The sequence below is a fragment of the Thunnus maccoyii genome, chromosome 15 (assembly GCF_910596095.1).
Source record: "Thunnus maccoyii chromosome 15, fThuMac1.1, whole genome shotgun sequence".
Lineage (NCBI taxonomy): Eukaryota > Metazoa > Chordata > Actinopteri > Scombriformes > Scombridae > Thunnus > Thunnus maccoyii.
The window spans coordinates 27,071,996-27,143,002 of NC_056547.1; the positions used below are offsets into that span (position 1 = coordinate 27,071,996).

General features: G+C 39.7%; 3 protein-coding genes, 2 long non-coding RNA genes and 4 other non-coding genes across 19 annotated transcripts; 4 read left to right on the top strand and 5 right to left on the bottom strand.

Moving 5' to 3' along the window:
* Window positions 1–2,959: 2,959 nt before the first annotated feature.
* LOC121913316 lies at window positions 2,960–6,572 on the bottom strand. Of its 2 annotated transcripts, XR_006100297.1 has the most exons (4): window positions 4,942–6,572; window positions 4,735–4,862; window positions 4,085–4,219; window positions 2,960–3,494 (listed from the first exon to the last, which is right to left on the bottom strand). It is a non-coding gene; the product is annotated as an uncharacterized LOC121913316 (long non-coding RNA). The 2 variants fall into 2 exon arrangements; XR_006100296.1 differs by having other exon boundaries at window positions 2,960–4,219.
* On the top strand, window positions 6,570–7,449 carry LOC121913317. Its single transcript, XR_006100298.1, has 3 exons — window positions 6,570–6,602; window positions 6,760–6,909; window positions 7,101–7,449. It is a non-coding gene; the product is annotated as an uncharacterized LOC121913317 (long non-coding RNA).
* An 8,169-nt stretch (window positions 7,450–15,618) lies between these two features.
* gmeb1 (glucocorticoid modulatory element binding protein 1) lies at window positions 15,619–27,230 on the bottom strand. 6 transcript variants are annotated; one of them, XM_042436222.1, is made up of 10 exons: window positions 27,129–27,230; window positions 25,629–25,818; window positions 25,384–25,436; window positions 25,154–25,269; window positions 24,501–24,604; window positions 22,396–22,544; window positions 21,017–21,142; window positions 20,764–20,901; window positions 20,325–20,447; window positions 15,619–18,198 (listed from the first exon to the last, which is right to left on the bottom strand). In XM_042436222.1, the coding sequence occupies exons 2-10, from the start codon at window positions 25,754–25,756 to the stop codon at window positions 17,354–17,356; spliced, it is 1,782 nt and encodes a 593-aa protein (XP_042292156.1). In that variant the 5' UTR covers window positions 25,757–25,818; window positions 27,129–27,230; the 3' UTR covers window positions 15,619–17,353. The 6 variants fall into 6 exon arrangements, with proteins under 6 accessions (XP_042292156.1, XP_042292150.1, XP_042292155.1 ...); XM_042436216.1 differs by having other exon boundaries at window positions 20,325–20,462; XM_042436221.1 differs by lacking the exon at window positions 27,129–27,230 and adding an exon at window positions 27,025–27,086 and having other exon boundaries at window positions 20,325–20,462.
* A 585-nt stretch (window positions 27,231–27,815) lies between these two features.
* LOC121913866 lies at window positions 27,816–27,949 on the bottom strand. The gene has a single exon (XR_006100396.1). It is a non-coding gene; the product is annotated as a U11 spliceosomal RNA (small nuclear RNA).
* Window positions 27,950–29,320: 1,371 nt separating this feature from the next.
* On the bottom strand, window positions 29,321–35,560 carry rab42a (RAB42, member RAS oncogene family a). The gene is made up of 2 exons (XM_042435452.1): window positions 34,656–35,560; window positions 29,321–32,743 (listed from the first exon to the last, which is right to left on the bottom strand). The coding sequence occupies exons 1-2, from the start codon at window positions 34,868–34,870 to the stop codon at window positions 32,302–32,304; spliced, it is 657 nt and encodes a 218-aa protein (XP_042291386.1). The 5' UTR covers window positions 34,871–35,560; the 3' UTR covers window positions 29,321–32,301.
* Window positions 35,561–36,611: 1,051 nt separating this feature from the next.
* Window positions 36,612–36,748, top strand: LOC121913870. The gene has a single exon (XR_006100400.1). It is a non-coding gene; the product is annotated as a small nucleolar RNA SNORA16B/SNORA16A family (small nucleolar RNA).
* A 406-nt stretch (window positions 36,749–37,154) lies between these two features.
* Window positions 37,155–37,284, top strand: LOC121913861. The gene has a single exon (XR_006100391.1). It is a non-coding gene; the product is annotated as a small nucleolar RNA SNORA44 (small nucleolar RNA).
* A 183-nt stretch (window positions 37,285–37,467) lies between these two features.
* On the top strand, window positions 37,468–37,541 carry LOC121913868. The gene has a single exon (XR_006100398.1). It is a non-coding gene; the product is annotated as a small nucleolar RNA SNORD99 (small nucleolar RNA).
* A 295-nt stretch (window positions 37,542–37,836) lies between these two features.
* On the bottom strand, window positions 37,837–48,140 carry ctps1a (CTP synthase 1a). 5 transcript variants are annotated; one of them, XM_042435446.1, is made up of 19 exons: window positions 47,806–48,139; window positions 46,220–46,401; window positions 45,956–46,126; window positions 45,762–45,862; window positions 45,530–45,646; window positions 44,466–44,549; window positions 43,566–43,646; window positions 43,333–43,484; window positions 43,106–43,238; window positions 41,567–41,655; window positions 41,383–41,477; window positions 41,203–41,265; window positions 40,045–40,088; window positions 39,863–39,959; window positions 39,718–39,773; window positions 38,772–38,868; window positions 38,497–38,641; window positions 38,295–38,384; window positions 37,837–38,190 (listed from the first exon to the last, which is right to left on the bottom strand). In XM_042435446.1, the coding sequence occupies exons 2-18, from the start codon at window positions 46,386–46,388 to the stop codon at window positions 38,303–38,305; spliced, it is 1,776 nt and encodes a 591-aa protein (XP_042291380.1). In that variant the 5' UTR covers window positions 46,389–46,401; window positions 47,806–48,139; the 3' UTR covers window positions 37,837–38,190; window positions 38,295–38,302. The 5 variants fall into 5 exon arrangements, with proteins under 5 accessions (XP_042291380.1, XP_042291381.1, XP_042291383.1 ...); XM_042435447.1 differs by lacking the exon at window positions 47,806–48,139 and adding an exon at window positions 47,383–47,470; XM_042435449.1 differs by lacking the exon at window positions 47,806–48,139 and adding an exon at window positions 47,041–47,153.
* Window positions 48,141–71,007: the final 22,867 nt, after the last annotated feature.

Here is a 71,007-nt window from a genome sequence, read left to right on the forward strand (position 1 = left end):
CACTGGAGTAATCCTGTTCCGGTGAAGCTGGTTATTTAACAAAGACAACAACTCCCATGATCCCTTGCTACTTCACACCGTCATCACACTCCGTCTTTTGTTATTGTTTTGATTGAGAGACCCCTAGCGGCTGAAATTATATATTGTGCGTTTAAAGCTGCACAAATTATTATTTTTTTGAACAGTGGGTGAAATTACGTTCAAGCAACTTTATTTGCTGTTTTTACAGTCAAAAACCAAGAACCAAGTAGTTATAATAATAATAATAATAATAATAATAATAATAATAATAATAATAATAATAATAATAATGACAATTTTATTTGTATAGCACTTGTCAAACCAGGAGCACAAAGTGCTTTTTATGGACAGCACAAAAGAAGTAATCACAAATATAAAAAGAAAACGCAAGAACAGCAAATTACAAGCACATAATTAACCTTTAAGTGGTGTCCAGGTCAAGTTGACCCATTCCAAATTTTTACATAAAGAAAAATTAAACAAGGATACAGTTTTTCAACCTGAAACTTCGTGGCCTTGGCTTATGTTCTGTGAAGAACATGTAAAAGACAAAAAAAAATCACTGAGTACAAATGCTACAATCCCCCATACATTTATTTCCTTCATACAGTGTTCAGGTCAATTTGACCTGCATACACACAGAGACACACAGACACGCAGAAACATGCACACACACACACTATCTCAGTCACTCACTCACAGACACACACACAGATAGAGAGAGAGATGTACACGCTGCTACATTGTTACAATTCAAGCAGCGAGAAACCGTCTTCTCCTGCTTTCCCGCTCTCTTTACCCTCTGCAGAGCGGGAATCTGCACAGTGTTATTCCAAAACACTAAACTTTCTGGCACTAGGCCCCTCACATCTGCACATCAGGGGAGGGACAAAACAGGTAAATAACTCTACATCAACGTGTATAGGTCACTTCAACCACAATCCCCCACCAGCAATATGAGCAACAGATTCTCTGCTCAGAGGACCTCGGAGCTAATATTCAGAGAGAGTGAGCGACATAGTGAAGAAGAGGATGTTTCAGAATATGAGGATCATGTAGAAATAAGTTTTGAGTATGAAAGTGAGTTTGAAGATGATGCACCAGAAATCCCACAGCACACATCTGAAGCTAATATGAAGCTTTGTCAAATCAAGTAGATATCTTTCAACGTTACAGTCTTTTTAGTGCCAAAGTTCCTCTTTTTGTCACTATACTTCCACCGCAGCTCAACAGAGAAACACTGAGGAAACACAAAGAGAGATTTTGATGCTAATGCCTCATATGAGCTTCAGATACATTTTTAAATGTATTTTTGCATAGAAGGACTGTGGATTTTGTCCCCCATCACTTACATTGAAAGCGCATCTGAAGGGGATCTTTTAATATCCAGTATGAACAGGAGGAATGATTACAGCGAGGAAAACCTCTTTCATTGTTCATATGGACACCTGACAGCTGTTTTAAGACAGACTTGAAAAACTATGAACCTATCCTTTAAGTTTTACCACCGAGTAGCCAAAAAATGTATTGATGCTGCTTCAACCACAGTGTGTAGTATAGAGATCATAAGATGAACAAGTTTCAAATAACTAGCTCACGTTCACTAACGATGAGGAGAAAGAACTACACGGGTTAATGTAAAAAACTGTTGATTCAAATAAGCAAACAAGAAACTAATGGTAAAGCCAGGTAGCAACAGTAAAAGGACCAAAAGAATAAATAAAACAAGCAAACAAGACAATGAAGGCAACAGAGTGAAGTAAGACATAAAAGCTATAAAGCAGAAGGCAAAAAGGAATAGGCAAAAGTAAAACAATAAAACAAAACACAGCAGGTGGAAGCCTAAAGAAATAGGCTGCTTCTCCACCAACACTGTACATAAAAAATCACCCTATTCTAACTTTATAACCTTAACCAGCCTAAAAAATGTTTGTCTAAAATTGTTTTGGCTCTCCACCCCTGCAGCTCAAAAACAATGACTGCTGTTACCCTACTCTGCAGGGGGAAGACAAAAAAAAAGAAGTCACATGAAAGTGCCATAATGCAGACTGAATAAACCTGTGCAGGAAGATAGGAGATAGGAGGAGATATTTTTCCTACAGCAAAAGAAGCAGTCATCACAAACTAAATTTGGGTCAGATAGTCTAATATCAGTCAGCCAGAGGCAGAGAGGTGCTCCCTCACTGTACCTGCTGCCGTTGCCAACCACCTGTAATGTGCCCAAAATATTCCTGCTGTCATTTTAGACTCTTAGTTTTAAATAGATTTTTTGTGCCACAGGTAGAAAGGTTATTTTTATTTAAATTGTCTGCACTGTAGGACCACCACAGGACATTGTTTACCGAGTTTCTTCATCATTACTAGCTATTTATCACTTGCTAGAAACGGGCAGGAAATGTAGCAGAATTGGTGTTGGCGGCTTATGAATTAGTTGTATAATAGGTTTTGTTTGCAGGGAATTTCTCAATATAAGCACAGGTCAACTTATTAAATTTTCAGGGCGCATGGACAAAAGCAGCTTGCAGCGGGCCACTTCAATATTCAGCAACACTCGAATGCTGAGAGTCACAGGGAAAAACATTCACAAAGACAGCCTCAAAGCAAAAGCTGTGGATGTCAGAAGAAAAGTGCAAAGACGGTCCAAAACAAAGACAGGCTGAAGTTTTACAGGGAGGCAAAGCGACAGCAAGGGCAGCATCAGCACTTGTCACAGTGGAATACTGATAGGGGACATGTTGCCATGGCTGTGAGCCTCAGCTGCCCCGATCTCAGCTCCAGCTACAGCCGCCATCCACCTCCCCCACCCTGCAGCAACCGGGGAGGGGTGGGGGGCACAGAGGCTGGATTGGAGGGCTGAGGCGAAGGGCTGCGTCATGCATCTCAATGCAAACCAGGCGCGTCGGCCTGTCAGCCCAAAGAGTCGTCTCTCTTCCCCGGCTGACACCTGCGCACCCCAGCCAGTTCAACACTCGTCAGCATTTATTTTCATAAGCACAGGAGCAGCAAGCTGTCATAGTCTGGGCAAGAGAACCGCTCAGATTTCCCCTTTTGTGTGTCCAACTCATACACACACACACACAGGACGTTCCTCTGAAAGTTTACCACCTTTATTGTCTTGGCAAAGCTACATTGCTACAGAACACACACACGTACACACACAGCCGTAAGCTTTGGAAACTTTAACATAAAAGGCTTCAAATGTCAGACGTTCACCTCAATCATCCACAGACTGAGGATTAACAGCTTTAAAAGTCTTTATCCCCAAGGAGATGGCTGACTTTTAGTCCTCTATCAGCCCCGACTCAGTTCAGCAGGAGGAGTTAAGGCCGAACTCTTTCACCTGCCACGCCACACCGGGTAGTTTCTTCATTTTTCCCTGTTTTTTTCCCCCTGAACCTCGATGGGTGTGATTGCGGTATGAGATGGTACTTTGAGCTGGGGCTGTTCTCATCAGCAGCGAGCAACTAGAGGTGCTGATAAAAACACACGCTGAGAATGAACTCTGCAGTGCCAGGTGATGGCTGGGAGGCTACAGCAGGCACATATTAAATAGAAGCGGGCCACAGCGCAGTGGAGATGAATACAGATCATTCCCATACAGGCACACGTAGCCCAGACAGACTCTAGCAAGCAGACAGCTCCCAGGTTCCAGGCTGTGACACTGGGCTTTGTCAGTCCGCTGACCTGTGAAAGGAACCAGCCTCCATCTCCCTCACCTCATTATAGTGGCCAGCCAGGTTGATCGAATAGCATGACTAAAAATATCAGTCCCCTGTGGTTGTGTGTGTGTGTGTTGGGGTGTTTGCTTTTCATTTGCGCTAATCACTTGAAGCCACAGGTTTCACTATCAGCTTATTCTACATTTTTTCATCAAATTAGGCTTACAGTATCAACAGTGATCATGTAAGCCAGTGTAGAGGACCAGTGTTGGGAAAACTACTTGAAAAATGTAATCACACAGCAAAAGTAATTAGTTACATTACTCGTTACTTTACTTTCGTCACTCACCAGCAGCACTTTAAACAACTTCAAAGTACCCACACCCACAATGTTACACACTTACCAGTGGGTAACGTTAGCAAGCCGGCTAAGAAGGCACAACATGCAAATACTGGAAGGTAACTTTGGAGTTACCTGGAGTCACATCTCATCTGCACATCTCCAGTCCTCACACCACGCTAGCATGTATCAGACCAGTCTGTCCACGGATGTACAGAGATCAAAGAAATATCAACCCTCCATCAAACTACTAGTAAGACAGAAAACAAGTTGTAATGGAGTGTTATTTTGATAAGTAACTGTAATCTAATCTGTCCAGCATTGCTTATGACCCATAAAAGCATGCAGAAATAAGTGGAAACCCTGCCACAAGTGAAGATTTTGTACTTTTAGTCTTCACAAAAAAACAGAGCTATTATCATTTCATATTTTATCTTGACACACACACATTTTTTATGTTCTGTTCATTGGTTGACAAAAGAGTAACTGCTGAAAGTTCAAATGCTCTATTCAAGCTTTCAACACATGTGGTATGGCTGCACGATCCCTGATAATATACTGAACCAAACAAATGCCAAATCCTATTCACTAGCTAGCAAACCCCCTAAAACTTACCACAACTACCACTTAACATAAAGTCAGGGTCCCATAACACCTCATATTCTCATTAATTTGCTAGATTAAGAGGATAAGTTAATAAAACATGGGACACACCTGTGGTTTAGAGGTTGAGGGGCCATCATTAACCACAATGTCCATGGTTCAAGTCTGGCCAGGGTGTGTTGCAGTTCTCTTCCTCATTTCCTGTCAATGTCTCTAGTGTCTGTATTTAAGGAATAAAACTGCCCAAAAAAATGTCTCATTAATGTACAACTCAATGACCATTGCACTCTCATCGTATGAAAAACTGAAAGAGCTTACGTCTGTTGAAATTAGACAGGGTGGATGGTACCATCTGCCACAGGTTGTAGGCTTAGATGTAGCCAGTAGCTGCGGCAGTTAAGTTATGCCCCACTGTTAACTGTCATGGGTGTGGGTATGAGGTAGCGGGGCAAACAGGAAGAGGATGCAAACGCAGACACCAGGGACGGACAGGTTGAAAGAAAAGGGCTTTAATAAATGAATGTTCAAAACCAGGCTTACAGGTCAGCAACAGAAAGGCCATCCAAACAAGACTAAGAGAGCAAGGCAGGCAGGTTACAAACAGGCAGAAGGTCTATATACAACAAAGCAATGTTGATGAACTAGCAAGGAATGGAGGGCAGAGGTCCATTATATAAGCTAGTGGGGCTGATGAGACAATGAGCAGCAGGTGAGGATAATTGGGGAGTTGCAACAGGTGAGCAGGTGGGTGTGGGGAACAATGCAAGAAAGTCTGGGGGCATCTGGTGGACAGGTGGAGAACGGCAAAACCAAGGGAAGACAGTACGGGGCTGAAGGCAGGGACAGAGGCACAATGGAAACAAATAAACCGAGGCTGGAATCATGACAGCCACCCATTCAAAATACACCACTACTGTTTACGAGCAGCTGAAGCAGTAACTTCTCACTGTCTGAAAGACCAGAGCTGGCAGGGTGAAATTTACTTGTTCACTTTGGTGGAAAGCAAGTGGGAAAAGAAGTAATATTGCATACATAAACTACATAAGATAGTGAGGCTAGCACAATTTTCTCAAATACTTAAATACATTACCAAATATCCCTGTCCTTGCACCCTCCTGCTCTCCTGCTTACTTCAGTTACAAACAAGTATGTACAGGCAAATGTTCCTTGACCCCTTCCTCATTAAAATGAAAGGTTAGTTTTTCTGCGCTATTATGCTACATTCTCTTGTAAAAAGTCAAAATTTGGTTATGCATCATTACTAACCTCTGTGCATTTGAGCTAACAACATGGGGATACGTTAGTTTGGATCCTCACAAGCACCAGAAACTGTGGTCTGTTGGCAGTGTAAGCACATCACATCCTACCTCCTGACTAGGACCTTTTTTTTACTTTATTTTTCATAGTCTGAGAAGCCTGAGTTCTGACTTTGAACACAGCAGTAGGTAGATGGGTGGTGGTAAATAGGTTCAGTAAGTCAAACTTCCCCTAGCAGGAACTTCTACTCGCTGTTCAAGTGACGTTCTGTATTTTATGTGTTTTGATCTGTCACGTTCTGTGTGAAAAGAGAGTTTCCCATTGACAAACATACCAGCACCAAAGTTGAGTGGATGGGATGGGATTTTTGTGATCTACCCATCGTGATCAAATGTCAGACATTCACATCAGGACGTCAGACAGTAAATCATATCTTTTTCACTTGAAACAACACATAATTTCACACCTCTTGCCTCTGTCAGATGGTTGATGCTGACGCTCACTTCAATTGGGCTTTGACGGATGTACCTGTCCTGCTTTTTCATGTGACATGCTAGAAAGTCTGTGGGAATTTATAAAAGCTTAGATGAAGAGAGAAACATCCCACCTGTATGACCATTCCTCATGTAAAAATGTAATCCATCCATTCATTTTCTTTATTGCTTATCCTCTAGAGGGTTGCGGGGGAGCTGGAGCCAGTCTCAGCTGACATTGGGCAAGAGGTGAGGTACACCCTGGACAGGTCACCAGTCAATCACAGCATATATAGCATATAACATATATAGAGATAGACAACCATTCACACTCACATTCACACCTACGGGCAATTTAGAGTCACCAATTAACCTGACCTGCATGTTTTTGGTCTGTGGGAGGAAGCCGGAGTACCAGGAGAGAACCCACGCTGGCATGGGGAGAACATGCAAACTCCACACAGAAGGGCCCCCGAGCTGGCCGGTGGGTTCAAACCCAGAACCCTCTTGCTCTGAGGCGACCATGCTAACCACTGCACCACTGTGCCATAAAAAGGTAATGTATGAGCATATTTTATAACATTTTTACATTTGAAGAAGGAGAAAAAAATTTGGAGGAAAACGGAAGTGGTGCTTATAATCTACAAAGAAAATGGGTTAGGGTAAGTTGTTGCTTTTTGGTGCTTTCTCGAATGTAGTTTTAGAGAGCGGTATGTGTCCCATCTTTTATTAATCATTTCATTTCAGAGGCTTTATGACTTAATTCAGTTCATGAACATACAGAGACAAGAAGAAAAGGAGAGGTGTCTGAAGATGAATAACCGAAAAAATTGGGGTTCCTGGTGGGTTTTGAGATCGGAGACTGAGCTGTCACAGAATTTTGATGTGGTTTTAATGTGCTAATGTTTGAGTTAATAAAGGCTTAATCAAAAACAACTATTGAATGAATTTCCATAAAATTTTGCACATGCAGTCAGTTGAATCCTATGACATTGGTGATCCCCTTCCCTTTCATCTAGTGTCACCAGCAGGTCAAAGTTTTCACTTATCCAATGATAGCTCAACATTTACTGGATGAATTGGGACAGAAGTTTTTTAAAGTCCCCCTCCAATCAAAAATATGTTTTGTTTCTTGTTCCTTCAGTCGGATGTTTTAGCTTCACTGTGCAGGATGATGTATGTGCAGAGTTTAACACTAGAAGGCTGTTTTCACATTCATCTGCTGAAACTGGAAAGTGTTCATTGAAAATCCAATTTTAAGAAGCGGTCCTAGGAGCATGATTTGTGACATCCCAAATAGTTTGGAAGCCAATTCGTGTCCAATATTCAACTTACAAAAGTCTGATGTGGAAACTTGAAGCCTCCAGTGCACCAACACTGAAAATGGACTTCACAGTGAATTAGGAGACATGTTGTGTCCAGCAGTTTAACTTCTGAAATGAATTATATTTGCATATTCACAGATTCTGGAATTTTTGATGAGGGAGAAAGAGTGAATGTAATTTTAAGAATTTTAGATAATTAAACTTTTTTGTGGATGAACCATATAGGACACACATTATTATTGAAAGTAGAGTAATATATATATATATATATCTTTAAACATGTCTGGAGGGGACCTTTAAGAATTTCACAGAAGAAGTTAGTGATGGTTGCACACCCATAGGGTTGATTGCCAAGAAATTTGACACAGTCCCCTTCAGAATGAATTGTAATAACTTTGGTGATCCCTTAGCTCTTCATCTAGCATCATCATCAGCTCAAAACATTTATTTGTCCAATATTTGGTTTACTTGAGAAACTAATGACATTCTCACCAGCTGTACTTTGTGTTTAGTGCTGATTAGCAAACATGCTAACATGCTAAACTAAAATGAAACAATTGGATGGTAAATATTTCACCTGCTTAACATCAGCATGTTAGCTTTGTCATGGTAAGCATGTTAGCATGCTGACCTTCGCATTTAGCTCAAAGTACCACCTTTCCCATAAGTACAGTCACTAGTGCCCCTGACTCTTACACTACCTGATGTTTTTTACTTTAGCATTGTCTTTTGTGTTTAAGTGAACTCTGTATCTCTCTTCTATTCTTTTTTCGGTATTGTATTCTGAGCTATTTGCTGTTTCAGTGTCCCACTTTTCCTGACAAGAATCAATAGTTTGTCTTCATGCTTTGGATAATATATAAAATTGATTTTTACTGAGGTTTAGAACTACACTGCTGTCTGTTTATCACTCAGTTTGTTCATGCACTGACATTTTTATTTAAGAGACAGCCAACACCTACTGTATGCTGTTAGTAATTTAAGAGCATGCTATGCTTCTGTGCTCGAGCAGTTTCATTGTGACTAAGCTGCACTTATGAAATACAAAAACCATATGTGCACAAAAATACACACACACATACAGACATGTGTCCTCTTACAGGCCTTCATGCATACAGGAATAGAATATCGCAGCCTTCACAGCCCCTCCGATTGGCCACAACACCACAACTTCAACAGCACCTCTGTGTTTCGCAACTTAGACACTCCTCTTGTCCTCTGCTGTCTATCTGGTGTTTCTGTCTTATCTTTCTGACACCACCGCGCACACACACACACACACACACACATTTGTCTTATTTAATTTTAAATGTGAAGTCCCACTCCGCAGTTGATAATATTTTATCTCCTGTGTTTTAATGAGAGAATAAGAGACAGACAAGCCTTGGCTCTTTTCAAAATCCTCATCTTTCCTGCTCATCAATTTGTTTCTCCACTTAGGCCTCCTACAATAGCAGTCATCAATTTATGAAAATGTTGAGCTCCTGGGACTCTTCTCTTCTCCTCTCTCTGCTGCTCTCGCCCCCTCAGTCCTTGAAATTTATATCCAGAGTAACTGTCCATCACCACAACAGCACATCAACACTGCCTCTTCATGTCCTCAGGCTCTTTAATGTCTTCTTATGCAGTGTGTGCTTCATTTACTCCGGTGTGCTTCCTGCAGAGCTTTATTTTAATTCATTTTAACCTGCCTGGTGTATTTTTGGAGCTGGATGCTTTTCCCCAAGCGCTCATATTGAAGCTAACAAATAACTGCATGCGTTAATTCCAAAATAAAAGACGTTTCTAGTTCTATGTCCTTCAAATCTTCAAGATAAAGATAAATATTCAAGATCCACTTTGCAGACATGAGAATTTGCTCTCATTTAAACACTCTTAATGCTTCATACAGATAATCAGGTGGCGCAATTTAAAAGTAAAATGAGATTCACAACATTGTTAAATCGAAAGGCTGCACACCTCTTACTCAAGAAGGACCCCAATGTTCTCATGGTAAGTTTTCATCTCAGTATGTACTTTTTATGGAAATTTATACACTTCAGTTCCTCACGGGTGTATGAGGGCACAGGGTCATTGCATGAGAGGGAAAGTGTGTGAGAGGAAGCTATTTGAGGACAGAGGGGAGGTATATAGTATCTCGAGGAGTGAAGAGAGAAATAACATGAAAATCAACAATGGTATGGCAGAGGAAAATGATTTATGGTGATGTGAAGCTGCAGCAGGTCTCTCCAACAGATGAACTGGCTGTCTTGCAGTGAGATAAGAGGAGGCAGATAGGATGTTTCCCTGACAGACAAGGTGACAATCCGGCCCCAGTGTGTGTAAACAAGAACGCTGCTATCTCTCCCTGCCCGACGATGGGGTTAACACCTCTGTCCATCAGCCCGGCTCCCATCATTGCTCACAGGGCCCTCCCCTCCCCGTCAGCTTGTCAAGGTCCGGGAGAAGGGAAGTCACACCTTCTGCTGCTGGTGTGCGCCAACATGGCTGGCAGAGGGAGGAGATGAGGTGGCACATGGTGGCACAGGCTGCCAGAGTTTTATTAGTTCCCCTAACAGCCCCAGTTGCCCAAAAAAATCAGACAAGGTCGACAATCCTCTTTGTCTGCGCTGTAAACACAGCAGTCCTCAGAGCCAGAAATCCCTTCAAGCAAGACTGAGTGGAGTGTTTGGGATGATACAGTAGCTTGGATTAACAGCCCACCAACAGCTCAGCTTCTTGCGTCAGTAGTTTTAAGTAGTGTGAGACTGATACTGTAGAACATATTTCAAAATTCTTATTTTCATTAGGGTTTTCTGTCATGTCTTTTTGATTGTCATCATCAGACTGTTACCAAATTTAGTTTGCATATTTATGTCCCCGCAGGATGAATCCTCCTGGTTGCAACACTTTTGTTATGTAACACCATCAGGTCAATCAAATTTCCCCCTGTGGTTCTTGACAACTTACTATATATTTAAAGGGGACATACCATGCTTTTTGAGATTTTTTTGTAATTTTATACTGTTATGATGTAGGGTCACCATGTTAAACATGGTCAAAGGTCCAAAACCTGAGATGCACCTATGTAGAAATGCTCCCTGAAAGTCATCCAAGGAGAATTGAATTAAGGGCAACTGGACTTGGTTGTAGATACTTGAAGATGTTTGGCCTCTTATCCAAGGGGCTTCTTCAGTTCTATTTGACTGGCAGGGAACCCAGGTATTTCCCAGATATTTAAACCTCTGTGGGGTCATTCTCAAGGTCATTGAGAGCACTAACAAACCAAGTGGTATTGTTGGTGTTGTCAAATAAGGCCAAATATGAATTGTTGTTAAATTTCCTGGGAAGGGATGGAAGGACAGCATTGTAGGTGGGGGGATAAGTGGTGTCGTAGACCTCCTCCTCTGTTGAGGGATGGTTTCTCTACTTTGACATGGATAGCCTCAACTTGGTAAAATATACTGTAAGACGTTTCACCTCTCATCCAAGGGGCTTCTTCAGTCCTAAGTGACTGGTGGGGACTCTAAGGTATTTAAAGGATCAGATTGCAACCAACTGAATAGCCCTCCCTTTACTCTCCCCTTCCAAGCGTGTTTTGCGTTGTCCACTCTCATATTTCGCATATGATTTCAACTTGAACATGTTGAGAAGTTGACATTTCAAGTAAAGAATGAGAAAAAAAGTGAAATCCTACTACTATAGTTTATTTTACCTCATCTCCCTGAAGTTTGAAGTCTGCTGAGATGCAGCTTCCAGAAACTGAACAATCATAATAGAGTGATCTAATCAGGAGGGGGGCCTTAAAGAGACAGGAGCTAAAACAGCCTGTTTCAGACAGAGGCTGAACTGAGGGGCTGCATAAAGGGCCAGTATAAGATAAATAAGGAGTCTTTTGAACTGTAAATCATGAAAAGATATTCCAATACAGCCCCAGAATATAAATATGACCTGGAAATGTGCATGATACATCCCTTCAAAACATATGGCTGGATCTCCATGAAATGTTCATTGGTCCCAGAGGACAAATTGTAATGTTTTGGATTTTGAATCTTTCTTCTAACTGGAAATTCATATCAGAAGCAAGACATCAGTGCATAAATGCTACTTCAAACAGTATTCACATAATCACTGAAAAACAGCTCCTTCTCCATGATTGAGTAAGCGGTGTGTACAACAGTCCTGTGCCAATGTATGGTCTGTGTTGAGTGAAGTGGTTGGACAAAGTGTCTTCACCTGGCTCAGTAACATCAGAAATTTACTGGACAAAAATTGTTTTCAGTAAGGCTCCTCATTCAGAGGAGTATACACTAAGGACATGGAAAATATGCCTTCAGTGAAAGCTCAACACAAAACTGGGCACATTAATCATTATAAATGCTGTTAATAAGATTACAACATATAGACAGCGGGAGATTTGTGTGATGTGAACAGCTGCTTGTGGAGATTATGCTTCACTAAGTCCACCAGAGGAAAAAAAAGTATTATTTTTTGTTATTTTCTCAGAGTCTGTGTGGATTGTTACATTTGATCAAGTGTATCTGTTCTGTGAGACAGATGTCAAAAACACTTTTTAAAAACCCTTTCCATATGGATTGCCCTTAACACCACCATCAGGCCAAAATTTCCACAAGAATCTCAGAGTAGCTAAATTTATTTGGAAGACAAAATGAAGGCCATCAGTAAATTTATTACCCAATCTGTCAGTTGTAAACATCCATCATAGTTTACAGTGTTTTCCTGTGCAATCTGGGATCATTAGCCTATTGACATTTGTTATTTTTTACATCTAAATAAATTGGTTTTGATAATCTTGCTAAACTGTGGGTTTGTTTAGAACCTGTCTGGTCATCTGACTACCTGTTTTTCTTGCCCTGCTTCATCAGGCAAGACTGAACTGATAGAAGTGATGTTCAGAACTACAAAAATATGACCCTAATTGTAATTAACAAGAATCTTTTAACATTTTAGACCTACTATTGGTACAGCTCAAAATGAAAAATCTACTCTTTTCACTTTTTAAATGTGTAAGGAACAATTCATCCTCTTGAGGCCACTAGAGGGACTTCAGGCTTGTGATTTTTACTTGACAGTCCCAAAGGTTTTTACTCTTCAGATTCCAGTGACACCTGCCTCACCCTGCCCTACAGCTGCACCTGACAACCCCAAGAGGCACTGAGGAAATGCTGTCTACATGTTTTAAAATCAGAGATTTTGTTACCCAGAAATCATGTAATGTTACATCACTACTGGGACCAAAAGTAGGGGTGAAGGTGGTTGAGAAAATCATTTGGCAGCAGCTACAGCCTTCACTGCTTCTCTATAATTGGCACTTTAGACTAATGAGAGAGGTTTAAATCCTGCTTAGTAAAGCTCTGAAGAGCTGCTCATTCACTTAATCATTAAGTGAAATTTATGACTTTATAAAATGTCATAAAATAGTGAAAAATGTCCATCGCAAATCTCCAGTGCCCAAGGTGACGTCTTCAAATTGCTTGTTTTGTTGGACCAATAAAACCCCAAAACATTAAATTTACAATAACATAAAACAGGGCAGCTACTCCTGACATTTGAGAGGATGGATCCAGAAAATATTTGATTTTGCTTGATAAAAGACTTAAAGCTGTTCTAATCAATATTTTATATTAACAATAGGACAAATTACTTTGTGAAATGTGAAAGGTGTCCCTCGAAGTGACAAAACCACAAAGAATTATCATCAAACTCAATGCAGAGCTAGCCTCTATTAGCTGTTGTAAGCATAGCCTATTGTCAGTTGTTTAAGTGGCTGGCTAGTGAACATAGTGGAGTATTTAGCAGCTGAAGAGCTAAATGATATATATTTCCTTCAAGAGTTGGTAAGACCAAAAAAGAGCTACAAGGAGAGGGAATACTGTACCTGTATTTGTCAGGTGATCAGAAACATGACTCCCAATAAATGCTAATGTTACTCCATGTCTGATGGATGAGTAAATAGGCAACTTTTTGCTAACAGCAGTTTGTTTTGCCTGTCCCAAGAGGTCAAAAAATCAATTCTTGCAAATTTAAAGCTGCACTAATCAATATTTTTTCATTAACAGATCAAATTGTTACACATAATGCGACAGTGTTGCTTGTAGTGGCGAACCCAGAGAGAGTTATTACCCAACTCTGCAGTTCTCCTTTTAGCCTCTTTAGCTCATTGTTTTGGTTTTCCAGTCTGCAAACTCTTCTTTGGTCATCCACCTTGTTTCAGCAGAAAAGCTCTAATAAACTGAAATATATACTACCTGCCCAGCACAAAAAGTGAACATAGTGGGGCATTTAGCAGCTAAAGAGCCAGATATTTTTCTCAGGAACTGGAGACCAAACCGAGTTACAGGTAAAATAAATATTGGACTGCCACTCATTGGGTAGAAAGAAACACGAGCCCATATAAATGCTAAAGTTGCTCTGAGTCTGCTGGAAGTGTAAATGAGCAACTGTTTGCTAATGTGCAAGCCACGACAACTTTATTAGGCAATACATAATGTTAGTTGTTGTATTTTCAGCTCATTCCACTGCTTCCCAGTGGCCAAAAAATTAATTAATGCAGCTTCAACTGAGAAATCAATTATCAAAATTGTGCAATTAATTGTCTGGCTGTTTCAGCAGTGGTTTAAATGCTGTTTCAATGGCTTACATCTATATAGGCACACAGTTCTGGAGTTACAGATGAGCACTATTTATTTTTGGGATTTTCCATGAGCAATGTATAAAAGCTAAATAAATCATCAATCAAAAACATAGGTAGTAGATATTAAACACAGGTCTCATGTTGCTTGGCTTCACAGTTCCACTATCTTTCAGTATGTATAGACTAAATGTACAGGCCTAAATGAATGATCCTGAAGTTTATTAAAGTTGGAACATGAAACCCTTCTCTTACTCAACATACGGTTCATCACTGTGTCCAACACTTAATTTTTTAAAAGTACAGAACTCCCCATGCACAGCCAGTATTTTCAGACAGGTGCTGGTCGGTCGCAGGAACATATAAGGTGAATGTCAGAATTCTTCTGAATTATCTACTACTGAATTATTCTGATTTTCACTTAATTGTTTAAATTGTGTGTATTTGCTTCATCTGCTGGTATATTATGACACTTAGTTTATGAGCCTGTTTACCTCCTCCGATGCTATAGATAGAGCTCAAAGCTGTCCTGCCTGTAAGATATACACTGACTACAAGATGTCAAGTCATGTATCTATTCTCAGCTAAACCTGCTGTAGCCAGGGTGATACTGACAAAATGTCAGCCATGCTGGCCTCTCTTTTAACAGCCTTTCAACCCCTCACGGGTCTGAGATATTTCCGGCATGTAACCGATGCTTCTGCCGCTCCAGTTTTCTTTGTCCTGTGCACAACATGTGAGGAAACCCAATCTATAATCTATGGAACGCCTCTGTAATTTACTCAGACAACATATTCCCTTTTCCAACACCACACAATGACCCCTGCGATTCAGTTTCTTTCTCCTAGCCCACACCTGGCCCCCAGCAGCTTCACATTCAGCTACAGATGTCTTGCTTTTGTACCTCACACACACCCACAGCTCATCTAGGTCTCCATTTCGGAACCTCTGGTTTGTGTATGTGTCTTTTTTTGTGCTTGTATATCCCAAATCCTCATGCCTTTCTCCTCATACAGCCTGTCTGGGAGTGTTAGGGGCTACAAGAAGAGGGGAATGTAATAGCCAGTGAGCCCTGGTGCCCTGTCAGCAGGGCTCAGCCTCAGAGAAGCCTGCCCATCACGGACAGCACCCACGACGGTGCAGATTACACCATTTACTGCAATAAGCCTGACAGATGGAGAAGTCAGAGATTACAGCAGCAGACTATTTCCACCATCTCTTAATGCAGCTGTAACCCTCATCTCAAGTTTCAGCCCGTAGCGGAATGAGCACACAGCGCTCCCTGGTGGTGAGACACTGAAACAACCACTTACACTTGTTTTTTAACGTTTTAATCTGATATTAAAACACATTACAAAGTCAGTATGCAAATACCCTCATTTGTTAAATTAAATTATTGAAAATGCACAAATCTTGAACAGGTTTTTTCTGATGTGAGCGACAGCCCAAAGCATAAATTAATCCATGTTTGCACCTTAAATGGAGAGGCCCATCTCTTCAGTTTGGAAACTAATAAATATGACACTACTTTACAACTGTAAAATACAGGCATACCAAGTTTGACATTAAGTGTATATATATGTTTTTTTATATAATGACTTAAACAATCAGCCCAGTAGCTCATACTACCTATGATACTGAGAGAAAGCAATAGATGATCAGAATAAAGTAAATAAATGGAGTTTGTGAATGAAATCAGAAAGTATGAAACCACTGAGGGAGTAAGTGCATAAGCAATGCAATTCCAGTGAGAAGGGTTCAGTCTGTTTTCATTTAACTATGCACAGAAAAACACTGCACGCCCAACAGTGTGGCCAAATTCTGAAGAAGTGTTGAGAGAGCAGGCATGGTTGCAAACATCTTTCTGTAGTCCTGAAAGGACGTCACACAGTGCAAAAACAATACAGCTTGGATGCGACACTACGACACAACATACAGTGCAATTAATCTCAGCCTCAAGTGACACCAACACTGTAACTGGTAATGAGTCAGTATAAGAAGATGTGAACTGACGAATCATCAGCACCATTAACGCCCTGCATGTAGACTTTACGGTTACAGTGCATTCTCTTGTCCTTGGGTTGTTCATGGAGGCTTCAAGGATCATTCTGGTTTGTTACAACTCAGGTATTTTTGTAGTCTTGGCCTTCGTTTCTATCTGCTATGATTAAATCACACTCACCAAAGTAATTGCTGAGATCTGGGAACACGGCAACATCGCTGCAATGAAAGTCAGATGATCAGACAGGTTGTTTAGCCAGATTATCTAAACCAGGGTTATCAATCTCACATTAAAATACAAGAAAATGGTAGGCTCTAAGTACGTCCAACTTTTGGATATATTATATAATTATTAATATAAATATAATTATAAATTATATAATCAAAGTTATATAATCATTACTCAGCTTTTTTGCCGAATCATATTCTTTCAGACACTCCATAGTCTGTTACTGGTCCAGGGTCTGTGTTTTGTAAACACTCTAAACCATGTAATTTGGTGGCAAAACTGAAAGTGAGTGCACCTGAAATTTTGGTAATAATCCCTAATTACACAAGAAAACTGTGTGAACACACTTCACCTTCTTTTACTCTTTCAAATAAGATTGGATAACCTGGAAACTTGTTTACAACCCGTTAGATCATCTGACTGCTCTGACTTCTTTTTAGTGATGTCTCCATCTTCCCAGATCTCAGCAATTAACTTGGTGAGTGCAGTGTTAATATTTACAATAGAAATGATGGCCAGAACTATAAAAATAAGAGCCAAGTTGTGATAAACCTGAATGATCCTTTAATTACAAAACAAACAGAAGCATACAGTCTAATCTTTGTTGTGATGCGTCTTTGTTTCAATAAAAATCAACAAGAGGTTGAGAGGAGCATGTACAGACACACCAAAAAGGAAAAATGTCTACCCTAGTGCTTGGTCTTAAGCCAAGGCAATTCATGGATTTGGAAATTCTGTGTATTTACAATTTCACAAGTCTGTGATAGTTCAGTCCATATCTGCCTGCTCTGGTGGGTAGAATAGGAGGTGTGTCTCATTTGACCTTGTTTTCTTCCTGAGTATTTTCTTCTATCACCACTATCTGTACACCTGACAACTGTCCGTTGGCGTCAAGCTGCAGCCCCTGAACCCCTTCAGTCTGCACTTCCTGCATTTGGCACTGTGTCTCCTCCCCCTCTGTGGACATCGCCACCTCCATCCCGCTCTGGACCACCATGGTGGCCCCGTCTCTCCCCGACTCCCCGGACAGCTGCAGCTCCATCACTCCCACCGCCTGCTCCACTGGAGCTGGGTTTATCTCAATGACCGTGTGCTCCTGGCCGGCCTCCACCTCGCCCTGCATCACCTCCTGTTGCACCAGCATGGTGCCGTCCACCACCTGGCCTTCTATGGGCACCACCTCTGCACCGCCAGCCTGCTGGCTCAGATGCACCAACTCTACAGGGCTCACCAGCTGGCTTGAGTCCTGCATGGCAGTGGTGCCCAGCAGCGTCAGGCCCGAGGACGGGTGCAAGGTGATGGTGTCGGCTTTTCCGTCTCCGGTCACCATGTAGCGGGTGAAGAGCTGCGAGCCGGCGGGGAGCAGGGTGACGGTGTTAGAGGACTGGGCCAGGGAGGCGATGGGCAGGCCAGCCATAGTGAACGGCTGACCCACAGAGGACAGTGAGATGGGGGACAGAACGGTGAACTGCTGAGGCTGCAAGGTGGTCTGCTGGTTGATGGGGGAGGTCAGGAGGGTGGTGGTAGAGGCGGGCCTCTGCAGACGAGGCCGCTTGGTCTGGCGCTTGGTGGGAGTCTTGTTTTTGGCAGGCTGCGGGCAGGACAGAAGAGCTCGCACCTGCTGCTGCTTCCTCTGTTCTTCCAACTGCACCTCCAAGTCTACACACACCACACAATACAGCACAGTGCTGAGAATGATGGCTGAGTAAATCAAACACTGATTTATAAGCATTACACGTATATTTTCAAGATTACATTTTGCACACCCTGATATTGATATTTGATATCAATATTCATCAGAGATGATGGGAACGCTTAACCCAGCAAATGTCAAGTCTGATCTCAAAGCATAAACAATATAAACTCAATAAAAATAGAATCTGTTCTTTTTCATATTTGTATTTGTATTCAAACACTCACACAAACACCTGACTACACAGTAGCCGGACACTGTCCCTAAAATTTAGGGCAGTTTTCTACTTTGTATTATTCAGTTTGCCACAATAAAGCTCCAAAAAGTTGTGCATCTTCACTGTTATTTTTCATAACAGTCATTTCAGGTCACCGCAGCACACAATGACACATAATCACCTTTAATATGACTGATTAGCAGGAATTAAAATATTGAAACAAGTTTCTGTCTAATCCATTTTTTTCTGACCCAAATCCATGTCAGTAATCCACAAGCAGGTGGTACAGCACTAAGATATTTACATTTGTTCATATTCCACAGCAGAATGTATTCATAAATACTGTACAATACAAATACTTGCAAGCAAACATAATTCATATTGTTTCACAGTATCCTTAAAATGATCCGTCCCAGCGATTTCAGTGTAAGTGATGGAGGACAAAATGTACACTCCTTCTTCTGTGAAGTTCAGCTGAAGCTAATATGAGTCGTCAGAGAGCACATGCAGTTGTTATCTTCCAAAATTGCAGTCTTTTTAGTATTAAATTCCTGCTTTGTGCTTCCATAGACTGCTGAGCCACGGCGGGATAACAGTAATACAAAGAGGGAATATGATACTAAAAAGACAGTAACTTTGGAGGATACCTACTTAATTTGTCTGACCCAGACCGCTTAAGCCCCATACTAGCTCTTGCTGAGCTTAAGAATTAACTTTTGCACGAAACGAGGACTGTAGATTATGTCCACCAACACTTAGACTGAAATCACTTTAAGAAAGGATTTCTTTGCAGCCAGGAGGCTGGAGGAATATTTATAGAGACCAATAACCATTTCAATGTATGTAGGGGTATGTAAGTTTTAAAACAAACTTGAAAAATGTGAACCTAACCTTCAGGATACAAGACACGCAAAATGTGTATTTGTACTTAAATTTGATGAAATTCCTCTATCATCTTTATTATCTGGTTCACACGCTGTGTTTGGCAGTGTTTTAATCACACAGAGAAAAAAGGGGAACACTGCTCTCACCTGGGTATTTCCTTTGAATTGTGTTTGACAGACATTAGTCTCATTAGTGCAACACTGAACCCAATGGAAACCAAAGCCATATGGATTTGTTGTTGTGTGTTGCTTTAAGGTTGTCATCATTATTTATCAAAACTCCCCTACCATCCTCCATTTGGACTTACATGAGAAAGCTCAAAATAAACCATGCTATTTTAGGCGTTATTTTATGTTTAGTTTAACTGTTTGTCACAGTAAATGAGGTGTATACCTGCAGGTAGATACTGTAAAAGCATGGAGATTATGACGCAAAGAGAGCTTTGCTTATAGTGGCAAAAAGGCAAACAGGACATAAAAGACTGGCCTTATCCCAAATTCCTCCCTTGCTTACTGCTAGAGCTGCAACAATAAGTCAATTAGTCGATCAAGAGAAAAATAATTGGCAACTATTTTGATAATCAACTCATTTTTTTCAAGCAAAAATGCAGAAAATGTGCTGGTTTCAGCTTCTCAAATATGATGAATTAATGCTTTTTTTGTCATACATGATAGTAAACTGACATATTTAGATTCTGGACTGTGGGTTGGACAAAACAAAACAAGACATCTGAAGATATCACGTTTGACTGTGGAAAATTAAAGTCATTTTTTACTATTTTCTAACATTTAATTTGCTAAATGATTCATCAATTAATCGAGAAAATAATTGGTAGATTAATTAAAATATTTCTGCATTTACATTTCGCTTTTGTGAACGTAATTGCTGGTGAGTCATGAAACAGCGTCCTGTGTTCACTCTTTCCCAAGAACAACATACTTAAAGAAACATGTGTGTGTGTGTGGAACCCTGTTTTTATCTGCTACTCACTGGAGAGGGTGCTGAGGATCTGCTCCTGGCTGGGATCAGTCTGCTGCCTCCTCTTCTCCAGAGTCTTCTTGACTGAGTCGAGCAGGCCGAACACTTGGGCGAGGTTACTGAGCACCGCCACCTCTACCAGACAGGAATCTGGGATCAGTGCGGCAATCAATCAAAGGGTCACTTGGTCAGTCAGAAAGGAGGAACAAATTCAGCTGTTGTAAACAATGAATCATTAGTTATTCAGTCATTATCGTTACAGAAGCCAACAGTAGCCATTCCCATCTGGTGTTGGTTTTCCATCCATCAGTTTCAAACAGCAGCTGAATTTGTTCTTCCTTTCCATTTGTTTCTCGATCATGCACCTTCGAACTAGCTCTAAGTCTTGCATATGTTCTGTTCTGATTATCAGAATTCCCAGCAGCCAGTGCACAGTAGTGTTGTAACGTACCTGTGTCCTGTAAGGTAGCCGACTCCCTGCGCTGCTGCACGTTGTTCAGCAGCTCCAGCAGCTCCGAGCTGATGTTGGTCACCACTTCACCCAGCAAACCCACGTCAGCGATGCCCTTCCAGAAATTCAGCGTATCCTCTGTGGACATGCAGACATCACACGCAAGTCTCAGTCACAGGTGTACTGTTTATGTTTATGTATGTATCATTTATAAGGGATGTAATGATCTCCGTTGGGGTGTGTGCTCAGTGACCTGAGATCTCGTTAGATTCCCTCTTGTCTGCGGACTCCAGTGAGCTTGAGCTCCAGTCCAACTTCCCGCTCAGAACATCTGCTCTGTCCTCGCCGACTGTCCCGCCATTACCCAGAACCACCTGAGCTGCAGTTTACACAAGAGCACACACATTATGTTTACAACACGGACAAAAGAACTCAACAACTCCGTTGTCCAGTGGCTCAAGGATCTAAATCTGAGGGTCAGACTCTCAAGTCTTGGATGTTGGACAGTTTTTAAAACTACTTACCACACAATAAGCTAACTTAGACTTCAACTAACAATTATTTTCTGTCAATTATTTTCTTGATGTTTGGTCTATAAAATGTGAAAATATGAAAATGGTGAAAACTGTTGATCATCATTTGCTAAAGCCAAGGATGCAACCACTAATGTCTTGTTTTGTCTCGACCAACAGTCCAATACCCAAAGGTGACTTCCATAGCAAAGTGAAATGAATGGAAACCAATGGCTTCCTGTAAGGTAGCAAGTTTGGACCTCCTGCATTTCTGTCTGCACTGCTGGTTATGCACGCTTATACCACTTCCACTGAGAATTCTCATTTATGATTTCAGATTGGCAGCTGTTTTTTTAACCAGAGAGTATAAAAGGATAGATATGATGCGTTTGTTTGGCGCTGTGATTTAATGCACCAGTATTAAACTCCAGATAAATACAGCAACGGTGAAGCATAGCTAGAGCTTAGAATTAGGGTTATTTGTGTAACCAATAAAATAAAATAGATAAATAGCTTCTCAGTGAGAACCACATAAATGTACAGTATTTTCTGACATGTTTGATATTTGCATGAATCCTGACACAATTAGCTTTTCATCGGGCTATTCTTTGCCCCAACATCACCCATTACAATCATGGAAACTACAACTTTTGGCTTACATCAATGCGCTTTTATAGGGTTTAAAATACTGTGAAGCAGAACTGGGGCTTACAAGAAGCTATGCTTAAAAAAAGACAGTAAAGATGCATCACAATGTAAGTTTAATAAGAAGTCATGATACTCCAGAATCAGCTAATGCTAGCATCAACAAGTCAAGCAACAAATAAGCTTTACCCTGCATGATGGAGAATCCTTTTTATATTTCTTATTATTAAGAGAACCACAAAATACAGCATCAATTATCCAAAAATGGCTTCCATCAGTATTAAAATACTGCATACTTTGTTTTCTTTTCTTATCAAATAATTTGGCAAAAACCAGAAACAGGTTTCAGTGACAACGGGAATCAATAAGCCAAGTTGCAATTGAAAATAAGAACTGCTAACAATCTAAACAATACCCAGCCCTCGTGACTGCCTTTGTCAGCTAACATATCTGCCTAAACCTGACGTGTTCTCACCATGAGAGGATGTGGGTGTGGTAAGTCCGCTGCCATCTGGAGGGAACCGTGTATTGTTGATTAAGAGGTCAAACTTGGTGCTGCGACACGTGTTAGTACACAGTGTGCTGTGCTGGTAGAAGTCAAGCTGGCCTGAATCCATCATTTTTCTGAAGAGGAGAAATTAGAAAGGACATTGAAGAGTTCATAAACTGAAGAAGAAGGAAGAGTTTAGTTTGATTTGAAGCAAAACATGTTGTCATCATCAGTGCTGCCTCAGTTGTTTGAATCATTTATAACTGACAATCAATTTTTTATTCTTACTTCCTGAGCTGCCTCTGAGCATTTTAATGTACATGCATTTTATAGTCTAGAAAGCAAACTGCTTTTCTAACTCTACACTAATGCCTCTTGTCTTGCACTTGTAACTGTGAGGGCAATTGCATGAAGTAGAACAACTGATTCGTATGCAGGCCTTGCCCACACAAACAGCCTGTGGAGAAGAAATAAGCTCTTAGTAGAAAAAAATAGTAAGAGGCACATACAATCATCCCACAATGCACGCAGTGAAGTTAGATAGAATATTTAAAGCAACAGAGCCCCATTTAAACCAACAGAAACCTATGTCTGATATCAGGTAAATGAATCATAACTAATGAGTGAGATAAGAAATCTTTCCTATAGTGACAGTTGAGCAGTGAGTGAGCACTCACCTCAAATGTGTTGCTTAAATATTTAAAGGACTGGTTGACAATTTTTCAAGTTCAAGTACAGTCAGGAGCCCAAATGAATATTGAAACGGGTTTTTCTTGCTGTAATCATTAGAAGATCCCTTCATAATGCACTTACAATGTAAGGGATGGGGGCCAAAATCCACATTCTTCCTTCGGTGCAAATCAAGTAGATATCTTTCAATAGTCTTTTTAGTGCCAAAATTCCTCTTTTTGTTATTATACTTCCACTGCAGCTTCAGATACACGTTTAAATGCATTTTTACTCAAAAGGAGGACTGTGGATTTTGTCTCCCATCACTTACATTGAAAGCACATCTGAAGGGGATCTTTTAATAGCCAGCATGAACAGGAGGAATGGTTACAGAGAGGAAAAGCTCTTTCACTGTTCATATGGACACTTGGCTGTTGTTTTAAGACAGACTTGAAAAATTGTAACCCTTTCCTTTAAAGCTGCATTCATAGATATTTTATGGCCACTTGTGGCAGCAGAAGATGCTGGAAAGCTTATGTGGTTAAAATTGGCAAGCAATTACTAATTTACACATCCAGCTAACACAAAGCAACATTAGCATTTGTTCTTTAGGTGCTAAATGCTCCACTTTCTTCACCAGCTAGCGGCTAGCTTTGTCTGTTGTTTGGTGCTGGGAAGGTAGAGTACAATCGGTCTATTAAAGCTTTTTTCCTGAAAACATCTGCATGTTGCTGCTGGAAACAAGGTTGATGAGAGCAGTTTGTGGTGCAATAAACCAAAGAAATAAGCTAAAAGAGGCTAAATAACTCAGTAGAACTGAGGGGAACAGAAAAGTTTGGTGCACATTCATCACTACAAGCGACACCTTTCACATTGCACATGGTCATTTGATCATCTGTCACTATAAAAAATGTATTAGTGTAGTTTTGAACTGATTTAGTGAAACCAGATTAGCACAGCTGGGATACACCACTGATTTTTGATGTCTTTAATTATCCACCTCCATTTCTAAAACAGTCTGCTCAAGTATTTGTTTTATCCCTGATATGGACACTTTTTTTCCACTAAATATTCAATTTGTATCAGACACTGAACAGTATCATCAGTCAAACAGACTTTAGAGGTTTAATGAAAAGCCTAGAGTTGTTAATATAATCTAATTTACAGCTCAACAGTAATGGAATAATGCCAAGTTCATTCATGTGAAGCTACAAAGAATATTTCATCTTGTCATTGTTTTACATATTTATTCAAGGGGTCTGAGTCAGAAATTTCTCTTTTCATTAGTAGTAATACATATGCATGAGCTAGAGCACAGACTGTGATGATTACTAATTACAATGTTGTGTAGTGCAGCCAATCATCAATCAGAATGTGGACATTTGAATTTGGACACTAATCCAAATGTAGTTCCCCCTCACCTTAGCATGACTCCACTCATCCTGATGGCTCTCTTCCAGTCTTTCAGAGTGGCTTTTCCAGAAATGTGCACAAACTGCTTTGGACTGATCAGCTGGTCTTCATACTAGTGAAGAGAGTATTGGTTAAATAACCCTGCTGAGTTTACTGTGTACTGTAGATGTGATCAAAGAAGGTTAACACCAGAGAACACTAAAAGCAAAATGAGAATCATATATCAGGGTTGGACTGATGTTGGTTTGCTTATATTGGCCTTTTATTTAAAATAAGATCCCTGCTCTTCAAATGTAGTTTAACTAATCCAGGCTAACATGTGATCAGGCTAAAATAATACTGTAATTTCTCATGCAATAATTTTGATTCTTCGAAAGACATTTGTGGATTGATTTGTTAATCAGATTAATTTATTTTATTTTATTTTGAAATAAAGACAACAGGAGTAGAGAGTTGAAACTGGGATCAGCATGTATAATTGGACATACTTTTGGAGATACATTTTGTTCTGTATTTGGTTTTTAACAACTGTAAAATGTGACACATCTTCACTCAAAATATACATGTGGATAAGCCTTTGAAAACCAATATCAGCAGAACCTTGGTGCAGTTGCCATTTTACTACTATATGGATATTAAAAAAAACATGAGAAATACCAACCTTCACACATTTTACATTGATTCCCGGGCACACAAATTTCTTCACTAGCAACACAGCTTTACTGTCACCACATGTTATGGGAATGCCGATTTCAACGTCGTCGCCCTCGGTATGTTCTTAAAGAATGAAAAGATACAAACACGCCTTAAACATGAGTATACTGGGGGGAATTTGCACAATCTATGCATCTCTCAAGATGTAAAAACATCCTTCTGACTCTCTTACTATACCTGGATGTGCTTCAACAGCCATGACAGCTGCATCTGTTTCAGCAGATTCATCTCTGAAAAGAAAAGTTTGTATTTTTCAATCATAATGTCTTCTAGGTAGTTTAGAGGATGGTGTAACACCACTTGAACCAAAAAAAATCTATTTTGCAGTACTCTTTGACCCATTGTAATTAAAATATAATATAATAAACTGTACTGTCAGTCTGCGTCTTAGCCAAAACCTCAGTCACCAGTAGGTTACATACCCGGCGGTGATGGGCTGGAGCTGGAGGATGACCTGGGTCTTATTGGGGTCATCAGAGTCACCTTCACCATCAGCCTTCACCATCACCACCTCCCCCATGGACACTGTGACCTCGTCAGTGGTCGCCATCACGCTCAGAGTAGACTAGAATGGAGGCCCACTTTTATATAGCTATCCGGGAGTTTGTTCATCTGAAATGGATGGATATATAATATTAAAACATGCAATGAAAGATGGATTAAAGTCAAATTTACCCTAACAATTCAACTGAGGCAAAATTAAGTGAGCCTGAAAACTGAGAAATACATTACACAAAGAAACACAACCCAAATCTGGTTTTAATAGCCTTCGTACCTTTAGATGGCTAGTTAGGTAGCTAATGTTACCTAATTAAACTGACAGTTTCAACCAAAGTGTAAAAATATACGTTAAATGCAAGCATGTTGGTTGAATAAAAAAAAAAGAAAAAAGTAATACAATTAGCGTTAAGAGTTGTTAGCCAAATTCTAACGTGGACAGAGCCATAAAACAAATTTCATTTAGAAATGTGTCATTTTATCGTTAACGTTGTCTTGGCAGCTGAGAAACACTTTACACCAACACTTAACTTACAATATGCTATTTCCACACTGGGTTAATTGTTTCAGTAAAATTTCATTTTTCAAGAAAATGGTTCGCATTGCTCTTTTTCCATACCCAAGAACCAACTAATGCGAGCATTATTATTTAGGTTAATATGCAAAAATATTACTTTTAACGGTTCCGCAGTGTGCATATAGGGTTACATTTATCACGAGATCATAATGATCGGGAATTGTTTCTATGCCAGTGCAGCCTCACTTTTTAAACTGTCACATTTCAGAGCAGAGTGTAACATTAGCATATTGGGGAATATAAACTGCGCTTTTGCGTGCTTTATGGGGGATGCTAACTGACATGGTTTGAGTAGACCATTCACAGTTACACTGGAGCTAAATCCATCCGTACAGTTGCAGCTAAATTACTCTATTTGACAAAGTTAGGTGGGTATCAGGACCGCGGCGGGCAGCTGACTGCTTTTCGCCGTTGAGATCCTCACAGCTACTCAGGCTAGGCTCGACGGTAGCCATTATGGCTAACGCAAAAGGGCGTAACTTGACGTGTGGGAATCTGGACAATATTGTGAACTATACTGTCCGAGAGACGGGTAAAGCTGTGCATTTACAGTGTGACGATTACGTGCCGCTTGTCTATGAACCGTACGTCCCTTCGTAACTCTGCATTTTAACTCTCCGCTCCCCCTCAAAATGACGTCTCCCTGTGCGGCGGCACGTACAGCAAACAACGGCACGGCGGCGGCGGCGCTGCCCCTCCATTCTGTACGAGCCTGGCCGGGCTGAACCCCCTCCGAAACATACCCGCATCCCACCGGCTCAAACTGCCGTTCATGTCGTAAGAGGCGCTCGCATTTTACGACCAAATATATTGAAAATCACATAGTGAGAAATTAGCTCGTCCTTACCGTTTTATGAAGAGAAACGCATCCCTAGATTGTGAAGAGCTGTAGCGCATGCGCAGTTGGCTGATATATAGCTTGACTTCCTGCTGAATAGCGCTCGCCTTGTTTTCAAACTGTGACAAAAATTCAACTGGAATACACTTAAACGACGGTGAATTAAGTAACTTTCTTACCAATATGATGGCGAAGACTTACTTCACGTTTGGTTACACTTTCTGTATAATATACTTTATTTATTTATTAAGCTACATGTCGTAGTTTGTGCATGTCAGAGCTTGTATCTTCATTTGTGTTTTCGTCGTCGAAATGATGTTAAATTTGAATACATTATAACGCAGTTTGAATACTGACACATAAGGCTATAGCTTTGACATTTATCCTAAAACTCAGGCTCCTGAGCAAGTGTACATGTGAATGACTTGTTTTCAACTTTTAAAGCAGGCGGTCTTTACCTACTTCACTCCTAGAATAAGTTACCTACCAGTTAAACATTTTGAAAATCAATGAAAGTTCGTCATGGAAATAAATATCCGAAGCTATAACGTGCGTTTATTTTATGTCTTTACTGAAGCTTTGCCCAAATGTAGTGGAAATTTTGATTTCTGAACCATCAACGTTTTTCTCATGCTCGTATTTCAGATTTTTTTGTTTGTTATTCCTATGGTAATTTTCTTTCAAACATCTTCAAGACGGGGCGCCAGGACAAGTGGTCACTAACAGCCCCTGGGTTAAAAATTGTGCTTCCGAAATCTCTTGATGTCGATTCCGCAGGAGGAGTAGATTTCTCCACCCCTCCTGTGCTAAGTACAGCAGAAGCCCTTTTTAACAATATATTTGAACACCTCACTTCCTGACCAACAGTAACATGTCCCTCACTCAGAGGTGCTTGAATATTAAAATTACCTCTGATCAGTGGTGTTTTATGATACAGTGTATAATATCAATACAGCACAACAACTAGTATTTCACATAATGACTCATTAGTCAATAACCGTCTAAATTTGAGCGTATTTGGATGTGCGGATTTTCTGTCTAAGAGCATGATGGGTAAAAAAAAGGCGGAGTCACCTCATCAGGTTGGCTCTCATTGGTTGCTACTACTGCTGCGTTCAGGTAATGTAGGCAGAATGATGAGGTCTTAGAAAAACAATTTACTGTTGGTTGACAGGTTTCGTTCAAAATGAACATGAAGTTACCATGACAAACGTTTTCGTCTATCATTCATTCATTACATCTGGCTGCTCTCTCTCAATCCGCCTCACATAGTTAATCCATATCAAAGATCATGAAAAAGAAAAACAGACACAGGGCCATAGCCAAGAGCTTAAAAATTACTTTTAAAGAAGAAATAGAAAAGATGTAAATTTATGAGAAGAAATACCAAATTCCTTCATCACATTTGAATTAAATTGTACATTTGTAGTCGAATTTAAAGACATGTAGTCTAAATTATTATTTATTCTAAATGTCAGAATTAGCCTTCAAAGTCAACAATATGTAATATGAGTTTAAACCCTGAATTCGCAGACAATACTGACGACATGCATGACCACAATGTCCTAAATGGTGGCTATATGACCCAGAACATATGCTGTGGAAACACAAAGCAGCAAGGAATTCATGTTAAAAACTTTTATTTTTTAAACTGTTAATCACATGTTATATTAAAATATTATAAACATATTACTGTTAAGTGATAACAGTGTAATTTATTGTGAAATATTAAAGTTAATGTGAAATCTTGGAGTCTACTGTGTTGATATAGGCTACTGTCATTACAATTGCACCTGATTGTCTCACTATCTATATGCTACATCTAACATTTATATCTATATTTACATCTATGTACTACATCTAACATCTATACACTACATCTAACATCTATACACCACATCTGACATCTATACACCACATCTGACATCTCTATACTACATCTAACATCTATATCTACATCCAACCTGGCTAATGTAACATGTTTTGATTTATATATATATGGCACACCTGGTATGGTCCCTGTAATAACAGGACTATTTCCAAATCTTTAACTTATTCACCTTAAATAAATCAAAACAACCAATCTAGGTCATAATGATCCTCCTTCAATCTGTCAGAAGAGGGCGCCAAACCCTCGTTAAAAAAATACAGCCAATCCAAACACTTTTCAATGGACATCTATTTATTTTTTTAACCAATCAATAAAATCACATCAAATAAAAGGCGAATCCCTTATACACAATATATAAAATAAATAACATTTATTTCATAAAGCTGTGGAATGTGACCATGGGGCTTAGAAGCTGTACAGTTTTGTGCTAAGCACCGTCTTGCAGGCCTTACAGCTGCTGATGTATAGAAGCCCTATCAGCAGGTTGGTTTGATCATTATAGAGCTGTATACACCAGTGGACAACATGAAACATACCATTAAAGGCATAGTCCAACATTTTGGGGGAGGTTTGCTTCTTCATTTTTTTTCTGAGAGAGTGGTGTCAATCTTCTCATCCTACTATCAGAAAGAAAGTTCATTAACAAATTCACCAAAATGTTGAACTACTCCTTTAAGATTAGAACAAGCGAGAGGCTGGAATTGGACTGAAGGTTGGTTATGGTCACCATCATTATAATCATCATTACTCAGGATGGTCACTGTTTATGCATCTACACAGTCTTAAAGATTATATATGCTGTTGTAAATGTTGTATTTTAATTTTTTTTATCATAGTTGGATATAGAGGCGTCTACTAATGGTTGATGAAAAATAAGCTTATTTCTTCCCATTGAATCTGTCTTTCAAAATGCGATTTCTTCTTCTCGTCTTTCCAGCGTTGTCCTTTCAACTAAAGCAGTGCTCTCCAATGCTGTGAGGCTGCCGTCTTCACACCGAGCAGTGCAACGGTCCCTTCTAATGTGCAGTGCTCAGGAATGGAAATCATGCTCACTGGAGAACAGTTTTCTAACAACACAATATTAACATACAAATTCAAACAATATAGAATATAACCCTGTTCAGATGAGAGACAAAAGTGAGAAAGGAAGTTGCAGTAACACAGTCAGACTGGCTGTCGAACAGTAATTTGGGATGTTTCTCAATTCCGAGCAACAAGGTTAAGCTAGATTTCAAGGCCTAGCAACTCTATGATGAAGCCCTCATCTGCACAAAGAACATGAAATGCTAATATCTGATTGTCAAACAAACAAAAACATATAGTGTATAAAGTAAACTGTATTTAAACCTGGCTGTATGAGGAAGAATACAATTTTTTCTGAATCTGTAGCGAAAAATCAAAAATAAAGGGATGGTGCATGTGTTTTAATATACATTCCTTCCCAAATACAAAGCTGCATTTGCCTTTGTCAACTCAAAGAACAATGACAGTTCAGTCTCATAGGAACTGAAATGAAAAACGTAAAAATGCATAATCTCCAGGTTGCTGTTTGCAGTGTGTGAACAGATGTTCTGGTGAGATGCTGGTGAAAGGTGAGTGAGCAGTGGGAGGACAGGTGAGTTCCCAGGCTAAATGTAAACAACAGATTATGAATGTCTGCAATCAAAAGCCTCTGAAGACTTGAAAGCACACATCATCATCTGTGTTAAAGGTACTTACTGCTTGGAAGTCATGTGTGCAGACATGCATGCATCATAAACGCAGCTCACTGCTCAGAACCATAAGCTGACCGTCACAGGCTCCGTTGCAGCTGCTTATATTGGTGTCACAAGTCGCTAAATCCAAAATACTCTTACTCATGTAAAAACTAAAGTTATGTTCATGGTATGCCAACATTACTTAACAGAGAATTTCAGCAACCTCAAGTTGAGTTAGCTCTGTACCGATCTTCTCATCTCACTCTTGGAAAGAAAGAAATAGTATTTATTTTCCAAAATGTTTGATTATTCTTTCAAGGCCTTGAATTTTGTTGTCTATATAATTGCTATAGAAGGAAATATGTAAACTGGGAATATGGGTGTGCAATTGTTTCATATCTAGTTCCTTGAACTGACTGTAATAACCATGTTAAAAATAATGCTACTTAATGTTTGCAGTGTATGCTGCCATGTTGATGTGACATCAGGAACCAGTGTCTAAGAAATCTCAGAGGTGACAAATGTTCTTCTTGGAAGTCAGAGTTGGCATCCATCATCAGCTCAGGCCTGAATGGAATATTATTTTTATGGTTTGAGATATGAACAAAAAGAAATAGCTGTTTGATTAAGCTACAAACAGCTTTTTTTGTTCAAATCAAACTCAAACTCCTCTTTGCTGTTAATCAAACACATCTTCACTAACACTGATGATGTCATTAAAGGTCTGATAACCAAGAGGTGAATTTCTGACACACTTAATGTCTTGATCCTGTCGATGCTATAAAACAAATACCTAAATGGGACCACCTACCCTAATTACAATGGCCTATCTTTATGTATACACCTTAACTAGAAATAATCTATATCTTTTTACAAAAAACATTAATCATCTCTTCACAGAATGATCAGAAAGTCAGTTTGGCGAGAGTGCACATACAGCTTACAGTAGCAGGAGGAGCACATTGATTTCATATGGTGACACTTATTGTAGAGTGCACTGTGTCTGTTCACACTATCAATTAAGTAGCTTTCAGTGACCTTTTAGCTTTCATCTATAGATTTCACTATTATTTACAATATTACAGTCACAAAAAAATTTCAGGCAAAGCATCACACAAACTTTGACAGGTAGAGACCCACAACAGTGCCATATGAAATGGAAGTGATGCCAGACCACAGCAAGTTATAGTCCATGTACCTTCAATATATTCGGTAGTCCATTAACTCCACAGCTGTGAAAAGGAGTATTGGCTACACTCTATGCATCAAAGCCTGATCACCTCTGCATGCTTTCTGTGTTTCCTGACCCTAACAAGGCCCAAAACAGCTCGGCTCATGCTACACCACATGGATTTAGAGATACAATTTGCTTATAAGATACACATGGGGATGTACACTGGCCCCCTTGTTAGAAAAGAATCCCAGTTGTCAGTAGAAGCCACACAGAGAGAGGGCACGAAGCACGGGGTGAGGAAGTGATGGGTGGTGATATCATGGGTGCTGAGCCTGAGTGACTTGGTTTCGACGGACGGCTGTGAGACGAGGTGAGCTGTTGGTGGGACAGGACAGTGTTTCGGACAGAGAGCGTTCTCAGTCAGCAGTGGCAGCTCTTTTCAGCGGTCGCAGCAGCTAGTTCCTCTTCGTCCTCAGCCGGGTAGAGGACCTTGGCGGTGAGGCCGCTCTTCACCCCGTCCCAGCCGTCGCGGGTAACGATCTCCCCCATCTTCATCAGCTCGTAGATGTCTCTGGTCAGCAGCTCGAAGGCCCGGTCCACGTTGCTGTTGCACTTGGCTGACGTCTCCACATAGCGGATGCCCAGCTCGGCCGCGAGCTGTTCCGCCTCGTCCCGGCTCACCTTACGATCCTTGTTGAGATCGCTCTTGTGGCCGATGAGGATGTAGACCATGTGATGAGGCAGGATGTGCTCACTCACCTCCTTGTGCCATTCCCTCACATGGTCAAAGGTCTTGCGATTGGTGAGATCAAAGACTAGCAGCCCCCCCACAGAGTTACGGTAGTATGATGTTGTGATGGACCTGGTGGGTAGACAGATTGATGACATGTTAGTAATTCAAGGCAAAACGATCTTGACTTAGCATTTCTGAACATCTTGGAAAATTTAATGAACACATGACTTGCTATCAAAGGCTTTCCACTATCCTGAAACCACTGTAATTAAGCTTTAGACCTGCTTTTCTCTAGTCTCAAGTCAGTTGAGACAAAGCAAGTTTCAAGTCCTTATCCAACCTCAAGTGATACAAGAAAAGCCCAAGTCAAGTCTCACATCAGTTAAGACAAGTCCAAGTCAAGTCTCAAGTCTTGTCGAGATAAGTCTCTAGTCTGTTCTGAAGTCAGTCGAGACAAGTGTTAGTCAAGTATCAAATCAGTAGCGGCAAGTCCAAATACAGTCTAAGGTTTTGTCAAAGGAAATCAATTTTCACATCATTCAGGACAGGTCACAAGACAAGTCAAGTCACAAGGCTTCATAAGCAGCTTGCTGGTCCAGCAGCAAGTCTGACCACTAAGCTAGCGACTAAAAAGTCCCTTTAATGCATAGGTATAATAATTAAATATTCCGTGTGTGGCCATGCAAGTCTCATCTGCCTTGTGTCTTACCTATTTATTTTGTTCTGGGAGGTCAAAACCTGAGACTTGAATGTTTCTGAGTTGAAGTCTCAAGTCATGTCTTTAAAGAGCAAAGTCTCAAAGTAAAATAATGTGCAAGTTGAGTCACATGACCTCATTTTTGTGACTCAAATCTGTCTCAACACAGCTCTGATAAGATCCATATTCTCCTTCACCATACTCATAAGCAACCAGAACTTACTCAAAATGACACACACTGCCAGGATGATTGCACTGTTTTCAATAGATTTAATGTTTGGCTGTCCACATAGGAAAGTAGACCAACGCTTTGTGAATTGTGTATGTTTTCTGTGTCCCGCCTCCTTTAAGCACTGACCATGTACAGTACAAGACATTGCCTCAAAATGTCAAAAATGCAGGAGCTGCCTTTAGGTCTTCATCCCTTCAGTTAATATAGTGGTTTGGTGGTGTATATTACATTGCCTTGTTGGGGATGAATTATGGCACTGAATTGAAATGATTTCAATTACCACAAACCAGATCGTAAACACTGGGTCCTCTGGGGCCCCTAAACATCTAGGGCCCCAGAGTTGTTGCCTGCTTTGGCCTAGCCTTTACACACATACAGTACATACACATGCCCTGATCCGTGCAAATGGTGGCTTTAAAAATTGCTGATTGATTTCACAAATGCTTGTCATAGTCAGATCCATTAAGGCAGAAGTGAAAGACTCGAGTGTGGTGAAGCCTGAAGGAAAACACCCTCTGAAGCTCACGCTTCAAAAGGGAAAGCAGATCTAAAAGCGGAGCTGCTTCTCCAGACAGAGAAATGCTTTATAGGAAATAATCCATGACAGCAGAAACACATGAGACAGAACAAGCAACAGGGCAAATGAATGCAAAAAAACAAAACAAGATTTAGATTTAGAGTTGTCATCTTAGTGTTGCCCTGAGCCTGTGGAGTCTGTGAGTATCTCAGGGAATCAAACTGGGGCCTAAATATGAGGAGGCTGCCCATCATCCATGAATGAATGCAATGATGCAACTCGATATATAGGCTACTGTTTTTACACGGGCCAGGGCATCATACAGTAAGATCGAGGCCTTTGTAGCCTAATCTTCCCCTGACCCTTTTCTCCACTGTCTGCACTAACTTCATTACATCACAATGAGGGCGGAAATGGCTTGCATTTAATTCAGAGGTTTATATATTCAAAAAGCAGCCAAACACGACAGCGATGTGAGGCCTCTCCATTATTTAACGTCAAATCCACTCGGTTGAGAATGATCGTCATATTCTAATTCAGAAACAGTTTGTTTTTTTGTTTTTTTAATAAAAGCAACATTTCTTCTGTTTCATACCTGAATCGTTCCTGGCCAGCAGTGTCCCAGAGCTGAAGCTTGATTTTCACCCCGGGCTCGATATCAAGCGAGCGGGCATAAAAATCCACCCCGACCGTCGGATCCGCCACATCGCTGTAAATTCCGTCCGTGAAGCGCTTCAGCAACGACGACTTCCCCACTGTTGAATCCCCGAGTAAAATGATTCTGAACTGGTATTGCCACAAAATATCCATGGCATGACTAGAGGGGGATACCAGCGGAGTGTGTGTGTGTGTGTGTGTGTGTGTGTGTGTCAAACAAAGCCCTGTGCGCGGCGTGTTTACATGAAGCCCGGCTGCTGCTGCTGCTGCTGCTGCTGGAGCACAGAGCGACCGCAGCACTCGTGATAGATTTACCTATGCTATGCTACACGGGTTATCACTACTATAAAACCTGCTGCAGCAGTGAATGAGGCAATTGTATGTTGTGAAAGAGTCAGAGATAAGCCTTAGCGGGATAGTATGAGCCGTAAGAAAACAGAATTAAGCTTTTCGTAGCTGTATAAGCTCTATTACACATAAGTCAGCTGCTTATTTTTCCAGTAGGAATGTCAACGTTAATTGGTAGCTTTAAAACAGGCACATGCATACAGGGAGGCTTTTCTCAACCTTGTGTGAAATTCTAGCACTACTTGAATAGTGTCGCCATGGCCATGCAAGAGCAATATTTCGCAACTGTTTATTTTAAGTATGACACTGCACTGTTATCTCAAAGCCACAAAGCGTCAGGAAGTAGGTTGCTGTCCGTGGTTCTGAAGTAGGTTAAAGGCTTCAGTTAAACTACAGCAATGGCCTATTGAATGTACAGTATATTTAAGTCTGTATACATTAAATTCTGCTTTGTATTTCGCCATGAAAACTGGGCGTTAAGTGAAATATCAAAATCTCTATATTTGTTTTAACCTATGAGTGAATAAACCAACGTGGCTTTCTAAAACTCCTTTCGAACTACACATCCCGTCATGCAAGTGGACTATGTGAGTTCTGCAGGCCAATCAGCAGGCTGCTGCTCGGCGCTAGCGTATATAACAGCACGAGACTCTCTTTTCCGCCTCTTCGCTCTAAAGTCTTCGATGAGGAGGGAGTGGAGCCGGCAGAGAGTTTCGGTGAGGCCTTAGCTTCTCTTGTGTTTTGACTCGAAAGTAACATTTACATTTGTATTAGTTTGTTACACTTTGCTTTTATGGCTTTTGAAGACTGGGAGTTATTAATGTTTTCGCGAAATTGTTGGTTAGTCGGGACAATACAAGCTAACGTTTGCTAATTTATGCTACAGTAGTCATGAGGGCTCATGTACGTTAATGCTTTAATATAATTAACACCAGCATTACATTTTATGAAATAAGCCTGCATTGCGCGGGCTTGTTTTGCATTAAAGTTAATGTTTGACATGTTTAAGTTGGGTTGAACGCGCCATGTAACGTTAGCTTCATATTAGCTGAATGCGTATGAACCACGTGGCGTGGTCTCTGTCAACCCTTCCATGAGAAAAAATACTTAGCAAATGCACCTTCAGGAAGACTAATTTTAAGTCAACACTAATGAGTTTTGAAGCTGAAGTATCTCCTCCCGGAGAACTTAACTAGGCGATGCCCTCAAGTGCTTCATTATTTTTTGGACTCCGTAGAATTGCAATAATGTGGAGCACTAAAACGTTAATTTCGTGTAAGTTAGTTGACCTGGTGACATTACTTTTTGGGAAGCTTTAGTTTGTAATGCGTTCTACCCCTTTCTTAAAAGTACACTTTATAACACGTTTATTTTCATCTAATGACATATGAGCCTTGTAAAGCATGCATTGACTAACGTTACCTTAATTTTCTCTTTCAGAAGCAAACAGTAATCGGGAGTGCAGTCTGTCGTCTTTGCCATGGACATCAGTATAGCGCACAAGTAAGTGTTTTCCTGGACCTTTATAACCGCTGATTTTTCTTCAATAGGCACCTATCGAAGCCGTTCATGCTCTCATGTAGCAGTGAACGGTCAACAGGATGCCGAGATGAACACTTTCACCGACGGTCGCTGTTCAGTTTGAAAATAACTGCTCCAGCAACATTTAGGGGAAGGACATTTGGACAAAATCATTGGGTTAATGACTGACCAAGCCTATAAGAATGATCAATGTCTTAACAGTTTACTCCTGTCTTTCTGCAGGTTTTGGATAATGTTGAAGCTGGAGGGTCAAAAGATGAAATGGACCACATCACATGCAGGTAACTTCACCATCCACATCTTAAATACCAACATTCCTGGCTGTGATGACAAACTTGCCCTCACTGAGATCAGTCTTGATTGAGACATTTATTTTACTGAGCCACACTTGCTAAAATGAAGTTTTTAAGGATGTAACAACAGATTTTTAAAACCTGACATTTCTGCTCCCTTTTTAGGTGATCCTCATGGCTGACCAAAAATGGACTGGATGAGGATGCCTCATGTCAAGGTAGATTTTTATTCAGATTAACTTGAGTCCACATTGCAGCATGCCATCCTAAGGACCGGAGCTTATTCATAGCTCTAGGTTCTCCAAGTGCATGCTAGATAATGGGGTGGTCTTTGACTGTTGTGGCCCCTTCTGCCATAAGCAGCCACTCAACTGTCCTACAGTCCTGTTAGTACAGCAGTCAAAAGTAATTGACATGCTACAAACATGTTTAGTGAATCTAATAGAATTTATTTCTTGTAGGTATAAATCTGCCCAGGTTCTTCAGGCTGACCTTGGGGCTGCGTGGGTTCTCCATATTCCTGGTCTGACGGTATGTAAACACAATTATCACAAATGGCTTTATAAAACTGATCCATGATGACCACTTACTATAATGAGGACTGTTGGATGAAGCTTGCGGATATGGGACTGAGATCAGCCTTACACTTAATGTGTTCTGAGAATGCTCTTGAATTGCACTTAATGGGTTTTTTGTTTCTCCAGGTCCAGTGGTGTGTTGGCGTCAAAGACTGGGTGAACTGCTGCAGGCGGTCCACAGTAAAGTGGCTGTGCATATGCCAACATCAGAGTTCTTCACTTAACTCTGAAGCATAAGCATGTTTTGATGTGGGAGTAACAAGTTTCTCAATCTTTCCAGTCAGTAACTGCAGATGCAGTCATATTGTCAAATGTATAGTGTTTCACTGTCATTGAATGTAATAAACTGACAAAACAACTTATTGGAATCCCTCGTTTTATTCCATCTTACACTTTTTCAAGGAAAATTAAACATGTTTTTTGCATAAGCTGAAAGTTTTTTAGCTCCATGTAACAGTAATTACAATAAGGCCACATAGTACAGCTGTCAATGTGTACAAAGTTTTTGATAGTGGTACTGGCATCACAGAGGCAGCCAAATATCAATTCCTGAGCCTCAGTATGAAGATTCAGACTACATGTAAAAGCAACAATTCTCCAAGTTCATCCAGGACTGGAACTCCAAAAACAGACAGCTTGTTATAGTCAGTACCATATCACAGAAAAATCTGCCCTGATCAGTGGTCCAACATCATTTCAACTCCAGTTTTGTCTGCAACATAAGGGAGAGGGGAAAGTGGTACTAACTTATTGTGCAAAGGACACTTTAATTAAAGTGATCAACATTAAGTGAAACAATTGTGTAAAACTTTGTACCTCTGAAGTCATTCACTAGAGATGGAAGGCAACTTCAATTCTATCTCAGAGTCTGGGGTACTGCTGCCACTCCGATCGCTGTATGTGTCCCTGTGTAAAGACAATATCACATCCATCATCTGTTCTGTTTTCAAATAAGGTTGAAGTGAGTGTGATAATAAATAAACAGACAGTATACAATGATCTGATGCTGCCTGCTTACCGTGGAGACAGACGGCAGCCCTTTTGTAAGTAACTATGGAGCTTCCCGGCAGCAGCCAGCAATAAACCAAGATAGGGGGGTGACGGCTTGATGGGGCGAGAGGTGAACTCAGGGTGGTACTGCACTCCAACAAAATATGGATGATCTGAGAACAGAATTCAATTTTAAAATGGAGTACCAAACAGGTTCTAGTGATATTATTGACCTTGAAGACCTTGTGAAGAAAAACATGATCAAAATGCATAAAAAGCATTACAGTGGTGTATTTCCCTTACCGTCCAGCTCTATGACCTCCATTCTTTCCCCTTCAACATCTTGACCTACGAAGCGGAAGCCCTTCTCTTCAAAGTGACTCTTCAGCTCAGGATTGACCTGGACACAGATGACATACAAAATCAAACGAGAAATCCCGCCTCATGGTTGTATACTTCCACCAATTGGTCAGGTTTTAGTTTACATCCGTGACTGTCCACACTCATATTTGTAGCTGCGACTTTGAAGGATTTTAATAAAAAAGTATTAAGTGTATTTTCCTTGTATGTGTTCACATGTCTGGCCAGTAAAGCTGATTCTGATAGAAGACAAAGTTGTAGCCATGACAGCAGACGATGCTTCAGATATGATGTTGCTGCAAAGAAGCTACAGATTCTAAAACATGGAGGCTTCACACACATCTTCAACCCTGCAGCACAGAAGATCTAAACAATCACCACAGTTTCAAGGTGGGAACCAAGATTAGTGTCACCAATTCACAATCTCCCCTTCTGTTCCTGAGTTATGACGTTGAATAATGTTATTTATTGTTTTTGCAGAACATTATGATGTTACAGTGAAGGTGACCTTTGACTTTTTGGATATAAAATGTCATCACTTCATCATTTTATCCTATTAGACATTTGTGTGAAACTTTGTCATAATTAGTGTATGAATTCTTGAGTTATGGCCAAAAATGTGTTTTGTGAGGTCACAGTGACCTTGACCTTTGACCACCAAGTTCTAATCAGTTCATCCTTCAGTCCAATTGGATGTTTGTGCCAAATTTGAAGAAATTCCCTCAAGGCGTTCCTAAAGATATTGTTTTCAGGAGAATGGGATGTACGGACAGACTACTTGAGAACATAATGCCTCTGGCCACAGCTGTCGCCGGCATGGAGGCATAAAGAATTACATCCACTCTGCAGTTGTGGTTTATGCTGCTGATAAAGTGAGAGGTTAACGTACCTCAAAGCGATGTCTGTGTCTTTCATCCACATACTCTGCATCTCCATAAAGCCTGCCTGGAATACAGAACAGCTGTGAGCACAGGAAGCAAGGACGCAACACATCAACGGCCGGTTGAAAGGGAATTTTTTTTGGAAGTTCTTACGCAGTACACTGTTGTCAGTCTTGAAAATGGTCCGTCTCTTCCCTAGCCTCATAGTCCCACCCATTTGCCCGGGGTTGTGTTCTGGCATATCGATCACCTGCGAAGGTTAAATGACACAATTTGAATTGAATACACTTTGTGGTTTATGTAACCAAATCATTCCTGTATTTTAGAAAGCTTACCACAGGATGCTTTGACTCTGGGTGGAATTCAGTTGAGTTGGCATCTGAGTACAAAAAAAGGCAAAAGACATGCCATCGGTTATGTTAGCATGTAATCAAAAACTGCTGCTACCCACCTTTTGGAAGGCAAACAGGTATACTACACCAATATGAGTGTCTTGATTTATTTCTCAAGGGGAGGTGGGGTGATTTTAGCATTACCTTCCCGAGTGAATGAGTTTAATCCAGTTCAGAGCGTGAATGCGTGTAATTTCTCACTCCCACTCCAGTAATAATTACTGCTGCAATTAACTACTGTTGAGCAAACATGCTTGCCCTCCTGTAATTTAAATTCAGAGCGACGTCCTTATAGCTTTTACCTTCTACCACATTTTATCAACTTAGTGTGAAATTTGTGGGAAAATGAAGTCAGAAATGTTTTTTACTAATCTAATAGATGGAAACATGCAAACACCAACATATAGGCCCATTTGGGAACCAATACCACAACAGAAAAAAATACAACTATTAAGAGATCAAGACCCCATAAACGCTCTTCCAATAGGCTGTTGTAATGTGAGCTACAGGTAGGTATTACTATCCTCTTCTGCTTTTAGACTATATTTGTGTACACTTTGGCAAACTGGTGCCATTAAAAGTATGCTGAATTAGTTGTAAGCAGTTCCTGTTTACAATGTACCCATGGATGTACTGTCTTTTTCTATGACCTCTCAGCAGTTTTATGGAGGTTTATTAGCGATGGACATCAGGAAGTGTAAGTCACACTGAATGATATCGATATGTGTTTCTGTCTGTGTGTTAAGATTTGACTGAGTTATGACTTTGGTGTCCTCAGATGGTTTCAATTCAGATTCAGAGACAAACTAATTTCTTCGGAGGTTGACGAAATGTTAACTCAAGGTCTACTTGCTAGTTTTTTTTCTGCATCTCACAGCATTGATCAGAAAGCTCCAGAAACGCTAGCAAATAGACCTAGAGTCAAGATACTGTCTATAATTCCCAAGGTCAAGAATGAACTTTTCTGCTCAATTTCTTTTCCTTTCGGGGGATTGTTATAAAGAGACTATCAAAATTTAAGACTATTAAGAATATTCAGCGGCTGTAATTCAACAAAATATCAGTATAAGTCTAATTACTACACGGGAGAATTAATATTACCTCTCCAGCCGAGCGTGTTCCTGGCAAATTCACATACGGCTAACTGCATTCCAAGACACACACCTGCAGAAACATGACAACCAATCAACTGATACTGCCATTCATATTAATATACAAGAACAGTTAAGTGACAATGTTAAATACAGTGTGATAATGGTTATCACGACACTACTTCTGTACCTAGAAAAGGTTTTTTCTGTTTCCTCGCCCAGTTGATGGCGTGAATCTTTCCTTCGGTTCCTCGGACGCCGAAACCTCCTGGTACCAGGATGCCGCTGAGGACAGAGGAAACACATGTTGATCAAAATGCTCTTTTAATATCCAGACTGTGTTAAGCTGTTCTCTGTACCCGTGTAGAACTCACTCAGCACTGCAGAGCTTCTGCCAGGCCTCGTGATATTTCACCGGTTCCTCCTGCAGAGTGCTTGGCTCCAAATCTGCTGAGTCTATATACTGAAGAGCAGAGAGAAAACGTTTAGACGGCAGGTATTACAACACAGACATGAGGTTTGTTATATTGGTTCCATCACACAAACACCAAAGCTAATTTTTCTGAACTGATACAGGAGAACTAATTATGTGTTTAATTGGGCCCATTGACCCAATACTGGCCCAGTGTGAAACAAGGCCTCAATGAAATGCATTAGTCTTGGTACACTGGACTGCTGAGTAACTGTGGTGAAACAGTGTATTGATTGGCTCCCTAACAGCTTATTTAAAACAGATGAACAGACAAAAAAAGAAAACATTTTTTGGCTCACGTAGCTGAAGCTCCTTCATGCAGTAGCTACTGTATCGTTTGCCATCCTGGTTATTATAGCCCTCTCTAATGGTCAGTTATTATCTAGTAACACATTTATTCCTGCCATTTACTAAATGCATGATAGGATAAGTTCTAGTTCACATGGGCTTTAGTAAATGAACTAGTGGAATTCATATTTCAATGATAAAGCAATGAGTAAAAGGGTTTGTGTCAATTCATAACTGACACAGTTGGGTGTGGTGATGTGTAGGCTGCTGTTCATGTGACTTACTGTGCTGCGTAGGGTGGAGACAGAGCATGAAGCAACCACTAGATGGCAGCTAAATGGCTCTTTAAATTATTTATCAATCAATAAAAATCACTACATTATTTATAATATTTAGCTCGACACAGCAGAGACTCCATACAAAAGGATCAGAGTGGTGCACGTTTAGAAATAACATGTTTCTTCCTGTCACTCCCCAGGCTGAATAAAAGTGCTTGGCTGCTGCATCAACAGTAAAAGTGTCAGTGTGCTTCAAACTAAGCGCTGAACTCCATCTGAACCCTTTCTGAACGGTGGAATTGAGAGAGGGCTGTGTGTAACTTTCCAACACAAGCAATCAGACAGTCATGCACGATTTGCTTTGTTTGGTGTGTCACAGTGAGAAAGTAGGTAGGATCTGAACTTCTCCCTCAAGCTCTTTTTTTTATTCTTCACACGAGTGATTTTGGCACTTTTTGTGTGTACACACAACTGCAACACCATAAATGCGTAAAAGGAGAGACAGTTTGAAAGTGTCGAGACCGTCTGCCCTATAGACTCACTGAGTCTAGTTTACGTTATTTATTTCTAATTGACATTGTAGGTGTATGTGATGTGCTGTTGTGTGTAGCTTTGTATTTTGTATGGTGTGTTCTGTGTGGGGTTTTTTTTGTTTAGGTTTTTTTGTTTGTTTGGGATGCTACGGATGCAAATTAGCTTCGAGCTAACTCCAGTGCAGTGCGCCTTTAATGTTTAAAACTGCACACTGTCCCAATCAATAAATCAAATCAAAAATATCATCACGATTGCTCATATTTGACTAGTCAACAAAATTAAGACATTAATAAAGAATGAGCTCATGGGTGCTGTGTGGGTTAACAACACTGTATACATACCTTAACCTCCAATTTGTGACTAATAGCCAGGGCCGAATGCTCCAGTGCCTTGATGACAGAAGCATAGGAGTCTGAGAACTTGGTGTATTTCCCCACCAGTGCTATAGAGCAGTGTTCTAGCAGTCTGTCAGACCTGTGGAGACAGCGTGTATGTTAGTGCACTATTTGAAACCTTCTCCGGAGTACAATCTCTCCATCCCTATTTGACTCAGTGTTGACTGACTCACCTGTCAGACATCTCCTTCCATTTAGTCAGCATCTTCCTGGGTCTGGTCTCTATGGGCATATTCAGTCTCTTGCTCAGGTAGCCCACCACGCCCTGATCCTCCAGCAGTAACGGCACTCTGTAGATGGACGACACGTCGTGGACGCAGATGACCTGGGACAAGACAGGTGAATGAGTTTAGAACTGGTGAGAGAGTCACAGCTCTGTTTCCGTGGCTCGGTGTCAGTGATGTACCTGTTCGGGTTCTACGTGGCAGAACATTGAGATCTTTTCTTTGACAGAGTTCTCCAGAGCGGTGGAACAGCGACACATGATCTGTCGGCAAAGATGAGATGGAACCGGGTCATTGAAGCAGCAGTACAGTGATTTCACACAGCAAAACATAAAGAAAAGATAATTATGGATATGATGAGCTGTGGCAGTGGTGTGTTAGTAGTTAAAATATCGCAATTACACTGATTTCAGGCAGTGAGAGGTGAATATGACGTCCTGTTTAGTGCTCATTCTGTCAGCTATGTGTAGATTTAGTCCTGAGAGTTTTAGTCATATTTAGTCAACTTGTAGTTTCATCTTAATTTTTTACACATTTAAGCAAAAATATATTGAGATTTATTGAAAGTTTTTGATTTTTAATTCTCATTTTAGTAAACCTTTTTTGTGAACATTATTTAGAAAAATAGTGGCAGTTTTTGTTTCATTAACTCTCATGTCTTCACATCTTTGTAACGAATGTAATGGAATCATCATTGACGATTATATTTTGTCAGTTTTTCTTAACAAAATTCATACTAGTACTGTTGCACAGTGAGTATGGTTTTCTTTTTTTTTTTTGCAAGAACGTGTTTTGCTTTTCCACTGAGCTGTTGCACAGTATTTTGGGCCTGTCAGTGTTCATTTAAGAAAGGCACACTAACTCTGACTATGATGTCAAAACTCGTTCACTCAGTGATATGTTTTGTTATTTTCACATGAAAACATGTTCACCCATTGTTAACAACAGTGTCATTCTTCAAACTTTTGTGGATAAACAGAATGAGCACCACAGAGTTTAACCGTTTACATTCTGAAGTCTCATTTTGTAAGAAATAAATAAAAGCTCCTATGTGTAGGATTTGAATATTGATGATGACTCACCAGATCAGGGGACAGACCCAGTCCTCTGAGCTCTCTGACGCTGTTCTGTGTAGGTTTGGTCTTCTGCTCTCCTGTTGCACTGGGCTGGATGGAGATAACACATACATTAAACTGACTGAACTACTGTCTGTATATCTGCAACATCTAACATGTGACAAAAGGAGACAAAAACAGACGCTTAGATCTAAATACAAGAAACAAACTGTGAACGTGTCTTGTTCCCCTGAATCTTAAAATCACAGTCAGGGTGTATGGTATTATTGTCACAAAACTTGACTGCTGAAATGATCAAATCAATTCAAATTTGAAGGGAAGTCAAGCAGCACAGCTCTAATGTGATGATCAATCTTTAAACAATTACATTTCTTTTTGTTCTGACAATTCAAACACAGTTTGCTGCAAAAACTCTTATTTATAAAGTTATTTCCTAGAGCTAGACTGATCATTCAGCCAGGCAGACATATCTGCTGATACTAGCTTACTGCAGACACATTAGCATCAGCATATATGTCAGCTGTTGAATAACAAGAAATTACACTTTATATCATCTTCTTCCTTCTTCTTAATAAGGTATTTCTTTTATCACCTCTTTATAACCGTCATAAATTCACTTTGGATTTGATTAATTCAATGTTGGCAGGCTACTAGAACAAACTAACTCTACTCTCTAAACGTAAAATAGAAGTGTAAAAAAATCTAGTGCTAATTAACCAAAACCACCTACTAGCTTACCAAGACTTCCTGTAGACACACCAAGCACACAAAGCAAGAGATTATGTTTTTATATTTTCTGGCACTGACAGCTGAGGGAACCTCTGGAAGCTTTTGTCCATAACAGAACAAGTTGTTGCTACTATACGATTTTTTTTTCTAATTGCTTGTGTCTTGTGCACTCAGATTTTTTCTGAGTGCAACGTGCAACAAATGCATTTTGTTACAGTAGTAATCCTCCAGTGGGTATATAAGTGTGTGTATTTGCAGTCAATCAGAGCAGGAGCGAACATATTGCAACAAATATTTCCTCAAATAAAAACATGGGAGGCCTGAAGGCATCGCTCTCTTACCTGTGGTATCAAGCTGACGTGAATGTTGCAGAAGTTCTCTCTCTTCACCTTAAACTGGAACTGCCTGAAGGCCTCGATGAAAGGCATGCTCTCTATGTCTCCGACGGTGCCTCCTAACTGCGAGCATGTCACAAATATTATCAGTGACGTTCAAAGCAGCTTTTGTCTCAGCAAAGAATCCAGGACGATACAGAATCAAATCTGAACCATTCTTGGAAAATCTCAGGCTCACCTCTATGACACAAACTTGAGGTTCCACGAAATCGTCATCAACAGGTACTCTGGCCTGTTTCACCACCCATTCCTGAATGGCATCTGTGATGTGTGGCACCACTGGAATAAAAAAAAACAGACAAAATGATTCTTGGTTAATGATTATGTCTTTGGCGTGAAACTTTCTTCCAACCTTAAGCAGCTATTGTTTACCCTGCACGGTCTTGCCCAGGTAGTCTCCCCTCCTCTCCTTGTTGATGACTGACTGGTAGATCTTGCCGGTGGTCAGGTTGTTGTCTCTGGTCAGCCGGATGTCGAGGAAGCGCTCGTAGTTCCCCAGATCCAAGTCCACCTCGCCCCCGTCGTCTAGCACGAACACTTCACCTGGATAGATAGAGCAGGCACGACACAATCATGACATGTAACTGTTTCATTATAAATGTGTCAAATCATAACTGATTATTTCTATTCACGTACCATGCTCATATGGGGAAAATGTGCCGGCATCTATGTTGATGTAAGGGTCGATCTTGATGGCAGTCACATGTAAGCCGCATGACTTCAGGATTGTGCCCACACTGCTAGCAATGATACCTTTGCCAATACCGGATATGACTCCTCCAGTTACAAGGATGTACTTCATCATTGTGCTCTGGTGTCTGGAGACAGATGATGGATTCAAATCAAACAGGAGACCATGCAAAACTGTTCTCATCGTTGTACTGTGCAAACAAACTACACATTCAAAAGTGAATGTGAAGCTGACACATTCTCAACAGAAACTAACAATTACATTTTACCTCCGGAGCTTTCATCCACATCTTGTGGTCCTCATCAGTAGTTACAATCCACCCCCCCTCCCATACATGACTCCATCTGCTAGGCCACATAATGTGGCTGAAAGCCCCGATAATAATCCAGTGGTTGTGCCTTGAGTAAAATAATTTATCATTTACAAATACATTATCTTGTATTGTATATTAAAATATTATCTAAAAAACAAATGCATTATCTTGTTGGGCTATTGTCCTAGATTACATTTTCCTTGGTACAAAAGGTATATTGAATATAGAATATATAAAGAAAATACGCTTGTGAATGAAACATAATACTTAATTCACATACATGACAGCAACTAATTAAACTGGGCTATGGCTTACATTAAGGGCAGAGAATATTTCTGTAAAGACAATTTAGCTATTTAATTAACCACAACAATGGCTAAACCTCCATGTCCTCCTTGTTCCACAACGTGGACCCCATGAATTGTTAGACCCAATTATACAATGAAGGTTTACCTCCTAAAACCACTGGTCTATTAACCCAATAAAACCTCGAAGGTCACCAGATTTAACAAGTTTTTGTAAAAGTCTGTTGAACGTTTTCCATCCTTCCCGCAACTCATTACAAAGCATGGCACATGTAGCGCGCTTGGTTACACACACAGCACGGCCCGGGCGGATGGGAAATTCTAACTTCGATTATGCACGGACATCACAAATTAGCACACCGCCTGCCCGGGTTACCGCCGTGATTAAAGTAAACGGGACAAAAGTAACATGGCCAGTACAATTAGCTTCAGGCTAACTATTCGGGAAAATATTGGTATACGACAGTAATTATCAGACTGTCCCTCTTACCGGCCGCGGTGGAAAACAGACACATGTTACGCTGGCTGAACCAAGTGATACTGCTGTGTTTAAATATAAAGGTGCTAACATGCTCCCCATTTTTAACAAACAGGTCAAGCTAGCGGGCTTACAGATGGCATTCAAAATAAAAGCCAAGTTAACTACTCACTATATTTAATGTGAAACAAACGCGTAACAAAACTATCCTGAAGTTGCAGACAGTATTATCTACTCCTCTTAAAGTTACCAGAGCATTGCTGAAATATAATCAGTTATTGTAATATACTGCTACTTTCCAGCGCATGAATTTTATTTAGACTTTCTTTGCCGGAAGTCATACTTATTCATTGTTTTCTAGCTTGTAGCTAAAATAACTGTATTTGCTAGCTCGACAACTAGCCCCCCTTATAACAGAATTACATTTCAACTCACCAAAATATTCCTTCCTCTCCAAACAAATTCTGAACGACTGAAACGGCTCACAGGGCCCTTTTCTGAGACGAGATTTCTATCCAAACAGCTTTAGCTCCTGTGTTTCTCCTGAGCTATCCATCCACACATTGACTCCGCACGTGTATGTAGCACGACTCAGCTGCAGCAGCACATCATTCACTACACAGTGCTACCCTCAGGACTTCCGCAGTACTGGCAACCTCGTTACTTTCTATGGGTTTAGTATTATTTCCATAGTGATGCCACTAACACCATACCTATAAGACAAAACAAAATTATATTGACAATAACACATAACAATAACAATCGCATCAACCCAGACAACACCTACAGCACCATAGATAATAACAAATAACCTGCCCAGTCAATGCTTTGCGACAAATGCAGATGCAAGACGATAAACCACCCTAATGCAATACAAAGCTAAAATAAATAAATAAATAAATAAATAAAATTAGCTAGTAGCCCCAAAAGAATACAACACCATGCTACAAAAGAAGGGGGAAAATAACAAAATAAAGAAAAAGTCAATTGCCTCCACAAGAAATCCTTATATTTTATATTAATCAATTGAGCTTCTTTCATATATAATTAAGAATCTGATACATATAAAGGAAAATTTGACAGACAGTTGGTCAATCCTGCAAGCAAGGTATTTTCAATCGCCTGTGGTACATAATTTAAGAAAGAAAAAAAAAATCACTGCCAGTCAGGTCTGCAGACAGCCTCTCAAGAGGAGGAATCCTAATTATTATTATCCCACATATTAACTGCAGGAGGTTCAGACTCAATCCATTTAAGTCATATACATTTCCTCGCAAGTAACAGAAGTTTCCCCAAAAGTTTAAATTCAGTTTTATTTGGGTCTAATGTCCCATTATTAACATGAAGGAGAAGAAGGGATGGATGAGCCACTTAAAAAAAAAAGTTTTATTTATTTTTCTCTATATTTGGAATTTGGTTGCCATCACCAAACCCTGTTGTGGAAAGATATTTTTCTAGCAGTATTTAACTGAGGTTAAGGTGAACTGTTGTATGTGGTGATCTTAAATTACTGCTGTTTATATGAAACATGAAGCTGCAGAATTTATGCTACTATACATACAGACGAGTGACCAAATGGTGTTCATCCCTCCAGAAGAGTTCCTGAGGCTTGTAGAATCAATGCCAAGGCTGAGGAACACCATTCTACAAAAAGATATTCCCTCATTTGGTGTTTTGATGATGGTGATGGAGAGCGTTGTCTAACACGTCAGTCCAAAATCTCCCATAGGTGTTCAGTAGGGTTGAAATCTGGTGACTGTGAAGGTCATAGCATATGATTCACATCATTTTCATACTCATCAAACCACTCAGTGACTCCTCGTGCTCTGTGAATCGGGGCATTGTCATCCAGGAAGAGACCACTCCCATCAGGATAGAAATGATTCATCGTAGGATAAAGGTGATCACTTAGAACAACTTTATACTGATTTGCAGTGACCTTCCCTCTAAGGGAACAAGTGGACCCAAACCATGCCAGCAAAATGCCCCCCAAAGCATAACAGAGCCACCAGATCCCCTCACTGTAGGGGTCAAGCATTCAGACCTGGACCAGTTCTTCCTTTAATTTGTCACCTGTCTGTATATGCACCATATGTCAAAAATAACATTAAAAAATATTAAAGAAAAAAGTTATTTATTTAAAAGTTATTATATATATTTTTTGATGATAGTGATTTTATCATTATTTGTTTATACTGATTCCATGCTCTGCACCACCTACATGCAGTGAGTGGTGGAAGTAGTCAGATCTTTCTTTAGAGGTAAAAGCAGCAACACAATGTAAAAATACTCCATTAAAAGGAAAAGCCCTGCATTCAAAACTTAACTTACAACACTACGTAAAAGTCCAGAAGTAAAGAAAGTAAAAGCAAAAGTATTCATTAGAACAGCCCCTTTCAGAGTGTGATTACTAATGCACTAACATGTAAGCAGTATTTAATGATGCAGTCGAGAGAGATTCATTTTATTTTCTTGAATTACTGTTTGTTGATTACTATCTATGACAATTCATCATATTTCATAAACTGTAACTGTGTAGTGTCATGTAAAGTCTTCATATCTCATAACTACAGCAGTAAAAACGTGTTGGGAAGCAAAAGTACAGTGTTTGCTTCTGAAATGTAGTGGAAAATATTAACTATCTTAAAGTGCATATACTTCAGTAAAGTACAATTACCTCAAAACTGTACTACATTTAAGTACATTTAAAACTTTACTTAAGTAAAAGTCTAGGAGTGTCAGCAGCAAGTTGTACGAGTATCAAAAGTCAAGTTACTCATTGGAACGGCTCCTTTCAGAGTGATATATTATTATATATATAATATGATTGGATTATTATTAAGTGCCTCAAAACTGTTACACTACACTACAATACTTGAATACATGTACTTAAATAAATTCCTCACATCTACTACTTCTTTCCCTGGTCCATTTACTATAATGAGCACTTGAAGGCAGCACACCAGAGATGTTTTCCATCTTTGTAACAGCAGGGGGAGCTCACGTTTCATCATGACTATAGAAGAGAGGAAAAGAAGCATTTTCCTCATGTGTAAATGCTTTTAGCCGGTTGATAAAGAAGAATAAATGTTTGGTTTAGCTTCACACACTGTACCAGGCTTTTATCAGCATCAGACTGTTTTAGCATAGAGCACCTTGCATTGTTCATATCTTATTTCCACATGGCAGAGAATCAAAATGTCACAAGTCTTGCAAAAATGATCTGTGTGAAAATGAATTTGTTCACATCTTTCATTTTCTTAAATCCAGGAGGAATAACTGGCATGCTAGAATAAGCTTAAATGCAAGTGTCAGAGCCACTGTATCCTGACAATAGATGTAACAATGTGTTTAGTGTGAGTCCAGTGATAATGAAAGCTACTGCTCAGAAGCGACATAGAGAGGCTGAATTGGTCCTGCAGCAGAAACACTTTAGTGGTCAGAGGCACAGAGATGTTTTCCTGTGGGGTTACAACACACAGGTTCCTCTTCCTCTCCCTCGCACAAAACAACACTTTCTGCTGCTGTGCTCCATATAATAAATGGCCACAGTCCAAAGTGGTTAGTTACAGTGTACTGTGGAAAGGTCAATGGCCCTGTGATGCGGATCGCAGTGTATTATCCTCATTGTGCTCAGTGAGATATGAAGTCTAAGCAGGGAGCACTGCTGTCTCAATTTTGTCAAACTAGGACTCGCTCAGATTAAACAACAACACGACGTCCACATACTGCTGTTTGGATCATCTGCAAGCGGGTTCATTGAGCTCACTGTGTGGGTGAGCGCAAGCACTGCAAATTAAAATAACAAAATGATGGAGTTAGTGACTGATGGATGACTCACACACAGATAACTGCAGAGCTGACTGATGCTTCTATGTAACACCCCGATCTCTACTTGTGAGTCTTACCAGCCAGCTTAGTTTCTGGAACACAGGGGGGGCTTAATGAGAGTTTTAATTCATTTTTGACCGGAGCTGTGATTGAATTAAACTCCCACAGAAGGGCTGGATCCTCTCCTCACCACAAGCCATTTCCTCCTATTAGAGATTTAACAGAAGCAGCAGGCAGGGAGGCAGGTCAGTCTGAGATGAAACTGACTGTTCTTCCTACATTTTATGGAAACATACTGTATATTCTTACAGACTGTATGTGTCTGCTCTCCTGCTGGTGCAACTTGTGTTCTCAGCTAATATTTTGATGTAGCTGCAATGCTCCCTGTTGCACATTTTTAAAGAAACACTTCAATATTTTGAGAAATATGCTACTATTTACTGTCTTATTTACATTGTGAGTTGGAGTCAGGAAATAATTTGACCAGCTTAGCATAAAGACTGTGGAGAAAACAGCAGACCGGTTATGTGCTGTGCTCAGCTAACTGATGGCTTGTCATCACAGTGAGATTGCCAGATTTGGTACTCTCATGCCTATACAGCACCGACTGGAACCCACACTGTAGACAGAGACACTGGTGGATAGATAAACCTTTACTGCTCGTCAATAGTTATAGCATGTAGCAACTATGTAAAAAAAACACATTGTCATTTTTACATTTCTCTTTTTGTATGGGTTAAAGAAACAAGACACAGTGGGTTAATTAGTGTCCTTTAAAGGTGTTGGTAGGCATGTGTTTTCATCTTGGACACAGTCAGGCTAACGGTTTCCTTGTTTTCACATCTTTATGCAAAGCTAGGCTAAACACATCTTGACTCCAACTCTGTATCTATTGCACAGATGAGATCTTCCCATCTCATTCCTCTCACAGAAAGTGAATAAGTAAATTTCCCATTCCTTAAAAATATTATACCTTACACAGTGTGCCAGAGGGGTTTTGTCTAAACATAGTGTCCTTCCAAGACATCTTAACTCCAATTTCATGCCCTAATTTTAGTTTAAGGATTAATTGCTGTGTGAGTTGAAGAACCCCTTGGGCTTTCACAATTAGGGAACCTCAAAAGTTTCTCAAGGTTTTAGTGATAATAAGCGTAATACACATGTTGTCACATTTACAATGATGGTGATGGTTGCTGTCATTTGGTGGCCATTTACCCACAACGGACATTTCATGTAAATGAATTTCCATTTTGCATTTGTGACTAATATACTAACCAGTTATTCCAACAATTGTTACATGGGTTACTTATTGCTCTCTTTCCTTTGAACCAATCTTCTTGCTCAAAGGAAATAATGCATTGTGCGGGCAGGTATGTGCAGACCATGTAAGACATTTGTTTGTCATGTTAGTTAACTTCTGCTTCAGCTCCCTGTGAAAGGCATGGGTAGTATTAGCATAAATAGCCAGCATGGCTAAACAGAAAAAGGAAAGAAACTCACATTGCATGAACAGAAGCCTATAGTGCCCACACTCATTAAGAAATATGGCAAAAAAGTAGAGATAATATTATAATAGTTAAGGAGTGTGCCCGGTAAAGTATAAAGCTCCTACTGCCCTGTGGTTCACTATTATTCTTCATGTCACTAGCTGAGGGAGAGTTGGTTGCTGTTGCAATAAGAGATAGCAGGAGATGGATGGATGGAAAACTAGACACACAGCCATGATATTCAGTTATTGAAAGCTGATACGGATTCCAATACATTTGTACTGTACTGGATAACCTGTACATATATAATGTCTTTAAATTTGACATTTTTTAAGTCATACAAATCCATATAATCCATCCAAAATAAATGCAGTATTGGTTTCAAAACTAGGCAGCTTTTACAAAAACAGGACACTAAAACAGACAACGTTGAAAGCCAAGTATTGAAATCATATAAGTGGCAAAGCATCTCTAGGAATGAGAAGATAACACCAATCTTATGCCTTTGTTTCTGGAGTCAGGAAATGATTAGCTTAGCTTAGCATGAAGACCGGAAGCTAGGAGAAACAGTTAGCCTGGTTAATAGACAAAAATACCTACCAACACCTCTAAAGCTCACTAATTAACATATTGTATCTCATTTGTTTAACCCATACATAAAAAACTGAACTATTTCTTGGCCAACAACAGCTTCACCAATTCTTGTCGTCACAGTGAGGTTGTCAGGTTTGGTGCATTTTGCCTGTATAGACCAACTGCAGCTGACCATATTTGGCAACACTTTTTGTCAAAAAATAGTTCCAATAGCTCTGTTCAACAGGAAAAGTCAAGAGCTGTCTCCTCCTACTTCTAGTCATTATGCTAAGCTAGGCTAAATGCATCCTGATTCAAGGTCTGTAATTAACGCAGACGTGACTTCGATATCGATCTTCTCATCAAGCTCTCGGTAAGAAAGTGAAATAGCAAATTTCCCCCAAATTTTAACTGTTCCTTTAAAGCAAAGCAAAGAGTTTTCAATGATGATTTCATTTGCTTAAGTCAAGTTGAAACATGAAAAGTCTAAACAATATCAATTTATACTGGCAATCTCAGATCAGCCCAATCCTGCTGTCTAATCCATCACATTTCATGTGCGTGGTACAAGCCTTATCCCAGTCATCCACCGTGAAAAATGTAGATCTGTCTTACTGAAGCTTTAGTAAAAACATGGGGGTTAAATACCATGCTGAAGCTGTTTAGTGCTGAGGACTGCCTTAACATGCGAGTGTGTGAGCCCACAGCAGAGTAGAGCAGAGCTGTGAAGGGGGATGGGCAGATTACTTACACCATAGTGATGATGTCTCTCTCTCATGTTCATGGTCTCCTTTCCTGCTCTACACCTCTCTTCCTCATTATGGAACAAGAATTTCATGAATTCTAAATTTATTCATTCTTCATTTACACCTGAAAACAGACCAGCTTTAATTAAGATGTAAGGAATTGTGTTTGAAAAGGTGGAAACCAAACTCCTTTGAAAGAACTTAATTTGAAAAGTCTAAATTAACACAGTAATTACAATCTAGGGCTTTTCAGGTGAAAATTAATGATATTTTAAAGAATTGGTATTCCATGGTGTTCATGTCTTTAGGTGGCCTACACCATAAATTTGGCCATAATTAATAGGGAAAACTAATGGATTATAGGGATTTTAATGGAGTATTTGCACAGTTTTTATCCCTTTGTACATTGTACTTGTCCTTAATGAAAGTATAAGTGCAGGCTTCACCCCAAATCTGGAGTTAATTAATGGATAAAATAATGGATTATAATATATTCAGGAGCTTTAATGGCGTTTCTGCATGTTTTAAGAGTTTTTTAAGGGGTGACACATTCCTGAACTTTACCAAATAACATGAAATTCATTGTTAAATTTTCAGCTTAATTGAAAAATTAAGATCATTTAAGGTATAAATTAAAAGCCCTGCACACATTAGCAACACACACGTGTTGTTAGATAATCTGTCTGATTAGACCTCTGATCAGGTTGAGGAGTTATGCTGGAATTACATAAGCTTACTAGACTCTGTGTTCAAATAAAAATGGTGAATCTGTATTTTTTAAAATTTTGTTCTTTGTCCTGTCTTAACAATTGCAAAAAGCTAACAGGGGAGCCTGTGAGATGGCAAACAGTCTGTAAACTCCCACACAGTCCTGAGAAGAGGTCTAATCAGGCAAAATAATTAAAATCACCTGTGTGGGTTAATCATGAGGGTGCAGGGCCTTTGGTTATTAATGGGTATAGTAATGGCATTTGAATGTCAAAATTTAAGGAATACAGTTTCATAGTGCCTTTATTAGTGAAGTTTGTCTGTCCACCCTCAAAAGCCACTAATCCACCTACAAGAATTGTATTTTTCTGGGTTTATGCCAGTTAACATCAAATTTGGCATGGATGTTTGAGTCTGTCAAATTACTGTCAAAACCGCAACGCTGTGTGCAAATACCATCACTCACTGATTTCATTTGATGATGTCCACTTTGGGCTGAGGAGCTTGAGCGCAGCACTGTGAGGAAACATTGATTACATGACATCATTAACCACATCATTAATGCAACAGCATTTTGAGGGGTGGTGAGGAGGCTTGCAAGCGCAGACCCTGCCTGCCCACACTGTAGTCATCAAAGCTAAATGTTGTTGCTTTTCTTTAGTCACAAACCTCTCATTTTGCTAACTGGAACATGCAGAATTCAAGTCTGTTTGATGTTTTCTGCCAAATTTAATGTCTCATGATGGTCTAACCGCTGTTTCTCAGACTTTTAGACACTAACAAGGAGACATTTAAATTGGCAGTAGTCATGCCAATTTTAAATCTGATATATAATATTTTAATATTAACCGGTACAGTAAAACATCTTGAAACATGTACTGTGGTTGGAGACACTGGACACTTGGAGGCAATGGTTCACTGGTTTTGTTGGGATGCTCTGTATTGGTTGCAACACTAGTGCATCAATTCATTAAATAATATATCTGCATTCATGTTTTCTGGTTAGTGGATGACAGTTTAAGAGCAGACCAACAACAACTAGGTCAAACAACATAGAACAAAGTGGTGGACCAACAGACAGACTTACAGTCAGACATTGCTATCTCCAGTTTTAGCCATGCTAAAAGGGGAATTCAAGCCTGCAGGCAGTGATGATTTGATACTCAGTTTTTTGGTGGAGTATTCCTTTAATTTAGAAAATTAATCACAAACATAAGTATTGACAGCTCTCAAGTCGGTCGAACCTTACGCTTCATACTCACTCCCCATCTGTTGATTCTCCAGCATGTGCACGAGCTGTTGAGCTGCCCAGCAAAGATGTAACTGAGCATGTTTATATCACAGAAATATGAACCGACACTATAGAGCGCCACACTGGAACAGTCATCAGGCTTTAAGGCTCACTCCTCCACTGCGACTTTTATCTCATTTAATTATGCTGAGAGGATGACATCGGAGCAGGGCTTTTGTACACGCTGAGATATCGCTCTGTCATATGGGAACATCAGTGGGCAACTGTACCCCCATGCCTCACAGACCGATCTCTCCATCTTCCTCCATTCATTCAGTGGTTAATTACATTACTCGTCTCCCCCCCTGGCCTCAGCAGTGTCAATGGAACAGCTGGGGTTGTTCCTGGAGCACAGATCCTGGGAAACATAAATCAAAACTCCTCCTGCTGCCATTGATTGAGACAGAGGGAAGGGAAGGGCAAACCCTCCTCTTGTCCTCTTCTTTATTCTTTAGGACCACATTCATATTCATATAAATATTAGCTGCTGTAGGGGATATGGGGTTTAAATGTCACACACACTGTCCTTGGTTGGGTTATACACTTGGCCCTGAGAAGTCTGTGTTTGTATCGTTCTTGGTAACATATGTTTTTTCCCCCCATTTGGACTGTCCTGACCATGACCACCCTGCATATCCAGAGCTTGTCGTCCCCTTGTTGTGCAGCTGGTGAGGGGGAGGCTCCAAACACATCAGTTAAACCTGAAAAACCAGTCCTCCAAACCACAGCCGCAGCCACAGAGGACCAACTGAAAGATATATTTAGCAATACAGGATTTTGAAGGTATTATTAGATTTATTTTACCATTAGTTTATATCTTGTGCCAGTATTCAATATTTTCAACTGTGTTTGAACTGAAGTATTCCAAAAAAGTGTAGTAAATGCTTAAACAATCTGTATCAGTTTTAAGTTGTTTATACCAGCATGGGACACTCTGAAGACTCATGGCAGACTGATTAAGGTGGGTTGACACCTTGTTTAAGTGTGTCAGCCGGCTGTGGCTCAGGAGGTAGAGCAGGTCGTCCACTAACCGGAAGATCAGCACTTCGATTCCCGGCTCCTCCAGTTTGCATATCGATGTGTCCTTGAGCAAGATACTTAACCCCTAATTGCTCCTGATGACTGTGAGTGTGAGAATGTGTGTGACCTTGCATGGTAGCCCCTGTACCCATTCAGCGTATGAATGAGTGTGAATGGGTGAATGTGACTAGAAAGGTGCTATACAAGTACAGTCCTTTTACCATTTAACGCCCTAAAAATGTATTTTCAGATTCTTATTATTAGCAATGGGGTCTTACATGAACACACAATTTCTTGCCGAGGTTGGAACAGTTTTGGTTATTTCACATAGACTATCTTATGTTTCAGACCACATATGTATCAAATCTCTCTATATAAGGCAAGGAATCTCTGTCTGTCTGTATATATGTGTGTCCTTCACATATCTTGAGAGCCATTCATCCGATCTACTTCATACTTGATGGATGAATTGCTGGGGACCCAAGCAGTGCAGTGTCGAGAGTGAAGTTCTTTGGATTTCCTTCTTTTTCTGCCTGTGGAGTCAAGGACAGGAAATACGGACAGAGCCACTCTGCGATTGTAACCCACATTGTGGTTGGAGGTGGGATACTCCATAGTTTTGATGACTTGTGTATGAGGTTAGTCCTCATACAGAAAGCTTTTTCTCTTGTAAAATACTAATAATAAATCAGAAACCTAACCTTTATGTTGTTTGTCAAAGTATGTTTTTCAACAGTAAGCATCCAAACAGGTTTATGTTAGAACTGAATAACAGTCTAATCTTTTCCTTTTCCTTATAATAATATTCTATAATACTAAGGGCTTAGCTACCCTGCAATACACACTCTATTTTTTAAATATATATACAGTATATATTTTTGGGTGCATTTTTAAGCCCTTATTACAGCGACAGTAGAGAGTAGACAGGAAACAGTGGGGAAAGAGAGACTAGGAGGTGACATGCAACATGGGTCTGCTGTTGGAATCGAACCATGGACATTGCGGTTATTTGGCATGTGTATTAGCCAGTTGGCTACCAGGGTCTACCATACACTCTATTTTTACGTCTTTGTTACAACGCCCGAGTAGTCAAAGGAGGCAAATGAGGAGAAGCACGACTCCAGGGTGATGTTTCAGCATGAAGCATTTATTTTACATAGCACTGTGAACAACAGATCTGCCAAACACCTTCCAGCATCACCTACACACACAAACTGACTCATAGATATAGAAACGTAGATACCACCTTTTGCGATTTGACGTGCATCTGCATGGTTGCCATACTGTGGCGGTCAACAGTCAAGAGTCAGAGAGAGTAGACCACTTGGAAAAATGCTGCAGGTGTGTGCTGCATTTGACTGTACAAACAGACAAAACATTCAAAAACAGGCATTGCAGGATAACTTTTCACAAGTAAGTTATGTAAGTTAGTGAATGTGAAATATCGCTTTAGGCTATCCTGAAAATGACCTGACACTGTTGTGATGATGTTACTGAATAATTATTAAAGCACTACATGACATCGTTATTTGTATAATTTACTTTCTAGAAAGTTATCAGCTGGAATGTGTTTGTGCTCATGAGGTCATGCAAGCTAGATCTAGTAAGCCAAATTTATGCTGCTAGCTTAAATGAATGCACTGGTTGCACTATTCAGCTACATGCTAGAAGTAATTTTGAGATGGCCTTGTTTTTGTCAAAGGTTCCCCAAAGCTCCTGGACTAAGGAAAGCTTGGACCATAGCTGTCAGATGGAAGGATTTTGAGCCTAATGACACTACAGTTCTCTCTGTGAATATTGTTTGAACTATCTCTTTTTGGTGTTGCACTTGTCTCACAGCCAGCTGTACATAGACACCAATGTGATTTGTCCAGCTTGGAGGACGGCTCTTTTGGTGAAATTAGGTTGTAGCTCGTTGTCTAGCTTACTACGGTAGGAAATCAGCGTCATTTGTGTTCTAATGTTTCTGTAATGTGTTGTGTTGTGGTATTTGCAGCACATTTTCTAAATGCTGCACGTGTTGAAGATGTTTTCTTAATTTGCTTGTGTTTTGTCTATTTGCATGTGTTTTCTTATATTGCAGCACATTTGCCCTTGTCGGCCACCGTATAAGCGTGTACGATATGTATGATAGAATTGAAAGCTTGACGGGCGTAGCAACAGTAACTTAGGAGGACAGGGGTCAGTTAATACAATGTTCAAAATATTTGCCCAAATCAGGTTTGTCATCAGACAGTTTTCCCACCCACAGGAAGTGTTGTATGTAATCTGAAGAGTGAAATGTGAAGTGTCTCATTAACATCTAATTGTACATCCTGAAAAAGCTTTTTCCTTTCTCTTCCATTTTGGGATATTAAGGTTAACATTTTCAAACTTTTGCAGTCAATGCCATTTGGAGCCATCAAGATAAAAAAAAACTGACAGATTATAACAGAGAACTGTAAAAACCAAGGACAATATCATACTAAAATATAGTTAAGCTCCAATCCAACTAAATCTGTTACTACCTTAAGAACAAACACTGGAAAATATTTGTGGCTGTTAAATTGTGTGTTGTCTTGCTCCACAAAACCTATTCAACCTTGACTTGTGTTGCAGCAGCAGAAAATCAATAATATGCTTGTGTCTTCACTTCTTCTAATTTGGTAACACAGTTCAAGTTATTCCTCAAGTGGGCTGGTATATGATTTTTTCTCAAAGAAGCAGATGTGTGACTACGTTTTAACAGCTGGCCTAGTGACCTTCTTGGATATGATGGCCAGTACATGATTGGAGTGTGGTGTACCACAGCAGTTTCATTTTGGCTAAAAGTGATGTAGACTGCCCCATCCAAGCCAATTCTTACTTCCATGTGGACGAATGGCCTCCAGTTGTTATTGTGTGTTATTTCTGCTTCTATAAACTGTGATAAAAAAAAACCTTCCATATATCTAAATTGAGCCATTTAAAGTCTTTTGTAACCTGAGAACAAGTACCCTGAAGAGTTTAGGTTGGCTAAATCACTATCAACGCATAAGGGTTTTTTGTAGTAGTGGAAGTAGCATGGTAACAGCAGCAATACAGCAGCAGCAGCAGCAGTAGTAGTACTATTAACAGCAGTGGTAGTAACTATGATGTAAGCAGTTAGCAGCAACAGTTGTAGAAGTAGCATAGTAGCGGGAGCGATAACAGTATTAGCATCAATATAGCTACAACTACATCGAGGTAGTTGTAGCTATAGTGGTAGTAGTGGTAGTGTTAGCAGCAGGAGAGGTAGTATTAGTAGCAGTCATAGCAACAGCAGCAGCAGCGATAGTAGTAGTAGCAGTATTAGTGGCAGCTGTAAAGATAGTAGTAGCAGCCTATTAGCAGTATTAGTGTTAGCAGTAGCAGTAGAGCTAGCTGTGGCAACAGCAATAGTAGCATCAGTTGTTATAGCAGCAGTGGCAGAAATAGCAACAACGCTAGCAGTAGCAGTTATAGCAGAAGTAGTATCGGCGGTCAGTGTTGCCAGATTGGGTGGTTTTCCGCCCAATTGGACAGTTTTGGGTTGCATTTTGCCGGAAAAAATGGGATTTGGCGGGTGGACAGAATTTGGGCTGGTTTTCCATGAGTTGGGCGGGTTTTTAATTATATTACACATTAAAATATATCACAAAATATATATTCAGAAAAATGTATTCCTTTGTTATGTAGAGAGAGCATTTTCCCAAGTGACACTGTTCAAAGATGATACGAGAAATGAATGAATGTGTGCATAGGTCTAATATGGAATGGATGGACGTCTGCCACGTTCCACCCTCCCTGACAGCAGTTGGGGAGCTTTGACTCTTCCATGTATTAGCAAGTTCATCTGGTGAATGCACACACTTCAAGTGTTGCCAATTCACTTGGCCTAAGTGACTGCGCAAAGTTCTACACTGAGTTAGAAGTTGGAATGATCGTGAATGTATTTTCATTCTGAAAGAAAAGTTGCACGCATTATCATTATTTATCTGACTCTTTGGTATTATGTGTTTCTCTCTCTCTTGAGTGTGTGTGTGTGTGTGGAGGGTACACTTCAATTTGGCATACTGTCAAGGCTTGTGTTGCAGTTTACCAAATTAGGTAAAACCTATTATTATGGTAGCTATTTGAGCTGTCCCTTTATTATTTCTTTATTTTTATGGCAGGGGGTAGAAATGGGTATATAGTTTTATTGTTGTATTGTAGGATGTATTCTGTTGCCTCGTATTTGCATTCTAGTGCACTTGTTAACACTTAAATTTTTAATTTTTAAATTAATTATTATGCATTATTGAAGTATTGTAGTGAGCCACAAAACTGTCACTATTGTTTATTAATTTTCATTGTTTATCATCTATAATATTTGCATGTTTTTTTAAAAATCAATTTGGGGAGATTTTGAGTACTTATTGGGCTGGGAAACATCAAACTAATCTGGCAATACTGGCAGCAGTACATCAGTAGTAGAAGGAGTAGTACTGGCAACAGTATTAGGTATTAGGCAATGTATTTCCAGTATTAGGCAATGATAAAAGCAACATTTATAATGGTAGCATTGTAAGTATTGATAGGAGTGGTTATATTAGTTGGAGTACCTGCTGTGGTGGTAGCAGTAGCAGTAGCAACACTACAGTATTAGCAGCAGCTGCAGCTTCTATTAGTAGTATTAGCAGTTGCAGTATTAGCAGGAGCATTAATATTAACAGTGTTATCAGAAGTCATTCAGCACATTTCAAGTTGCTCTCCCTGCAGTAAGGCCTCCTAGCTGCCTGGTCAGACTGTTTTTCAGGGAGTAACAGCCCTGTGGTCACGTGGCTGGTTGGTCAGGGAGGTCAGGGTGGTGGGGGGCAGGGAAGGGAAGCGGAGGGGAAAATCACATGTTCCCAGGAATGTTAGGCTCTGTTGTGGGTGAGCAGTGGGAAGCTCATGGCCATCAGCATGAAAACAGTGGAGGAGCTCAGTTAATCTCAAGATGAGTACAACAGGCTGTATTCAGAGCTGGTTTCCAGCTGAGAAGATAAGCAGTTACAAATGAATTGTTTTAAACCTAAAAATGTCAATAAAATGGTTCATTAGTAGTTTTTATATTGCTATTCAGACAAATTTGACTCACATGCAGAAGTGAGGTGCTGCAGTGTGAAATAGGTTGGATATGGGTTGCTATCCATTTGGATTTTTTAAAGATAAAAACCAACACCAACATTTTTGAACCAAAATTTCTGAATCAATTCCTTATACCTAAATGACAAAATAGGTTCTATTTGTATGTAGTCACAACGACAACCTTACTAGTTCCTGCTTTCACTAGTGTAAACCTGGAAAACTCACATGCTGGAAAGCGTGTTATGTTACTATGACAACTCACAATGTGGACTGTCAAGTCACAATCTTAGCTGCAGCATAAATGCATATTGAACACAGTTTTTATTGCAGTGATTATGATGTTTACTGCTTATTTCCTCCTTTTTTATTAAAACCATTTGATTTAGATTTAAAGCACCAGTGTGTAGGATTTAGTGGTATTTAGCAGTGAGGTTGCAGATTGCAACAAACTGAATACCCCTCCCCCTCCCCTTCCAAGTGTGTAGGAGAACCTATGGTGGCCATGAAACTTGTGAAAAACACGAAAGGCCGTCTCTAGAACCAGTGTTTGGTTTGTCTGTTCTGGGCTACTGTAGAAACATGGTGGTGCAACATGGTGGGCTCCATGGAAAAGGACCCGCTCCCTATGTAGATATAAAGGTGCATTCTGAGGAAACAAAAACAAAACAATTCTTATTTTCAGGTGATTAAAGCCCCCCCAGGGTGCTTTATGAACATATTACATCAGAGTTCAGAAAAAACAGCTTAACACATTTAATTTTTTAACAATATATATATATCAAATGACAGTGTGTAATGTCAGAGGCATTGCTAATAGTGATGAACCTCCAGAGAATTATCAGTGACTCTGCAGCTCCCCTCAGCTTTACAGAGCTTTATAGCGAGTTTCGGCTCATTGTTTCGCTGTTTGGCTCATAGTTGTTTTTGACTGCAGCAGGCAGCTTTCAGTTTTCAGAGAAAAAGCTAAAAAGACACTGTACACTACCTGCTGATTAAATCAATTGAAGCGTGTGTGTGTGTGTGTGTGGCGATGTGGCTCTTTAAGCAGTATGCGATTATTTTTTGGCTCCTAGTGCGCCACCTGCAGTAGCAATAAAATGGATCAGAGAATGAAGGAGACCAGCTCACACCTCAGTGAGCAGCTCTCCAGTGCTGGATGCATCCTTCAGGATGTATCTTCTGCTGGTCCCACTCTCTCCTTGCTCCTAACCATCAAACCAGTTTGCAGGAAGGTGCAGGTGCTGAATACTGCGCAAGTGTTGGAGCAACATATTAATAATTTCTCAGCTTTTTTTCTATTAAAAAGCAATGCAGTTTTTGATCTTGCTACCCCACTACAGAGTGGATACATTTGTTTTCTACTGAAATTGTTACATAATTTAAAATCTGACTATGCTACCCGACTACTATTAGGAAATGTAGTTAAAAGAGTACTCCTCCATTTAGCATCGCACTCCTGTAACACTGTTGGAGTTACAATGGACAGTTTTTTAAAAAAAGGATGAAAATTGATGCAGCAGAATCAGAAATACTGTCTTTTTTATTCCAAACATTCTTGTTCTTGGTCAAAACCTGGTGCCTGCAACTCTACACAAGTCATTTGACTGTACAGATTCAGCCACATAGCCTGGAGCCACTGGCCTCAAGCAGGTGACATCACTTGAGGCATTTTATCAGACAACTTGTTTACTTATGCAGAGCTACATGTAAACAGACTTTTATGTTAAATCAGTGGAGTTCCTCTTTAAACTAGTAGCTTTCTATATGTAGCATCTTTACTGTCCAACAAGCAGAGTTTCTCAATCTTGGGGTTAGGACCCCATATGGAGTGCCTTGATCAGCAGATGGGCAGATTTCTAAAATATTATGTTTTTACAATCTTAGGATAATGAATTAGAAACATGATTATTTTCGAATATTCCACCTGAATAATAATAAACCTTTATTATCAAAAGTCTGGAGTATGATTCAGTGGGAATATTTGGAAATACTTGCACATTTCTAATGCAATATAATGACAACTTAACGTCAAGATCTTAACCATGAGAATTGTGGGATCTAAATGACTATGCCGCAGACCAGAATACGTTAAGAGTGGATACAAAAACAAACAAACTTCATGACGACTTCAACGTGTTCATTAAAGGTGATCTCATACGCTGCAGTTTGCCTGTAGAGCTGCTGCTCACAGAGAGGGGGAAGCAGGCCTCTGTGATCTCCATAAAGAAGTGGTCTGCTGTTGCCTCTGGCTTATTGAATTCCCTCTAGTCACCACAGGAAGAAAATCCTAATTGACAATTTCACACCGGCTCCTTCCCTCCCCAGTTATTCATTTCCTATCATTAGTTCATGATGGGTCTTAACTGTATTCCATCTCTTTATTAAAATTACTTACACATTTCCTCCTCTTCCCCTTACCACCAGTGCCCCGCTTACCACTGCGCTTGGAGTGCCCTTGCAAGGCTAGTCTTTGAGGAGTGCACTGAATTGGTTGTATAATTGTCTGTTACATAACTGAGTGAATTAAGCAGGAGATATGTTTAAAATGAGGGCATGGATTGGTGGCAGTGAAGAATACTGTGTTCTAGCTTTTTGCCTTGCAGAGTAAAAGGGGGAGGAGAATTTTTCTCCATGTATGTGTGTGTGTGTGTGTGTTTGTGTGTGACAATAGCAGTGAGGGATGGAAAGGGAAAGACAGAAACAGATAAAGCTGGTGTGCAGCAGAGGGATAGATGCGTAGGCATGGTGTAACAGCATGAGTCATCACAACTTAGCTGATGGACGTGTGGCTTGAATCCAAAGAGGCCGTCCTCCTGGGAAACCTACTGTATATCTGGAATTCTTCCTGTTAAAGCATTTAAAGTAAAGAACTGCTTTACTTTGTTTACATCTTTGGTGTTAAGGCTCATTGCTGTTGTGTTTTTATACCGTATTGCCCAGAGATCAGCTGTCAATCAATGTGTGAGCAGTACTGTCAAGTCTTTTCCTGGAATTTTCTGTTATTGACGTTTGACTGAAATGACTGCTTTCATCTATTAGCCATGCTAACTATTTATTCCAAACAAACTAGAAATGTAAAATTCATAACTTAATGTACGCCAGAGGAGTTTTCTAGAAAAGACCAACCATATACAGAGTATTTAAAGGAATAGTTTGACATCTTTAAGAACATGCTTATTCACTTTCACGCTGGGTTACATACCAATACCAGTACATCCATACCTCTCTCATGTCTGCACAGTAAATATAAAGCTACCTCCTGCAGCCAGTTAGCTTAGCTTAGCACTAAGACTGGAAGCAGGGGGCAACAGCTACTTGCTTGTTGGTTCTGACCAAAGGTAATAAAATGAGCTTAGGATCACCTCTAAAGCTCAACATGTTATATCTTGTTTTTTTTCAATCTGTACAAAAACCGTAGTAAAATGACAAGCTGTGGTTTTACAGGAGTCATGAAAGGCTAGCTCACTGTTTCCAGTCTTTGGGCTATAATGTAACGAGCTGCTAGTGGTAGCTTCATCTTATAAACATTAGAGTGACATCAGTCTTCTCATTTAACTCTCAGCAAGAAAACAAGAGTTACTAATGAGCATATATATTGAACTATTGCTTTACGAGACATTTCACTTATTTTCAATGCAACTTCATTTAACTTTTACTTCAAGGTTGTTAATGACACTTTTTTCGCCTGTGTCATACAGTCCTTAAAAAGAGCCATTTGTATTGGAATTATGGAATAGGTTTATGATTCACTTTTTACTCTTAACGTGTCTCTGCATTTTTACAATCTTTGAATTTTGCCAGCACCTTTGTTCCCTTCTTCTTTTAGAACCTGTCACTGAGGTTAATGTAGCACTTACAACTTATGAAAAGTTAACTTGGTGCCTTTGATTTATTCAGTGGACAGAGTGTGTGTGGGCACTAAACAGGTGATGAAGGCAAGCTTCTCACTGCATTAAAAGAGTACCTACATGCACTTGCACCACAGAAAATTCAAGCAGTACTTACAACTGACTGAAATATTGTATAACATATACAGATAACAATTGTTGTCTGGTCATATTTGCAAAAATATGACATATGTATTGTAAAATATCAGTGATGGCAGAAACAAAAAAAAAACTGATGCTATACCTAATAGGCAATATACCAAAACAGAGCTATAAGGAGAGTGGATATTGGACTTAAATCTGTCAGGCGGCCAAAATCATGACCCCAAACTCTGTGTTTGCTGGATGAATAAAAAGGTGATTGTTTGCTAACGTGTTCACCATAACAATAAGGTAGCAACATGCAATATTTGGTAAAGCATTAGCCAATGCTGCTTGAAATGTATCTCAGTTGCATAACATTGAAAAGCAGCAACTAAGCCGTTAACAATTTCTGTTTTGAATGTAGAAAAGTCCCTTTCCAACAAAAAACTGTCAAGGAAACTGACAAGTTCAGGTATTATAAGGATTTAGGAGCTAAATTGTTTCTTGGACACAAAGCGCTAATTGCCACTTTTGTACTTCTCAGCTCAGCTGGTTGCTTACTTTCAATAATGGTATTGGTTTGCCAATGCTTTAAAGCACTATGACAAAGGAAACAAAAGGTTTCTCTAGAGACAAGAAGATAAAGTTCCTAAATTCTCAAGAACATTTTAACATTAAAGTTCACCCCCTGTAAAGAAGGGCTAACACCGCTTGAATTGGTCTATAATCAAAACAACAACAAGATATAGTGAAGAGAAGCAAACACTGGGGTAGGTAGCCTTTAAATCAACGTTGTCTTTTGGTCCTAATGTATCTGAGTCTTGACTTCTTTTGTTCTGGTCATCTAAAATGGCAGGAAATTAACCACTGACTCATTTCAATCATTGCTACCAACGGTGTATACACTACTTCAGTATGATTGTCTCCTTTGTTGACTACAAAGGAAATTAAATGCCACACTGTAAAACTGTTTAATATCAACACAACTAAACCAGTCAACTATTAAATTGAAAATGTTGAGATCACTCAAACAAAGTAAGTGACTCAAAAGAATTGAGATTCTAACAAAATATAATACAAACAAATATATTTAGTCATTATTCATTTACGTCAGGGAATTCTCAGCACGTTTTTGTGTATTCCCTGTCTCTGTTTTCCTCATATTCCTAATTATAGCCTATTATTATGAAGACTCTAAGTTCTATGAAAGATAGATAGTATATAGCAACACAACAAGCTTTGTCCACAAAATCCTTCTTGAAATACATTTTTATGCACACTTTGTCTCCACTTATTCCTCTGACCATCTGTCTACACACCGGTGTGTAGAGGGTCCACACATTTATCCACAGCATTTCACACAGTGTCCTCTGTTTGCTCCTTGAGCACTTGGGTGCTTGGAACTGTGTGTTTTGCTAACGCCTGAGAGTACTGCTGCTGGTTTTGTAATTGCATTGATAAGAACAAACTGCAAATGTGATTGCCAAATTTCCAAGAGCAGATTTTCCATATTTGGAATAATGAACAGAATGCTCTGTTTTTGTTTATTCTGAATTTGAAAATTTACAGTAATTTTTAACCATTAAGGACCATGATCACCATCTGCCTTCTGTAATGCACATAGCAGCTTTATTTATTTAATGTTGATTTGTATAGAGACAAGTATATAGTAGGTATTTGTATCTACATTTTTTAGCAGCAAAATGATTTGTATTTGTATTTGTACTCGAATTAAAGTCGAAAGAGGCTTAAAAATCCTGTTTTTGTTTTTATTACGCTTTTAATTTTAGAAAATTTAAGTGTTACAATAAGTGTTCATGAATAAACTACCTTATGAAGGAGGTCCCCACACAGAGTCTCGAACTGGAGTCTCCCAGATCATAGATGACTGTGCTGACAACTGAGCTAAAACTTTACTCATCGCCTCAGACCTCTACCTATTTATACACCCATAACACTGATAGACATTTTTTTTCTTCCCGAAAAAAAATCATTTAAAATGTTGCCAGTCATGATTTATTTTGAGTTCTATGGGTAAAGAGTTCCACATGTTGATCTCCCAAACAGAAAAAGCCATCTGTCCAAGTGAGGATTTACAAGGCCACCTTACAATTCCCAGTGGACGCATCTCATGTTTCTAAGCCAGCAGCCCTGAGAGGTACCACCAGGTCACTGAGCACTTTAGGAGCCTATTTAGGCATTTTTAGATGAGTTTAAGGTTAGCAAATTTAATGAAATGATCAAAACTTAACATATTTAATTTCTTAGGAACATGGCAGTGATGTGATCTTATTGGTTTCCCATCCAGAATTTAATTGCTTGATTATAAATCATCAACACAGACTTGATTGTTGTAGATGCTGCTTCTGACCAAGAAGTAACACAATAACTTAAATGTGAAAATTTCATGGAGTGCATAAAAATATTTGCAGTATGATATGGTAAACAGTCTCCAATGAGTCTAAATGTGTGTAAGTTTGCTTTTGCAACCTTGCTCATCATTTTAACCTGCTTCTCAAATTTTAGGTGGGAATCTGACATCAGGCTGAGATTTTTTACTCCTGAAATGTGTTCAGTACATTATACATTAATCTTTAGTATTAACTCATGAACTGCTGATGAGGGCCGAGCCCTGGAATAAAAGCAAACTGCCACAGTTTTCTTATTGTTGAGTGTGAGACATGAGTTTTCAAACCATGCTGCAATGCACTGTAAATGCTGTGATAACTGGGAATAACTGAGATCGACAAAACACTTTTATTACATAGATAGATGACTTTATCGTCTGTTTACATCTGGAAACCTGCTCAAAGTCATGGTTCTAGTAAGTAATTTATTTATAGACTGAAGAGAAGTGGGTCAAGGATAGAACCATGTGGGATCCCTGTTTTACTCTTTAAAAATGATGATCTCTCATTATTAATAATGACACACTTCACAGTTAGAAAGGTAGGATTTGACCCATTGTAGAGTTTTATCAGCAAAATTAAATTTGGAAAGTTTATAAATGAGGCTATCATGGTTCAATGTGTCAAATGCCTTTTTAAGATCCAGAAAAATTGCCCCAATCACTTCACCTTCATCAAATGAGAATTTAAGCTGCTCTATAAAAAAGCAATTAGCAGTCTCTGTGGAATAATTAGGACGGAAGCCAAACTGTAATGGATGGAGATAATTGTTTGATTCCAGGTGCTCCATTAACTGATGTGCTACAATTTTTTTTCCAAAACCTTTGGAAACACAGGTAGGATACTAATTGACCTATAGCTACAAGCCTGATCAACTGCTTCTGATTTAAAAATTGGTAGCACTCTTGCTTGCTTCCATCCACCGGGGAAACTCCCACTGGTAATGGAGAGGTTGGTGATATGAGAGAGAGGTACTACCAAAGTATTTCTGTGTTGTCTTAAAAATGCAGCATATAGGTGAAAAGGATCTTTTGAGTGACTAATGGCAAGTTTATCAATTACTGCAAGGACTTCTGCCTGATTTGTTTGTTGTAGTGTAAACATAGGAAAGCATTCACTTTTAGAACTAGGTATATCAACATTTAGAATTTTAAAATTATTGGCAAATTCTTCAACAGAAGAAACAAAATAACTGCTGAATTCATGAGTAATTTGTTTTTTGTCAGAGACCAACTGATTCCCAATTTTAAGTTCACATATTGCTGTAGGTGCACCATATGGCTTTATCATGCTATTTTTTTGTTTCCACATGACAGAACAATTTCCTCTTGCTTCTGTGATTACTGAGATATAATATTTAGCTTTTGCATTTCTCAATTCTTTACAAACATGATTTCTCAGATGTTTATACAATTCCATATCAGTGTTAGAGTGGCTTCTTACTGCAGTTTGAAGTGCCAGATGGCTTTGTTTCATAAGTTTTCAAATTGACTCATTTACCCATGTGTGGGGTTTTTTCCTATTTGAGTTCTTATGCTTTTTTAGAAAACTTGCCAACAATCCCTTCAACAAGATTCATTAATTCATCAGAACAAATGTGTGTATCATCCTTATCCAGAACTTTGTTCCGGTGCATTTTATTTAATTCACTCTCCAGAATTGGCAAACCACATTTTAGGATAGTCAGTGTGATACGATAAGATTTGGAATTGCTATAAATTGGTAGCCGCTTTTTTGTCAACTTCCTAGCTGTTAAGACCATAATGTGATCAGACAAGGCAGCCACAAGGTTGTATGACTTAGGTTAATTATCCGTTCTTCCATGTTAAAAAAAATTAAATCAATTTGTGACCTTGTAGATTTTGTAATTCGGGTATCACCTTCTTTTTGACTACAGTCAAACCTGTCATTACCATTTTGAGCTTTTTTCCTCTTGCTTTTACCCAACCAATTAATTTTAAATTCACCAAAAAGTAATACTTCTGATTCATGGGAAATTGCTTTAAGTCATTTCTTCATAGAATACACTGTCACACACAGGAGGGTTGTACAAAACCATGATCCTAAAGTGTGTTTGTGGAGATTAACAGACATTAAGACCGAGATATTCAAATTGCACATCATACCCCAACTCCATTTCTGTACACTTAATCAAGTTTCTTATATAGATTACAACTCCCCCTCCTGTACCAGTTTTTCTATCTTTCCTAAAGCATTTATATCAAGGGATGTCAATTACACTTACTTTGAATCCTACAATGAAGCTAGGATTCACTGACGCACAAAAAGTGCAGACTGGATTCTATTAGCAGTGTTTTAATTTCATCATGTTTAAAGAATAGGCTATGACCACAAAATATGCCTTTAGGTTTAGCATTGCTGTCTCATATAACTTTTGCATGATTTACAGTCGGAAGAATTGTATGGGACCTTGAATTGAGTAGACCAAAGTTAGTCTCACCAGCACAGCCTCCACCATGCGCATCAGCACCGTTTGCAGGAGCAGGTTTCAGT

What these genes read in the sequence shown, in the direction of transcription:
- gmeb1 (XM_042436216.1), bottom strand. Translation starts at nt 25,756, where the DNA reads ATGGCGACCACTGACGAGGTCACAGTGTCCATGGGGGAGGTGGTGATG. An exon ending in GGCTGTTGAAGCACATCCAG is followed by an intron (nt 25,270 to 25,383) that starts GTATAGTAAGAG and finishes TCATTCTTTAAG; the next exon opens with AACATACCGAGGGCGACGAC. An exon ending in ATGAGTGGAGTCATGCTAAG is followed by an intron (nt 22,545 to 24,500) that starts GTGAGGGGGAAC and finishes TCTCCTCTTCAG; the next exon opens with AAAAATGATGGATTCAGGCC.
- rab42a (XM_042435452.1), bottom strand. Translation starts at nt 34,870, where the DNA reads ATGGATATTTTGTGGCAATACCAGTTCAGAATCATTTTACTCGGGGAT. An exon ending in GCTGGCCAGGAACGATTCAG is followed by an intron (nt 32,744 to 34,655) that starts GTATGAAACAGA and finishes TCTACCCACCAG; the next exon opens with GTCCATCACAACATCATACT.
- ctps1a (XM_042435446.1), bottom strand. Translation starts at nt 46,388, where the DNA reads ATGATGAAGTACATCCTTGTAACTGGAGGAGTCATATCCGGTATTGGC. An exon ending in TGGAAGGAGATGTCTGACAG is followed by an intron (nt 43,239 to 43,332) that starts GTGAGTCAGTCA and finishes CTGTCTCCACAG; the next exon opens with GTCTGACAGACTGCTAGAAC. An exon ending in GACACAGACATCGCTTTGAG is followed by an intron (nt 38,869 to 39,717) that starts GTACGTTAACCT and finishes ATCTGTGTCCAG; the next exon opens with GTCAATCCTGAGCTGAAGAG.